A 72,089-nucleotide genomic window follows, 5' to 3' on the forward strand; every position below is an offset into this window, starting at 1 on the left:
TGAACTCTTCCTACTTTTCAAAAGATTGGTAAAGTTATTGAAAAAAGTAATTAACAAAATGTTTTAAATAGTTTTAAGCCAGAAAAATAGTGTAAATTGCCTAATGAATCTGTGACTATGTGTGCATATAGTCCAAAGAAACTGTTCTAGAAAATATTCTGCTCCTATTGAAAAGCACACGTGTAGCACTACATGGGAGACTAAAATTGCAAACATTTACTAAACCTTTTTTATTTTGTAAGCACAGTAAATTTTAGCTACACAATGTAAAAATATGTCAAATTTATCACAGTGGCTTGTGCTGGATAACACATTTAATGATGTTTTATCTTATGGGTTGGTTTTTATTGTATATCCTGTAAGTATAATATTAAAACTTTGAAGAAGAATTTATTCAGTATCTATGTAGTGTATTTCTGTCTTCCCTCTTTCCAGTTTGATCTATTTTAGTTATGAGGGGATCTTTTAAAATGTAATATACTAAGTCACTGAATTTTGCCAAAAAATTGATTTGAGGCACTAAATTTTGCATGAATCTCAATACTGAAAAGCTTGTAATTGCTTTAAAAATACACATGAGGAGAAAAGAGAGCTAGATGACCCCATCGATGATAAGAGCTTACACTCTACAGGAGAGAGAGAGAAAACTCTGCTGACCATAAGAGCTTGCTCTCTACAGGAGAGAGCAAGGACCCTGATGACCATAAGAGCTTATACTCTACAAGAGAGAGAGGACCATGCTTTCCATAACAGCTTACACTTTACAGGAGAGAGATAGAACCATGCTAACCATAAGAGCTTACACGCTATCGGAGAGAGAGAGGACTCTGCTGACCATAAAAGTTTTTACTTTACAGGAGAGACAGAAGACCTTGCTGACCATAAGAGCTTACATTCTACAGAAGCGAGAGGACTCTATTGACCATATAAGAGCTTATACTCTACAGGAGAGAGAGAGAGGACCCTGCTGATCATAAGAGCTTACACTCTACAGGAGAGAAAGAAGACTCTGCTGACCATAACAGCTTACACTCTACAGGAGAGAGAAAGGACCCTGCTGACCATAACAGCTTACACTCTACATGAGAGAGAAAAGACCCTGCTGACCATAACAGCTTACACTCTACAGGAGAGAGAAAGGACCCTACTGACCATAACAGCTTACACTCTACATGTGTGAGAGAAAAAACCCTGCTGACCATAACAGCTTACACTCTACATGAGAGAGAGAGAGAGGACTCTGCTGACCATAACAGCTTACACTCTACAGGAGAGAGAAAGGACCCTGCTGACTATAACAGCTTACACTCTACATGAGAGAGAAAGGACCCTGCTGACCATAACAGCTTACACTCTACAGGAGAGAGAAAGGACCCTGCTGACCATAACAGCTTACACTCTACAGGAGAGAGAAAGGACCCTGCTGACCATAACAGCTTACACTCTACAGGAGAGAGAGAGAGAGGACTCTGCTGACCATAAGAACTTCCACCCCACAGAAGAGAGAAACAAATTCAGTGACTCTGGAGGAGATGGAAAACAAGTTTGCCATGCAAACCGTGCTCCACTGGAAACTAAGGATCTGTGTTGGCCCAGATACTGACCACTGTTGAACAAGGTATAATAACTGTAGGATGTCTCAACTGCAGGGCATTATGGGGAAGCCAGCACAGCAACACATGACCGCCCCCTGATGCTTCAGCAGGGTGGGAAATTGGGCCGGGCAAGTGTTTATTCTTTTGCAAACTAAAAATCAAATCTTCCAGAGTTCAAATTTGTGTGCAAATCCAACTTTCGGGAAACCATTCTCTTTATAATCCATTGCTATCTAAAATAAGTCTGCAATAATGCTTTAGAGAAGTCTTATTGCAGTGAGAGGTGACCTATTTTAAACCAAAGGAGCTTCCGAAGAAGTGGATTAGTAACAAGCGTGTATCCATGTGATGGTGCTGAGTTGGACTAGGAGTCCAAAATAGTGTGAAGGAAAGATACCCAGCTAAAGTTAAAAGAACTGTTCCTGATAACACGTGGTGAGAATAACTGTGGGGTGAAAGCAATGAATGTTTCTGCTGGAGATATTAGAAAATACTGATTTATATACTTTCCGATACTAGCTCCAAGCCCATAAGTTATAGCGTCATTTAGTTTGTTCTGCTCTTGCTTTTGGGGGCAGTGGGATATTTTTTACTCTAGTTATACACTTTATGCTCTGCAAATTTCAATGTAGTTTTATTTAAATAAATTTATATCTTTAATTTTGTACAACTTTACACCCCCTATTGGTGGAATTACCGTAATTTGTGCTAATAATTTTCCCCAAAATTTTAAGCCTACCATTTTCCAGGAATTCATTTATCCGTTTTCAAGTGAGGAGCAGCTGCCAGTTTTCTGGTGCAAATTTTGCCAGATGTCTGTTGCATTTATCTTAGCAGTTTCCTCTCATTACACTTTGATTTTCAAACAGAGCGACATTTTTATGCATTTTTTTCTGTTAACCCCTTAACGGCCGATGACGTGCTATGTGCGTTATGGCTTGTCTCCTTGCTCCCATCGTCGCTCCTGTGACTTGATTGTGGGGTGCCAATGGGTTTTCATAACAACTATGGGTCAGCTGATGACCACCGTGTCTGTCATGACAATCCTCCTGTGAATGCTGGCTGCGAGCCAACATTCAAAGGAAATCATCATGTCTGCTGTACAGAGCGGTGCTGATGCACAAGCGATCAGATGATGGCAACTAAAAATGTAATAACAGATGATCAACACATCTTATATGCCCCAAAATAGTATCAATAAAAAACATCAGCTCTGGGCACAAAAGACAAGCCATCACACATCCCCAGATCGCAATAATTGAAAATGTTACCGTGTTTTTCCAAAAATAAGACCTCCCCCAAAAATAAGCCCTAGCAGGGATTTTCAGCATTTTCGGAGAAAGGCTTAAATATAAGCCCTCCCCCGAAAATAAGCCCTAGTCCCGGATCAATAATGAAGTGTCCGTGCAGCTAAAAAAGATACAGATACTGCAGGACACTTCATTATAGACAGCGGCACCCGGCAATTACACTCACCCGACACTGAGCGGCAGGACCTGCAGTGATCACACACCCACACACATCAGCTCTCTCACACACACACACACACACAATCAGATCTCACACACAAACATCGGATCGCACACACAGTCAGATCGCACACATAATCAGATCGCACACACAAACATCGGCTCACACGCAAACAACAAATCACATACACACACACAAACATCGGATCGCACACACATCGGATCGCATACACACTCACCTCATCCAGTGACACCGATCTCTTCTCGCCGGGAGAATCCTGAGAGGCAGTGCGGTACAGCGCGACGAACAGGACCTGCGGCCGGACACGTGACTTGCTCTCATTCTCTGCTGCCGTAAGTGCTGGATGTGATGTGATGTAATGTGATGTGATGTGTGTGTGTGTCTGCAATCGGCTGTGTGTGTGTGTCTGCGATCGGCTGTGTTTTTCTGCGATCGGCTGTGTGTGTCTGCGTTCGGATGTGTGTATCTATGATCGGCTGTGTGTGCCTGTGATCGGATGTGTGTATCTGTGATCGGCTGTGCGTGCCTGCGATCTGCTGTGTGTATCTGTGATCGGCTGTGTGTGTCTGCGATCGGATGTGTGTATCTGTGATGGCTGTGCGTGCCTGCGATCTGCTGTGTGTGATCTGCTGTGTATATCTGCGATCTGCTGTGTGTGTATCTGTGATCGGCTGTGTGTATCTGTGATCGGCTGTGTGTATCTGTGATCGGCTGTGTGTGCCTGCGATCTGCTGTGTGTGATCTGCTGTGTATATCTGTGATCTGCTGTGTGTGTGTGTCTGTGTGTGATCTGCTGTGTGTGTCTGGGATCTTCTGTGTGTGTCAGCGTGTCAGCTAGCAGCAGGGTAGGACGGCGTGCAGCACCGACCGGAGATCACAGGAGGACCTGGGAACCACACAGACGTCCTGGTCTGGTGAGTATGAGTCTCCTGGGAAGTGGGGGGGTCTTCTTTTTTGGGGGGTAAACTTACCCCCAACCGTGTTTCTCCAAGAATAAGACCTCCTCCAAAAATAAGCCCTAGCGCTTTTTTGGGGGGCAAAAAAAATATAAGACAGTGTCTTATTTTTGGAAAAACACGGTATGACTCTCGGAAAATCATGGCGCATGCAAAATTTTTATTTTTTTAAAAAAAAATCTGAATTTTTTTCACCATTTAAATAAAACAAAAACCATACATGTTTGGTATCTACGTAATCACACTGACCTACAGAATGCTGTAAATAAAATAATAAAAACAATTGTAGAATTTCACTTTTTTTTCTATTTCGCCACACTGGAAGTTTGTTCCTGCTTATCATTACATCATATGATACAAAAAGTAAGCCCTCACACGGCTATATTGACGGAAAAATAAAAAGGTTATGGCTCTTGGAATGAAGGGAGGAAAAAACGAAAACGCAAAAACAAAAATATGCCCGTTCCTTAAGGGGTTATTCTGTCTTTAATCTCTTCCTTGACGACATTGTAGTTCAGTCCATTTTTCTTGGATTCAGAATGGAATCTTCTCTACATTCTGATTATACTCTGATCAATCTTTGATGACTGTTAGATCACACTGTGATTTCCAGATTTCATCCAATCCACTCAAATGAAAGAATCTGCTGGTGTGACCCTAACATCGTGCCATTATTTTCTAGGCATGGAGCAACATAATTCCATATTTGTGCTATCGACTTGCACCGTATATGAACAACGGATGTTGGTAAGCAGTTAATAAAAAAAAAAATAATATGTAGAATATACACATCGTCTAATAAAAAGCCAATATAACACTTAGGTATTTAGAAATCTGGCAGCATTTTATATTAGGAGGTTTTTAAAACGTATTTTAAATGCATCTAATGTGAACCCGGTCTAAGATGCCTCATTAAAGCCACCAGCCTCTTGGTTGAAACAAAGTGCCAAAAACACTTTGAAAAAAAGCCCATGTGAACCAGACCATATTGCCAGTTATAAAAAAAATCCAATTAATTGGGGTAAAATCCTTAAAATCAAGGGAATGTAATGAGCGCCTCTGCCTCTCCTGCCATAAGTTATAGCAATCTATAGCAGAAAACGAATCAGCGAAATGACTGTAGAACGACACGGGAATTTCTAGATTAAAATGCTTCTGTTGTCATAAAAATATGTTTCCCTGCTGTAATGATCTTTCCCAGTGCAAAGGTAAAAGGATCCTTCACTATTATCTGCTGTCTCCCTCCTTCATCTCCCTGTAAAATCTACAGCACGAATGCCATGTTTATTCTACAGTTTGTATAATATTGTCTGCACATAGGAGACATTATTCCTTATTATGTCCCTCAAAGACAGGCTAACACTGTGTTATACTCTTACTCTACCGCTTAGGTTTATTAAAAAAAGAGATGTATGTTCCATTAGGCATGCTACACGGATGTCCTTGATCATAGATCCCATTTCTTCCATTCCCCAGGATCATTATCCTTTAGGCCGGTTAATCACTTTAAGTGCCCAGTCCATCAAATGTATGTGAACATCCTATACGTTATGAAAAATGACAGAAATCATATAATAAATTTTTAGAAACAAGGAAGACAAGTAATCTAACGGATTCTGTACAGACATTATTGTAATGCAAATCTATACATTGTGACTGCAGTGATAGGAGAATTAATATATCTGCTATTGTGCTGTATAATGAATGTGCACGTCAGCTGTACTGTTTGTAAAGTTGGTGATATAAATGAAAATTTTCTCTATTTACCATTATCAGGACACATCCTTAAAGGCATGACATGACACAATGATATAAGGGATTTTACAGAAAGAAGGTGATACCCATCAATATCATGGCTTTGCATTGCTCATTGTGCATCATCTTAAGCTAATTCATGTTTTACTTAAACAATGATCGTATTTACAGCTACAATCGGCTTTCACTGGAATTTTTTGGTAAGACTCACAAAGATGTAGCACCCACGGGGCAAGGGGTTACATGTTTACTCGTCGCCAGGCCTGGTGATGTCGGGTCTGGGGATGTCAAAGGAGGCATCCCTGGCCCCGGAGCGTACAATAAAAGGGATGATGATGATGATGGTGGAGGAGATGATGAAGGGGATAGTTTGTCTTGTAACGCCACCTGCGGTATGTGGCCAGGGGTTAGCCACTGCTGCTGTCGCTGTCCTCTGGGGTGGATGGTTGTAGCAGCTAAGATGGTCCTGCTCCCCACAAGTGGAGCAGGCCCCAGGGAGGATGATGAGGGGAGTAGTGTTCGTTGGTGCCAAAGTGCGGGGCAACGGCGCCGGCAAGGACAGGTGGACATGGTCTCTGTGGTTTCAAGGTTTCTTTACTCACAGTCCCGGTTGCCACTCTCGGAATACTGGTCTCCGCCATGCTGGGCCCTCTAGCTATAGAGAACTCGGGCTGAGCTACCTGCTCCTATGGTGCTCCCAGAAGTGTGAGGTAAAAGAAGATTGGACCGAGGTCCCAACTGTGTCCCTCATCCCAAGCTGTGCCCAGGGTTCACTGCCTAAGTGTGAAGATGCTCCTTCCCTTTTTTCCCAAGTGGTTCCCGCCCCCCAGGTGGTTGTCCTAGTGATCGGGAAATTCCCATGCCTTGTGATGGCCATCCCCTATCTACCCCAGGAAAACCCCCGGTGGGAAAGAACCTAACTGTGTGTGGTTTGTGAATGTGAGAAACACCAGCGATTAACCTCTCCTTACCCGGGATAAGTACTACACCTTAAGTGATATGTAGTACTCTGTAGTGACTGAATCCTCAGGGGCACAAAGACATGAATAAAAATGGCCACCAGTATTATCAGTAAAACTTTATTATGGCTTTACTATTCTTCAAATTCTGGCTTTATGCAACAATTATTTCCCAGTTATGTAAAAAATGTTTAAGAGAACTGAGAATCCTCAGTGGTTGATACCTTTTAATGGCTAACTGAAAAGATAGTAATAAACAGCAGCTTTCCAGACTACTCAGGTCTCTTCATTAGACTTGCCTTTTTCACTTTAGGAGAGTCCTGCATTTTTTTTCACTTTATTGGGAGTCCTGCTGTGCTTATATGTTTCTATTTATATTATATTGAACTAAAAGGGTAAATATCCTAAAAGCTCTGCCCCCACATTGTAATATTTTTGGAGCTGCTAATTTTTTCCAGATAGATAGATAGAATGTCACAAAAAGTTCATATACAGTATATTTGATCGAATAATGTCTAGCATAATATTATTGGCTAACATTATGAAATATATAAAAGACCTGCAAGTCAGAATGAAAACTTTGTAAAAACCAACTACACACATTCATATGAGAATGAACTACAATACTAAGTTATAGACAGAAGTTCCCGAAAAGTTAATCAACTGTCATTTTATACACATTTATCTATGCAATGACAGCTGTGGTTTAGAGTAATTTTGTTTTAAAAAAACTTTGTTTTTTTTAATCTTGTGACCATAATTAATAATATTTATTTATACAGCAACTAAATATTTTACAGCACTTTACAATTTTACATACTGTGACTCAGAGATAGATCAGTTAGAACTGAATATGGCCAAAATGTCTTCCTGCTGTCTATTAGATTGCATGTTAGCTAGTAATTTAAGATGAGCGGTTCCATCGAGGCTCGGTTCGCTGGCAGTAAATGAGTCGAGCCTCCACTGGCTTGAGCTTGACCCAAACCCCAGATCAAGTCACTGATTAGCAGTTTGACTCTCCGCCATAAGCAGATCACTTCCGGGGGAGGGTGGGCGGGTTTTTTCAAACTTTTTTTGTTGCACATTACATCTGAGCATGCAGTGTGCGCCATTCAAACACTGCAAGCGGCTCACACAGGGCTGAGTACCAAGCGTACCTGAGCACAGTGCTGCTCGCATGAGTTTGTTTGCACGTTAAGCATCCAATCCATGAACCCGAACCTTGATTTTTAAATTAGGTGTTTAGTTAAAAAAACGAACCTCAGCTTCTCTCATTTCTACTAATGATTTGCCAGATCCCGAGTCTCAAACTGTTTTTCCTAGACTAATGTGTATGTTGGTAGATAAGTTTTTAAACGTTTCTGTGCACCTTACGTTGACCCCAGTCTGATCACTTACTTAAAAGGGTAATTGGAAACTTTTTTATTGATGGCCTATCGTTAAGATAAGTCATCAATACTTGATTGGTGGAGGTGCTACACCTGACACCCTTGCCGATCAGCTGTTTCTGGTGCCGGTTACTGTGGCCGGATGATATTCAAATCATTGGGGTGCGGATGTGCAGTGCCATTTTGCGGCACTATGCATTTGACCTAGCTGTTCTCTGCAGCTCAGAAACTGAGCACTCCTGGCCTTCAGCAGCATTGGGCACAAGGTTATCAAATCTCAACTGATCCAATATTGATTACTTATTTTAAGGATAGGCCATCAATGGTAATGTCCTGGACATCTCTTTCAGGGGTTGTTGATTTCTATACATATACACTTTGGCACAGAAAAGAGACTACAACCAACCTGCTGATGTGGCCTTTTTGTGGCTGCTATTGCCCATCAGTTCATTACATGTTTGCATTACATGTGCATTCATTGCTATGGGATTCATAAGTTGCTGGCATCTTATGTGGAATGTATTTGTAATACTCATCCACCTTATATACACTCTTTGTGAGTTTTCATTCCACCAATTTGTCTTAATCAATTCTATTATTATGTGTTGATGCCTACGCATCTCGGTTTACTATGTCCATTATATTGCAGAGTTTTTACAGCAAGGAATACATTCCATTATCTGGATTCCACTGAATTTTTTATGAGATCCATAATTTCTCTCTTTTGTGATTTTGTTCAAAATGTGCCAAATTCTGCTCACATGTAATATTCTCTTCAGATAAAAAAAACATGTAAATCTTTATACACAATGTTAATTCCTACTTTCTTCATTCTTCTTCATTCAATAATACATTACATTATAATTACATTATAGCCCTAAAATAAAAAGACACATGACACGGTGATTCAGCTGCCTAATGGAAAATATGTTACTTTTATATTATAAAAAAAGGAAAAAGCAACAGGAAAAAGATCATATAAATCCATAAAAAAGTAGACAGTCTGAAAACAAAAACAAGGACGTCTTAAGAATATATCCAGATTTCACTCTTTTGTCCATGTCCCCTGCTTATTTTATATTCCCAGTAGCACTTTTTTTAGATAAAGCAGTAAGTAATGTACCCCTAAATATAACTGCAGTGGTAAACCAGGTGCAGCACAGTGCAGGCGACTGATCACAAAAGGCAAAAAGGCACTAAAATCTTCTCTAAACAAAATGGTCAGCTGGAGACTGGTTGGAGCTGCTAGCAAGGGATGATCAAAGCTGTCTGTGTGACTACGCCAAAGGTCAGAGGATACTCTTTTGAAGAAGTCAGTTTTGCCCAGTGTACAGTACTGATGTCCATGGCACCTGGTTTCATACAGTTAAGAATTTGTTCACTTGCTTTTATCTTTGAAGCCCTACAGAACACATTGTGAGTTGGCCTTGATCACAGTTTCTTGGACAGCACGGTGTTTCTACACAATGTTCTTTAATTGTAATAAGTAGTCCAAAACATTTATTATTCACCTGTAAAAAAGCATATCTCCATTATCATAAGGATATATCATACCGAACAATCTGGACCACAAAATAAAAACTAGAAATTTGCTCTCTGGTAGTCTCCAGGAAAGAAGATGCAAAGTGGGTCACAGAGATTGATACTTTTCTCACTATGTTAGAAAAAGTTAAAATGATGTCTAAATTAAAAAATTAAGATTTCTTTGTTAAATGAATTTAAGTTAATATAACTTCTTCTAAAAACATTTTTTAATATAATAGACTTGAAGCTTCATTCTTTTTTATGAATCTCAAAAATCAACTGAAACTGGAAGGATTGGTAAGATCTCGAATGCTAAACTGTTTGTAGACTGGTTAGATGAAAATCCTCAAAGGAATATAAAAGAACCACTGCAAAGCACACTAGCACAAATATAGTGACACTTAAAGGTAACCTGTGTGATCAACGACCAGAATGAATTAGAGACAGGCTCCGTGATTACAAGTATTAATGAGGGAACTGCATGGACTAGTCACAGGGGATGGTCCTATAAACTTCATGTCTTTCTGAGTCTGATTGAATAACTGGTTGCTCCCTTTCACACAAAAGGAGAAACCCACCAGTCAAAGAGTCTGGTAAGGAGAAGCCAAAATTATATATTATATATGATCTATATATATATATATATATATATATATATATATAAATATAAATATGTATATATATACATACATACATATCTACACATGTACACATTATATATATATATATATATATATATATATATATATATATATATATACATACACATACAGTACAGACCAAAAGTTTGAACACACCTTCTCATTCAAAGAGTTTTCTTTATTTTCAGGACTCTGAAAATTGTAGATTCACATTGAAGGCATCAAAACTATGAATTAAAACATGTGGAATGATATACTTAAAAAAGTGTGAACCAACTGAAAATATGTCTTATATTCTAGGTTCTTCAAAGTAGCCACCTTTTTCTTCCATTACTACTTTGCACACTCTTGGCATTCTCTTCATGAGCTTCAAGAGTTAGTCACTGGAAATTGTTTTCCAACAGTCTTGAAGGAGTTCCCAGAGATGCTTAGTGCTTGTTGGCCCTTTTGCCTTCACTCTGCGGTCCAGCTCACCCCAAACCATCTCGATTGGGTTCAGGTCTGGTGACTGTAGAGACCAGGTCATCTGGCATAGCACCCGTACACACACACATACACACACATATATTTACACTCACAAAGGGGTGTACAAAAGAACAATAGGGCCCTACAGTAAAAGTTCCAATTTCACCACCACTACCATACACACAAACACACTTACATAAAAATATTTGGCAAGGGTCATGGTTTACAGGAACAGTCCCTGAAGGGTGTACTTTCTACCACTTTTTATAAACAAGGAAAGAGACATGTGTTGCAATCTGTACACAGTAATTGTGTCCCAATCAAAATCCCTTACTGTTCTCACGTAGATTAATACCCCTTTTATGGCTCCCTTTAAAGGGAGCCAATCACCAGGATTCTCGTATATAAGCTAAAGCCAGTGCTACATTGGCACTATCAGGCTGATTCTATACATATCTGTAGTGGTCAGCTAGGATATTTAGGTTTTGAAATCCAAAAAAGTAAAGTTTATAAAATCAGCTGCTTGTTGAGTGACAGCAGCAAAGGAGCAGATAAAATATTCATAGTTATCCCCTCCACCTGTTAGAATTAGCATAAGTATTATACAAATGATTCACTTTGTTGCAGGACCTGTGTGAGGAAAAGTGCTGTGATTTAAGTTTATATTGCAATCATTAAGCTTTCTGTGCCACTCTGTGTGTTTGTAGCCAACAAACATAAGTGCTAGTTTATGAGCAAATATAGACTTCAGTTAAACACAACTTTCAATGATCATTCTTAAAGGAAAATTCAACATGCACCACTTTCAACCAGGTACAGTTGTTGGATAACCCATTCTCTCTGTCTCTCATTTATATTGCCCTTTTCTCACAAAGCTTATGAGTTTCCCTTATTTGCCTTTGATGTTTCCTTTCTTATGCAGAGGTATTATTATTTAATGTTTTTGATGTACTTTAAGTATCAGCTCGAATTGCTTACTGATGCTGTCTTTTACTAGCAGTGGTACACTTATTTGTATCCCTCTGCCAGTTGCATGCCTTTGCAGTTATCCTTATTGAATCCCATTTGCCATGTGACTGTCTAAACACAAGGCATTTGTTTCTTGCACACATCTTTCACATGGAATAATGAAAAATTACATACTTTCCAAATAAAATGTTGCTTTAGCCGCAAATTTTTCATTTTCAGTAATGGGAAAAAAATTGTCATATAATTTCTCCCAATGCTTTGTATGTGGGAGAAACTACTGTTTATGCACACAAAAAGGCTCAGAAGGGAAGGAGCGCTTTTGACTTTTTGAATAGACTGTGGTCATTTTAATATATCCCATGAAGTCAAACAGCAAAAACTCTCATCAAGTGACCCTGCTTGGTATCGACATCCCTCAAGGAACATATCTATGGGTGTGATGAGGATTTTTAAACCACAGGTGCTTCATGGAATTTTAAAACATTGGACCGTGAAAATGAAAAATTATGGTTTTTCCCCAAAAAATGTTGCTTGAGCCCAAATCTTTCATTTTCACAACAGTAACAGAAGAAAATGAAACACCCAATTTGTCTGCAGTTTCTCCTGAGTATGCCGATGACACATATATGGGGCAAAACTACTGTTCAGGCACACAGTAGAGTTACAAAATAAAGGAGTACCATTTGTTTTTTCCCTCTCTCTCTCTCTCTATCTCTCTCTCTCTCTCTTTTTGCTTAAAATATAGTGATTCGAGTCCTGACAAATACTTTGAAATTTATTGCTGAATATATTTACCATTCTTGTCTTTATTCATAAACAATAATCTATTGATGATCTAACATAATGATTATGCTAGGATTTATCTTATTTTCCATGTAATTGTTATATGTTGTATTATGAAAAATTTCAAATAAACAGTTTAAAAAATAAAGAAAGGAGAGCCATTTTTAAAAGCAGACTATGTTTGGATGGTTTCTGGGAACCATGCCATATTTGTAGAGCTCTTGAACTGCCAGAAGAGCATTAACCCCCCACAAATGACCCCATTTTGGAAACTATACCACTCAAGGAATTCATCTAGGGGTGTGGAGACGTTTTTTTTTCTTTTTTTCCTCTCTCTTTTTTCTTTCTCTTTTCTCCACCTCTTCTTCACATACCCTCTCCCCCTCACTTACATTCCTATTCCATCATTTGCTTATTGTTGATTTAATTGAACGCATTGAATTCACTAATTTGCTAAAAATATAACGATTCTATTGCTGAAAAATACCTTGAAATCTATTGCTAAATATCTTTAGGATTCTTGTCTTTATTCACAGACAATCATTTAATGATATCTACATGATAATGTTATAATTTATCTAACTTTCCATGTAATTGTTATATATTGCATTATGAAAATTTTAAAATAAAATGTTTAAAAAAAGGAGTGCTATTTTGAAAGTGTGGGTTCTGGCAACCATGCCGCATTAATAGATCTCTTGTACTGCCAGAAGAGCATTAACCCTCCACAAATGACCACATTTTAGAAACTATACCACTCAAGGAATGTATCTAGGGGTATGGTGTGCATATTGAACTCACAGGTGCTTCCCATAATTTTATAATATCGGGACGTGAAAATAAAATGGTTTTTCATGAAAATATAGTTTTAGCCCCAAATATTTAATAGCAATTTCTTCCAAATGCAGCAAACAAATGTGGTTATAAACTACTATTTGTGCAGGGCTCAGAAGGGAAGAACTGCTATTTTGCTTTATGAGCACAAATTTGGCATTAATATTTGTGGGTGTCACATCCAAAGCCCCTGAGGTGCCAGAAGAAGTGAAATTACCCACAACTGATCGCATTTTGGAAACTACAAGGCCTTCAGGTTGGGGTGTAATTAATATTTTTATCCCATAAGTATATTTCCAATTTCTTTGCCATTGAGATTTGAGAAAATGAAAAATTACATTTGATACAATTAGGGATGAGTGAGCTTGCATGCTACTGCTCAGTAATCTAATGAGCATTGGGGTGTTTGGGTGACTCGAGTACCGAGTTGCATGGAAGTCAATGGGAAACTTAAGCATTCTTAAACAGATGCTTGATTGAGTAACAAATAGTGGCAAGCACGCTCGCTCATCACTAGTTACAATAATAGGTAGATTTAGATCAAAATGTTTCAGTTTTACCATGGCTAATAAAGAAAAAAAGTACCTCAAGTACTGGCATGGTTGTGATTGACCACTACACCATGTGACCTGGCCTAAATAACTGCCTGAATCACGGATGGTGCCGCCATTTTGTTCTGACAAGCGTAAGGGCAGAATGCTGATCAAGTGAGCGACAGTGTTAGGTTACACCTCTATCTGAATACTCATAAAATAGGCTCTGTCTGGCCATTCTGCACTAGTCTCTCTGGGGGAAGTCTTAAAATAGACTCTGTGGGGTACTCTTAAGAAAGGGTCTATGTGGCCACTCTGCACAAGGGTCTGTGGAGTTACACTTAAAAAAGGGTCTGTAGAGGTACTCTTAAAAAAGGGTCTGTGTGGCCACTCTATATCAATTGAAAGCTGCACACCAAATTCAGAGAAATTTGAACAAGCATAACTGCTTTATAATAATTCATAAAGAATGAAAAATACAACTAGCCATATGAAAAATGGAAAAAAAAAATTGTGACATTGCATAACTGCTGAGGATTATTTGAAAAAAAATAGATTTTTAGCTAATGTAATGATCAATTAATTACTGCCCCATAACCAACTTCCCGGTTATCTCTTATTTATGGGGTCCCTAACCAAATGTTACTTCTATATGCAGTTAAAACCTGCTTGTGTGCATGGGTACCTAACCAAATGTTACTTCTATGTGCGGCTGAAACCTGCTGTGCATGGGAAGCAAGGGACCTAGCTATATAGGAAGTTGAATAAACATTGCTAAAGGGCGGGACTGCTGGAACACCATTGTAAATGTGAACAGGGTGCTAGCCAAAAAATACAAAATCTATATGAAGTGAAAGCTGCACACCAAATTCAGAGAAATATGAACAAGCAAAACTGCTTTATGATACATAAAGAATGAAAAATAAAGCTAGCCATATGAAAAATGGAAAAAAAAAAATTTTGTGGCATTGCATAACTGCTGAGGATTATTTGAAAAAAAAGAGATATTTAACTAATGTATTGATCAATTCATTACTGCCCCATAACTAGAGATGAGCCACCCCCCCTAAAGTTCGAGTTCGGTTCGGTGCGTCAAATGGTGGCCCGTTCGACGAGCCGTTCAACGAGCCGTTCGACGAACCTCTCGAACCCCATTGAAAACAATGGGAGGCAATCACAAACACATAAAAACACATTATAAATGTACACATACAGTTAATAAACATTGCCATAACAGTTACCGGTGCCCGCGATGCGTCCTGCACTCTGTCTCCCACCGCTTTTCCATCGGTAATCGCTGCGTCTTCCCGATAACGAGCAGTGATGACAGGACCTATCGTGACATCAAAATAACCATGTGACCAGTCACGTGTGTATTATCTCATTGGCTACAGACTGGTCACATGGCTTGAACGTCATGTCCTGTCCTAGGTTCTGTCACTGCATCTCTCCAGTACGCGGTGATCGTTTGTGTATCGCCGTGTACCGGTGACATGCTCTGGCACATGGACGACTCCCCGTTCCTGCATGGGGCACTCTTTATAGAGTCAGCCCACATGCAGGGACTGGCTGTCACAGCCGGTGAATAGCGGCATCGGGAATCACGTGATCGGAGCACCGTTGCTATGGCAACCCGGCTGTGAGCGGTGAAGTCACCGCTAACAGCTGGCAGCCTGTGGTCACTCTTACTGAGGGATTTCTGCACGGGGCAGCAGCGTCTTTCTCCCATGCAGTGAAGCCTGATGTAGCAGACCTGCATGGGTTGAAAGAGAAGGAAGACAGAAGAGCAGGATCGAGGAGGGATAAGAGGGAGTAATAAACATGGAGTCTCTAATGTGTCTGTGTATTTATTTCTATTAAAGTATTTTTTCTCTGTGTGGTGTCTTTTTTTTTAACCCGATATTGGAGATTCTTAATAGCCGGGTCAAACGTGCCTGACATTAAGAATCTCTGGCTTAATACTAGCTAGTAAAACAAAGCTAGTATTAACTCATAATTACCCAGCGAGCCACCGTCACCAGGGCAGCTGGAAAAGTTGGATACAGCGCCAGATGATGGCGCTTCTATGAGAGTGCCATTTTCTGGGGCGGCTGCGGACTTCAATTCGCAGCAGAGGCGCTAAGAAAGTTCTGGCTAACCTGTGCTGCGGATTCCAATCCCCAGCTGCCTAGTTGTACCCGTCTGGATACAAAAATGGGGCGAAGCCTACGTCGTTTTTTTTTTTTTAATTATTTCATTTTGTACCTGGCTAGCATACAAAAATATGGCGAAGCTCACATCATTGTTTTTTTTTACTGTTTTGGGAAAAAAAATAAAAAATGCTTCCCTTGATTTTCCATTGACAGTGAAGGTAACACCAAGCAGTGGGGGTTATCAGCCAGTAGCTGCTTGGATTTCCCTTATCTAGCAATACAAAAAATGCAGCGGGAGCCCATATAATTTTTTATTATTATTTATTTAAATAACTAAAAAAAAATTGGCTTCCCTGTATTTTGATTGCCTGACATGACAGTGCTGTAAAAATAAATCATTAAAAAAATGACGTAGCGCCCCGCGGTATTTTTGATTCTCAGCGCAGTTAAAGCAGACAGCTATGGGTTGCCACCCCCATCTGCCTGGTGTTACCTTGGCTGGCAATCAAAATACAGGGAAGCCCATTAATTTTTTTTATTTAAAAAAATAGTTTAAAAAAAAAATGACGTGGGGTCCCCCCATTTTTGATAGCCAGCTAGGGTAAAGCAGACGGCTGTAGCCTGAAAACCACAGCTGGCAGCTTTACCGTGGTTGGGGATCCAATGTGGAGGTCACCCCAGGCTCTTTTTTATAATTATTTTATAAATAATAATAATAATTACAAAAAAAAATAGGGTCCCCCCCAAATTTGATCACCAGCCAAGGTAAAGCGGACAGCTGTGGTCTGGTATTCTCAGGGTGGGAAGGTCCATAGTTATTGGCACTTCACAGCCTAAAAATAGCAGGCCGCAGGCGCCCCAGAAGTGGCGCATCCACTAGATGCGCCAATCCTGGCGCTTCACCCCAGCTCATCCCGTGCCCTGGTGTAGTGGCAAACAGGGTAATAAATGGGGTTGATACTAGCTGTAAGGTCCCGTGACATCAAGCCCAGCAGTTGTGATGTCATGGCGTCTATCAGATACCCGACATCACAAACTGTCAGTACTAACAAAAAAAATAGACAAACAAAATGTATTTGAAAAAACACTCCCCAAAACATTCCCTCTTTCACCAATTTATTGTAAGGAAAAAAAATAAGGGGGTCCCACGATGACTGAACCGTCTAGAATATGGGGTGGACACGCTCAGGGAACATATCCCCCTTTTTCTAGGAGTGCAGACCCTCCATGTCAGGAGTGTGGGTGCAATGAATCTGCACCCACTCTCCCCGGGTACACACCAACAGAGTCCATGTCGTAAGTGTTGCTACCAAAGCTGCAATGCCCTGCTCATGAGGTAAGGGCATGCGAAATCAGGAAAACAATTCTACATTTTCAAATATTGGTATTTGCTGATATTATTGCTATTCCACTTACTATATATTGGGGATAGGATCTTGTAGAGGGAATACCCCTTTAAGTCCAGTTATCCAGCTGAATGAATACTAAACAACAGAGCTCGCTATTTAGACATGTTTTCTTGTGGCGCATAACGGACTCTCATGTTTGGTAGTCACTCAGCAGGGGGAACTATAAAATCAAATACCTCCATTTGGAAATATAGTATAGCTCTCCTGATCAACTATGTTCTTTACCTCATGAGCAGGGCATTGCAGTTGCTTACAGATGCGTGGTTACCACCACTCACTGTGTTTGAACACAGGAAGCTGAGCTGACAGCCGCTCTGTGCATGCGGCAGCGTCTATTGTGAAGGAGGGGGCCGCGGGGGATCGACGCTGCACAGGTACCGTGGGACACCGGAGAGCACCAGTGGGGTTATAGGGGGTGACCTGGCAGGGCCTGGGGAGGAGTTTTCTGTCGCATGTGTCATGGCACATGCAACAGAAATCAGAGGAGTAGGGTGAATGCGGCCGGCGCGCTGCTGTGCATGTGGCCATCTTGGATTTCCGGGAGGGGGGGGGTCACTTTGGCAACACCGGGGGACCGGAGGGGACCTGGGAGGAGATTTATCTCCCATCTGACATGTTTGTTCATGCCAGATGGGAGATAAATAATTTTTTACCAGCGCTGTCATTTACTGTAACGTGATCATCGGTATACGGTGTATACCTGTGATCGTGAGCGGGGACCGGAAAAACCGGCCTGAATCATGATCTCCAGGGTCTCAGCTACCCCCTGAAACCCCGGAGATTTTCTGACGCTGGGGGGCGCTATTCACTTATTTCTGCCTGCTGTTTATAAACGGCAGATCAGAATAAGGCTACATTCACACGATTGATCTGTTTTTTTCACGGGTGCATCTGTGTGGCATCCGTTTCCGTTCCGTATACGGTCCATATGTCATCCATTTGTCATCCATGTGCCTTCTGTTTTTTTTGCGTACTGCAAAAAAACTGAAGGAGGTAAAATACATAAATTTACCAGGATCCATAGCTTCAACCTACATGAGGCGGTCACATGTTCACTCCAGTGCCATTTTCTACTACTTTTCACAGCGTAGAGCGCTCTGGTGATTTTCCTGTGCTTGTACAAATCATAACAGTCTTTTCTGTCATTATAATGGCAGAAAGACACATCATGTCCCACTCTACTGCATTTTGTAATTTTGCACCCTTTGGTGCCTTTCATGTGGCACTAAGGGGTACTTAGCCTTGTATTTACCAAAAAAAACAAATAAATTTTTAAAAAAAATGACGTGCAGTTCCCCTTATTTTTGTAGCCAGCTAAGGTAAAGCAGACGGCTGCAGCCTGCAGACCACAGCTGGCAGCTTCACCTTGGCTGGTAATCAAACACTGAGGGCACCCCACACTGTTATTTTAAATTAAATAAATAATTAAAAAAAAAAAAAAACAGGTGGGGACCCCCCAAAATTGGATCACCAGTCAAGGTAAAGCGGACAGCTGGGGTCTGATATTCTCAGACTAGGGAGGTCTATGGTTATTGGACTCTCCCCAGCCTAAAAATAGCAGGCCGCAGCCGCCCCAGAAGTGGCATCCATTAGACGTGCCAATCCTGGTGCTTCGCCCCAGCTCATCCCGTGCCCTAGTGCAGTGGCAAACGAGGTAATATATGGGGTTAATACCAGATGTGTAATGTCACCTGGCATCAAGCCCTGGGGTTCGTGAGGTCAGGTGTCTATCAGATACCCGACATCACCAACCCAGTCAGTAATAAAAAAAATAGACAACAAACACATTTTTATTTGAAAAAACACTTCCCAATACATTCTCTCTTTCACCAATTTATTAGAAAGAAAAACAAATCCAGGTCTGCTGTAATCCAAGGGGTTCCCATGATGATCTATACCATAGTAAATGTCCCAGTCAATGAAGAACAGAATGTTCCCCTTTGGCTAGGAGAGCAATGCAGTGACCTGAGCTAACATCAATAGGTCAGCCCAGGTCACTGCAGGGCATGACAAGTGCTGCTGTCAGGAGCGAGGTACATTACCTGCGGTGATGATCTCCTGCACTGCTGATAGCAGAGCTGTCACTGATTTCAATGACCGCCACCTTCACAGCCAAGTTTCGCGGGAGCCTGTGACATCACCGCTAGTGACAGTCTCGGGTCGACAGCGAGAGGAAATGTGAAGCGGCGGCCATGGAAGACAGTGACAGCACTGAGGTCGGGAGGGCAGGACTTCATCACCGCAGGTAAGCCAAGTGGGGTTATGTCTGCGGAGTGTGAGGTGGGTGGAGCCAAGTGGGGTAATGTGTGCAGAGTGCCAGGTGGGTGGAGCCAAGTGGGGTAATGTGTGCAGAGTGCGACGTGGGTGGAGCCAAGCGGGGCCATGTGTGCGGAGTGCCAGGTGGGTGGAGCTAAGCGGGGTAATGTGTGCGGAGTGCAAAGTGGGTAGAGCCTAGCGGGGCTATGTATGCGAGCGGTGGCGTGCGAAGTGGGTGGAGCCTAGCGGGGTCATGTGTGCGGGCGGCGGAGTGCAAAGTGGGTGGAGCCTAGTGGGGCCATGTATGCGGGCGGCAGAGTGCGAAGTGTGTGGAGCCTAGCGGGGCCATGTGGCGCTGAGGACGTCAGTGCCGGGGACTGCATGGCTGGGGACAGGTGAGTGTGAGAGTGTGTGTGTGTGTGTGTGTACATGCTGAGTGCAGGAGGGGGCGGAGCCCAGCGGGGAAGTGTCGGCTCCCTGCACACGTAACTAGGGTAAATATCGGGTTACCAAGCAAAGCGCTTTGCTTGGATACCCGATATTTATCTTGGTTACCAGCTTACCGCAGGCTGCCAGCGATGGCTCCCTGCACACTGTAGCTGTAAAAAGCCCTGCTTTTGGTGATCGAACCATTCTCGAACCTAACTCGAACTGTCGAGCTTTTAGCAAAAAGCTCGAGTTCGAGTTCGATCTCGAGCACCCCCAAAATCACTCGAACATGAAATTGGCGAACCTCGAACATCGCTTAACTCTACCCATAACCAACTTCACGGTAATCTCTTACAGTCAGGGCCAGAAATATTTGGACAGTGACACAAGTTTTGTTATTTTAGCTGTTTACAAAAACATGTTCAGAAATACAATTATATATATAATATGGGCTGAAAGTGCACACTCCCAGCTGCAATATGAGAGTTTTCACATCCAAATCGGAGAAAGGGTTTAGGAATCATAGCTCTGTAATGCATAGCCTCCTCTTTTTCAAGGGACCAAAAGTAATTGGACAAGAAACTCTAAGGGCTGCAATTAACTCTGAAGGCGTCTCCCTCGTTAACCTGTAATCAATGAAGTTAAAAGGTCTGGGGTTGATTACAGGTGTGTGGTTTTGCATTTGGAAGCTGTTGCTGTGACCAGACAACATGCGGTCTAAGGAACTCTCAATTGAGGTGAAGCAGAACATCCTGAGGCTGAAAAAAAATAAAAAATCCATCAGAGAGATAGCAGACATGCTTGGAGTAGCAAAATCAACAGTCGGGTACATTCTGAGAAAAAAGGAATTGACTGGTGAGCTTGGGAACTCAAAAAGGCCTGGGCGTCCACGGATGACAACAGTGGTGGATGATCGCCGCATACTTTCTTTGGTGAAGAAGAACCCGTTCACAACATCAACTGAAGTCCAGAACACTCTCAGTGAAGTAGGTGTATCTGTCTCTAAGTCAACAGTAAAGAGAAGACTCCATGAAAGTAAATACAAAGGGTTCACATCTAGATGCAAACCATTCATCAATTCCAAAAATAGACAGGCCAGAGTTAAATTTGCTGAAAAACACCTCATGAAGCCAGCTCAGTTCTGGAAAAGTATTCTATGGACAGATGAGACAAAGATCAACCTGTACCAGAATGATGGGAAGAAAAAAGTTTGGAGAAGAAAGGGAACGGCACATGATCCAAGGCACACCACATCCTCTGTAAAACATGGTGGAGGCAACGTGATGGCATGGGCATGCATGGCTTTCAATGGCACTGGGTCACTTGTGTTTATTGATGACATAACAGCAGACAAGAGTAGCCGGATGAATTCTGAAGTGTACCGGGATATACTTTCAGCCCAGATTCAGCCAAATGCCGCAAAGTTGATCGGACGGCGCTTCATAGTACAGATGGACAATGATCCCAAGCATACAGCCAAAGCTACCCAGGAGTTCATGAGTGCAAAAAAGTGGAACATTCTGCAATGGCCAAGTCAATCACCAGATCTTAACCCAATTGAGCATGCATTTCACTTGCTCAAATCCAGACTTAAGACGGAAAGACCCACAAACAAGCAAGACCTGAAGGCTGCGGCTGTAAAGGCCTGGCAAAACATTAAGAAGGAGGAAACCCAGCGTTTGGTGATGTCCATGGGTTCCAGACTTGAGGCAGTGATTGCCTCCAAAGGATTCGCAACAAAATATTGAAAATAAAAATATTTTGTTTGGGTTTGGTTTATTTGTCCAATTACTTTTGACCTCCTAAAATGTGGAGTGTTTGTAAAGAAATGTGTACAATTCCTACAATTTCTATCAGATATTTTTGTTCAAACCTTCAAATTAAACGTTACAATCTGCACTTGAATTCTGTTGTAGAGGTTTCATTTCAAATCCAATGTGGTGGCATGCAGAGCCCAACTCGCGAAAATTGTGTCACTGTCCAAATATTTCTGGACCTAACTGTATTTATGGGGTCCCTAACCAAATGTTACCTCTATATGCGGTTAAAACCTGCTCGTGTGCATGGGTACCTAACCAAATGTTACCTCTATGTGCGGCTGAAACCTGCTGTTTCCATTTTTCATATGGCTAGTTGTATTTTTCATTCTTTATGTATCATAAAGCAGTTATGCTTGTTCATATTTCTCTGAATTTGGTGTGCAGCTTTCACTTCATATAGATTGTTTATTTTTTGGCTAGCACCCTGTTCACATTTACAATGGTGTTCCAGCAGTCATTTTGATTGTGTGGCCACTCAGCACCAGTCTCTGTACCCACTTGAAAAACGGTCTGTGTGGATACTCTGCACCAGACTCTGTGGGAGTACTCTTAAAAAAGATTCCCACAGGTGTAAGCATATGAGATACGGTGCCAACTGATAAATAATGTGCAATATTCACCACTACATATGGATCCTGGTGTATTGGTGCACGTGGTGATGGTGGTGGGACTGCTGCAGGGAGAGGATGTGGTTGATCTGTGCCTGCTACGTGCCCAGATGAATCACCTTCCTCTGGTGCATGCAAACAACAGGATGTTCTACATAATTTAATAGGTCCAAGTACCCTTGCAGGAATTGTGAGGCCTTAACAAGTAGAGGTGGTTTTAGATTGGATGGCTGAGAGTGTCTCTATTTGATTTGCCTTGTCTTCCACCCGGTCCCCTGCTAAAAGTGCAGATTTTGCACTTGCGGACCATGGGCATAAGTCTTAGGCGGGCTTTGCACACTACGACATCGCAGGTGCGATGTCGGTGGGGTCAAATCGAAAGTGACGCACATCCGGTGTCACTTGCGATGTCGTAGTGTGTAAATCCTAGATGATACGATGAACGAGCGCAAAATCGTCGTCATCGTATCATCGCTGCAGCCTCCGACATTTCCATAATGCCGGGGGAGCGACAGGTACGATGTAGTTCCTCGTTCCTGCGGCCGCACACATCGCTGTGTGTGAAGCCGCAGGAGCGAGGAACTTCACCTTACCTGCCTCCCGGCTGCAATGAGAAGGACGGAGGTGGGCGGGATGTTTACATCCTGCTCATCTCCGCCCCTCCAATTCAATTGGCCGCCTGCCGTGTGACGTCACTGTGACGCCACACGACCCGCCCCCTAAGGAAGGAGGCGGGTCGCCGGCCAGAGGGACGTCGCACGGCAGGTATGTGCATGTAAAGCTGCTGTAGCGATAATAATCGCTACGGCAGCTTTCACTATATATCAAACGTGCGACGGGGGCGGGACTATCGCTGCAGCATCGGTAACACATTGTTACCGATGTTGCAACGTGCAAAGCCCGCCTTACACCTCACCCACTTGCAAATCAAGCAGTCTGTCCCAGGTCATGCAGCAATCCCTTCTGCATTTTGATGACTCTACTGGCCAGAGTTCCATGGCCCATACACCTGGCCCTGCCCCAGAAGTGGCAGTGATTGAATGTACTGATGCCCAACCATTTGTTCAATTTGAGGATGAGGACATGGAAGGACTAATGCACATGTAAAGAGGACCACGGCAGCATATCTCTGATGATGCTGACAACACACAGGTGCCAACTGCTGCACCTTTCTGCAGTGTGTAGACCAAGAAAGGCAGGGTAGAGGATTGGGTGGAAGATGATGCAGGGGGTGATAAGGTTCTATACCCCACATAGAGTCAAGACCATCCAAGTTATGTGCCCAGTTCACAGTAAGAGGTTTCAGTCATGTTGCCCCAGCTGCACACCAAAAAAAAGAGGAAATGGAATGTAAAAGCACAGTGGCAGGTCCATAGGCAGTACATCAGCTGCTACTGCCAAACAAGAAGGGCATGGTAGAGTAGTAGGTGGAAGACGAGACAGGGAATGATGAGGTTCTACACCCCACATGGATGCAAAACCATCCAAGTGACATACCCGATTCAGAGGAAGAAGTTGTGGTCATGCTGCCCCAGCTGCACATCAAAAGAGGGAGTAGAGTGCAAAAGCACAGTGGCCAGCCTGTAGCCAGTAAATTGGCTACTACAGCCCACTATGCTGACGTACTGAGCACACCAAAGGCAGCTCAAAGAAGTTCACTGGCATGGCATTTCTTCAAGTGATGTGCTGAGGACAAGACACAAGTGGTCTGCGCGCAGTGCTGTCAGAGATTGAAGTGAGGCATAAATGTTCTTAACCTGAGCACCATCTGCATGACAGAATATCTAAATACAAAGCACGAGCTACAACACAGTACACACCTGAAAAAAATAGGAAAGATATGAGGCTCCTCCTAGTACCTCTTTTGCTGCAATGTCGGCTTCTTCCATCCACTTCCGAGCAACAAGACCATGTAGCTCTCCACGAAGAGAGGATGTGAGAAGCAACACCACTAGCTGTGTCACCAAGAATCTCTACACCATCCCCTGGAAGTGTTCAACTATCCATGCCCCAAACACTGGAGAAAAAGAGGAATTACTCCCCTACCCATCCAAGATCTGGCCTGAATGGCAGCATTTCTAAATTTCTGGTCCTTGAAGAGCTGTCATTATGGCTGCTATAGACACACACTTTTAAAAAATATACTTATGCCGGTGACTGTCCCATAGTACATGGCTCTCAGCTATGATGACTTTTCCAGGTGGTCCATACCTGCTTGACACAAACAAGTTGCAAAAATAAATCAAATGTGCACTGCGCAACACCATTAGTGGCAAGGTCCACATAACCACCAATATGTGGACCAGTAAGCACGGCCAAGGACTGTATATCTCTCTAACTGCCTACTGGGTAAATGTAGTGGTGACTTGGCCTGAGGCGGAAAGTGTTTTCTCATGTCCTATCACCACCGAAGAATGCTGAATGTTTCTCTCTGTGTTGTCTCCTCTTCCTACTCCACTTTCTCCTCATCCAGTTAGTGGAACACCTGTACAACCAACTTCAGCACAGACAGGATGCTGTTCTGAAATTCAAATGTTTCGGGGGAAAATCCCACACAGTGCAGATGCTGTGGACAGGGATCGAACAACAGACCAATGAGTGGTTGATGCCGCTAAATTTCAAGATTAAAGGGTGCTTTACACGTAGCGACATCGCTAGCGATTGCTAGCGATGTCGCATGCGATAGCACCCGCCCCCTTCGGTAGCACGATATGTGGTGATCGCTGCCGTAGCGAACATTATCGCTACAGCAGCGTCACACGCACATACCTTGTCAGCGAAGTCGCTGTGACGGCCGAACAATCCCTCATTCAACGGGGAGGTGCGTTCGGCGTCATAGCGACATCACTGCAGTGTCACTAAGCGACCGGCCAATAGAAGCGGAGGGGCGGAGATGAGAGGGATGTAACAACCCGCCCACCTCCTTCCTTCCGCATTGCCGGTGGACGGAGGTAAGGAGGTGTTCGTCGCTCCTGCGGTGTCACACACAGCTATGTGTGATGCAGCAGGAACGACGAACAACATCGTACCTGCAGCAGCGATATTAAGGAAATGAACGACGTGTCAACGAGCAACGATTTTTCACGGTTTTTTGCTCTTTGATCGTCGCTCATTTGTGTTACATGCTGCGATGTCGGTAACGGCGCCAGATGTGTGTCACTACCGACATGACCCCGACGATATATCGTTACCGATATCGCAGCGTGTAAAGCTCCCTTAACCGGTTGTGTGCAATAATGGCAGAAATCTCATAGCACCTAGGGGTCTAGCCGGTGTGACACACATACCTTGACTGGCACTTGTGCTGAATTTGGTGGTACAGAGGTTCCTGAAAAATTACCCATAGATGTCAAAGCTGCTTCAGGAAGTGTGGGCCTTCTGTACGCGCTTTCAGTGCTAGTGCTGCTCCCGTTTGTGCTACAGCATAACATCTGCCTTCCCTCTTACTGACTCATATGCAATGTACCCACAAGGTGGAAATGAACCTTGTACATGCTGGAGAGACTGTACAAGCAGCAGCAGGCAATAGGGGCATTTCAGCTGCAGCACGCACAGATGAGTCGCTCCGTGGAAAAACACCACTTCGGGATGTGTGTGCTATGTGCTGGTTCGAGTACTCCACGAACAAGGCCACCGCTGACCCCATCATCAGACTTACTATCCCTCTTCTATGACGCCTTGAAAAAATGCTTCAGGTAATGATGGATAAGGTGGTGACACAGGAGGAAGAAGAGGAGGAACAAGGATCATTCACACGATTATTCACACATGGCTCGGAGGGTGAGTTCCTGTAACAACAGCAGTCAACTAGGCAACTGCCCAGCCAGAGGAGGAGATGGAGGATGTTCACAGCAGGGTGGCAACCAAAGCAGCTCACGACATCACTGGAGCATGGCTGGGGGGATATAAAGGACACAGACAATATACTTCCACTGAGGACAGCTTGTCATTGCCTTTGGGCAGCCTCACACACAAGCAAATATATTCTGCAATGCCAGTTGAATGACTGCTGAGTTGCCTGGATTGTTACCAGTGATGATTACTGGGTGTCCACCCTGCTGCATACACACTGCAAGGACAACATGTCATTTTAACTTCCATCACTGGAGCATGATCAGAAAAGGAAGGAATACAAATGCACGCTGGTAGACGCACTACTAACGGCATTCCTGCCTGACAGCGGGGGTTCAGTGGAAGTACAAAGCAAAGGAGGAGAAGGTTGCCAACGCAGCTAGGGCATCAGCACTATCTCAGCAGGGAAGGTTAGCCTTCCCAAAATGTGGAAAAACTTCCACAGCACGCCACAACATCTAGCACCACGATCTGATCTGGTCCTTATTAGTTGGAGGCAACTTTACAACAACATTGTGGAAGAGTATGTTTCCATGTGTCCACATACTGAGTGGTGAGTTTGTAGGAGGTAGTTGAGCCCTGCAATGTAAAGTATATGGTTATGTCGAAGGGGGTTGGACCCGATGGCCCTTGAGGTCCCTTCCAACTCTATCATTCTATGATTCTATGATCCTATGTACAGTACAATGTTTTATGCCTATTGCTGAATGTGTATGACGATGTTATACTGCTAACTGGGTGCAGATGGCAGATACATTAGCAGTAGAATGAGACTGTTACCAGAGGCACCACCTAGTGGTTGGGCTGAAATAGCGGCAGGAAGGAAGAGATAAAATTAAAGGGGTAGTGACAGATGTGGGAAAGAGGTTGGAAGGGAGGTCTCGAGAGGAACCAGTGTAGCTTTTGGTTCAAGGTTGAGAAGACATGGTCTCAGTGACAGGGACAGTCAAGGAGCCCTGAGGTATCCTCAAGAGGTCTGGTGCCTACAGCTCACCCTGGTGGCCTTAGAGAGTCATCCAGCTAGAGAGCCACCATGGTCCAGAATCGCACAAAGATAAATGGAGTAAGGGGAAAGGAGACATAGACCCCAGAGCTTGAGCCCAAGATCCAAGATAGTGAAACGGGACAGGTAAAGAGGTAGTACCCCACATGGTGAGGAAAGAAGGAAAGGAAGGCTATGTCTGTCATAATGTGTGAAAAATAAAGTGAACTTTCTAGTTGGCTAAGTGAGCTCTGGTGTCGCGTGTGTTTCTGACTACCTATAATGAGGTCTGCCAGCAGGGTGACGGAAACCAGCCTGAAGAAACCAGTAAGTGTTGTACATTCCCCACCTGAATTTCCATGAACACCCAGAATCTCCTTAATGAAGTGCCTTCCAACAAGTGGTGCAGCGAACAGGGTCTTTCCTCGCATAACCTGATAATGAAGCCTGTGGAGAAGATGCCTTAGAGTAAAAGACTAATGGCAGTGAAAATAAAAATCATGGCTTGTGACAGGAAACAAGCCCCACCCATTGTTGTTGGTACAGATGAAAAAGAGCACAAAGCTAAACCCTATGTGCTCGAAATCTGGGGGGATTAAGAAACGCCCAATGTTCAGTGGTGCTCACCTCCGGTGAGTGTACCGAAGAGAGAAAGCTCACTCTTTCCAGGAAGCTGATTGTGAAGGGAGACAGCTCTGAATAAATGGCCAGAGGAGCCGAAAAGTCCCCACCCTGGAGGGAGCTTCCTGGAAGATGGAGCTACCCACAACAATTTAAAGTGCCACAATTTCAGAGGACAGTGGAGAGTGAGATGAGAGAGAGACAGTGGGTTATTTTTAGCCAGAGATGGCCGCTGGTACAGGTTGCATACCTTAGCGACCGCCGTAGCTAGTCTTATTGGGTCATCCAGATAACAGCTGAGGTAAAAGAGGGTTGGCCAGGAGGTCTGAAAATGTGGAAGTCAGTTCCCGATGAGCCAAATCTGTGGCACCAGCTGGCGGCTGCTAAAGGCCTTCATTTACTAGTCCTGGTCACGGTCATGGTGACCCCCAAAGTTTGTGCGCATCTGAGGACTTCTTTGTTCATCTACCCTCCCCCAGTTGTGCACGTTGAACTAGATGTATGAAACTGTTTGGCGTTGCATGGGGGCTGCAGGAAAGCAAATCGGGCCCCTGATGTTGGCCTGGAGCGGCCAAAGTTGAATTTATATTTGTTTACCCTTCCCCTAGTATTTTTGCTTAAGCTGCGCCCCTCCCCTCTGCTGGAAAGTGGAGCCCTGAGCAATGAAAGGACTGCCTGGCTTGCTATGCCCTTGCTAAAAAGTACACAGCCCTTGCCTTTATTCCATGGACTGTGCCCCTACCTGGAGCTTCTGGGTCATGTTGTACAATGGCGGACTGGTATTCGTAAAGAGGGGAGGAGGAGGAAGGAAATGGTGGACCCTGGAGAGTGGATCTTGGACTATCATGCACCCTATGTCGGGCACATGGACGATGCTGCTGATAGCAGAGAGAGACTGTAGCGTGCTTGCAACTGTTGGTTTTAAGGTTGCACCCTTGTAAGGTACCCGAATTAGTGAAATAAACCTCTGGCCTCTGGCGGTAACTTATGTGAACTTTAAGGAAAATCTTAACAGTTTTAGTAAGTGTTTAAAATGTTTTTTTATATATATATATATATATATATATATATAGGGTGTGTATTAAAATGTATAGTCGGGGACGACCATATTTAAGCGGGGAGGTGTGTAGGAGAGGTAAAGCCCTGCAATGTAAAGTATATGGTTATGTACAGTGCAATGTGTTATGCCTATTGCTAAATATGTATGTGGATATGTTATGCTGCTAGCTGGGTGCAGGTTCCAAATAGAGTAGAGTGGGACTGGTAGCAGAGGTGCCACCCCATAGTTGGGCTGAGATAGCGGCAGGAAGGAAGAGATAGAGTTAAAGGGGTTGTGACAGATGTGGGAAAGAGGTTGGTTAGGAGATCTCGAAAGGCGCCTGTCTAGATTAGGGTTTAAGTGTGAGAAGACTTGGCCTTGGTGGTAGGGCTAGTCATGGAGCCCCGAGGTATCTTTGAGCGGAGTGGAGCCTATGGCTTACCCCTCAGTCTTAAAGAGTTGTCTGGCTAGAGAGCTGCTGGGGCCCAGAATCATACGAAGGTGAATGGAGTCAGGTGGAAGGAGACACAGACGCCCGAATTTGAGAATGAGATACAAGATAGCAGAGAGGGACAGATCGAGAAGTAGTAACCAACAAGGAGAGGAATGAAGGAAGTTAAGGACATGTCTGTCATAACGGTGTGAAAAATAAAGTGAAATTTGTGGTTAGCTAAGTGACCTCTGGTGTCCCGTGTGTTTGTGACTGCCTACAATGAGTACCGCTAGCTGGTTGATGGACACCAGTCTGAAGAAACCATTAGGTGTCTTGCACACCCCACCTATTTGCTCCAGGAGCACCCAGAGTCTCTTTAGCAAAGGAGTGTAGTAACCAAGCGGCCTGGATCCAGCCACTTCTTTCAGGCCTGCCCCATTTAACTTCTGAAACTCAATATTAGATACATGGCCTGAGCTTGCCCTTTACACCTTGGAGATGTTTGCCTGCCATATGTACTGTCGAAGCATGTGTTTAGCACGGCAGGGGGTGTGATCACAGACAGGTGCACCCTCCTGTCCAAAGCCAAGTTGGGCAAGCTCATATTGATTAAAATCAACCAGCCGTGGATCCCACAGGAGTTGTCAATACCTTTGACTGACTAGAGAAGTATAGCAACTGCACCCAGCCATTGGCATACTCGATCACATTTTTTTCATCCTATTTGCCATTCCCAACATTTGGGGCCTTCCTGAATTTAAAACAAAAAAAAACAAACAAAAAGAAAACAATGTTGGCTACCTCCTTCTCCACCTTTTCCACATACAACGTCACACCTACCTCCACCTCCAACTTCACGTGCACCTCCACCTCCTGGTTAAAGACTTCTTTATTTATTTTTGTTCTATGATATTTTAGAAGCATTCTATGTTCTGTGTGCTTTGTGGGGAACTTTGAAAACAGGCTATGTGGTGGCTGTGAAAATGTTGATTCTTAGGACTCATTTCCACTTGCGATCTTCATGTTCGAGTGCGATCCGATAAAAAATTGGATTGCATTCGCACCAGTGTTAATTTATGGGGCAGCGTCCTCTTGCTTATTGTTCTATGACGTGAATCGTGATCTCGGTGAAATCGCAGCATGCTGCGTTTTGCAGCGAGACTCAGCTCACGCACCCCCATGCAACCTTATGGCAGCATGTGAAACATCGCACTACACTCGCATGTAGTGCGGTGCACGCAGAGACAGACAGCAGATGAGATGGAGAGAAAGTGCTCCCTACATCTTGGCTGACACCCACAGCAGAGGGTCATCAGCATATCGCCTCCGATGCTCTCGCATCGGAAGCAGTACAGAAGTGAACAAGAGTCCTTAGAGCAGAGGTCTCAACCACGCGGCCCGCAGGCCTTGGTGGCTGCTTGTTGCGGCCCGCAGACCCCCTGACGATTTCGGCACTATGCCGGGAGTCAGCACCGGCAGGACTTTACTACAATTGAATCATTTGAGGTGCCGCTCAGAGGAGCTGTCTGCACTATATCAATGGCTGCTGCCCGCCAATCAGATGCAAGGAAGTGACATCGCTGTATGACGTCACCTCCTTGCATTTGATTGGTCGGCGGTAGCCATTGGTATAACACAGACAGCTCCTCTGCACGGCACCGCAAATGATTCAACTGTAGTAAAGTCCTGCCGGTATCTGACCTGGACATACAGCTGCGATCATCACAGGCCGCAACAAGCAGGTACGTGCTCACGATCTGGACCCAGTGCGTCCTGGACATGGCAGGTCCTGACCTGCGGGGCTGCAAGTCTCGTCCTTTGGAGACTGCAGCTGCTCGTGCCCGCAATCAGGGTTCGGGGTGCTGCGTTCTCCTTGCTGTGTTCTCCCTAGGGAGGGCATGCGACGCAGCATAAACTCACATGCAGTTTTCACTGCTGGCCGCACAAGCACAGTGAGCATGGGATTTTTAAAAATCCCATCCACTCTGCTTGTACTGCACCGCAGCACTTTGGACGCAGCAGAAACATACTGCATTCAAAACGCTGCAAACACTGATCGGGAGTACTCAGGGAATGGAGAAAAGGTGAGGAGAATTTTTTTTTGTGTATTACTAAAGGATGGGCACAATACCACAAGGATGAGCACAGTACTACAGGACACAATACTGCAGGACACAATACTAAAAGGATGAGCACAATACTACTGGGCATAATGCTACAAGGATGGGCAAAATACTACAAGGATGGGTACAATACTACTGGCCACAAGGATGGGTACAATACTACAAGAATGAGGACAATACTACTGGGCACAATTTTACAAGGATGGGCACAATGCTACTGGGAACAATACTACAAGGAAGGACACAATACTACTGGGCACAATACTAAAAGGATGGGCAAAATACTGCAGGACACAATACTACAAGGATGGGCACAATACTACTGGGCAAAATACTACAAGGATGGGCACAATACTACTGGGCACAATACTACAAGGATGGGCACAATACTACTGGGCAAAATACCACAAGGATGGGCACAATACTACTGGACACAATACTACAAGGATGGGAACAATACTACTGGGCACAACTACAAGGATGGGTACAATACTACTGGGCACATTACCACAATGATGGGCACATACTACTGGGCCCAATGCTACAAGGATGAGCACAATACTTTTGCGCACAATATTACAAGGATGAGCACAATACTACTGGGCACAATATTACAAGGATGGGCACAATACTACAAGGATGGGCACAGTACCACAAGGATGAGCCCAATACTACTGAGCACAATACTACTGGGCACAATACTACAGGGCACAATACCACAAGGATGGGCACAATGACACAAGGATGGGCACAATACTGCAAGGATGGTCACAATACCACAAGGATGGGCACAATACTACTGGACACAATACTACAAGGATGGGCACAATACTACTGGGCACAATATTACAAGGATGGGCACAATACTACAAGGATGTGCACATTACTACTGAGCACAATATTACAAGGATGGACACAATACCACAAGGATGAGCACAATACTACTGGTCACAATACTACAGGGCACAAGGATGGGCACAATACTACAGGGCACAATTATTATTATTATTATTTATTATTATAGCGCCATCAATTCCATAGCGCTTTACATGTGAAAGGGGAGTACATAATAGGGACAAGTACAATAATCATAAACAATACAAGACACAGACAGGTACAGGAGGAGAGAGGTCCCTGCCCGCGAGGGCTCACAGTCTGCAAGGGATAGACTGTGATGGAGGATAGGTGCAATACCACAATGATGGGCACAATACTACAAGAATGGGTACAGTACTACAAGGATGGGCACACTACTAAAAGGATGGGCACAATATTACTGGGCACAATACCACAAGGATGGGGGACATTACTACAGGGCACACAGATGGAGACATTACTAGAATATGTTGGCTAAGATTACTATATGATGCTGCTAATTTTAAAACAATATTACAAGAAGGTGATAGAATTCAGAATAAAGCATGCATTTTTTTTGTGCCATTAAAAATGCTTTTTTCATATATAGACTTACCTAACAAAAAACAAAAAAGTGCAGGTTTGTTCTAATAAACAAGCAAAAAATGTTCAAAAAAGTGATCCAAAGATGTATAGAAAAAAACCATGGATTCATTAAAAATGTCACTTTGTCCTGCAAAGAATGCGGCCCCTCTCAATTTTTTTCTATATGCGGCCCATACACCCAGTTGAGTTTGAGACCCCTGCAAGAGGCCTCCAACACACATCCGTGAAATACGTGCATGTTTGGTCCGTTTCCGTGTATACCGGAGACACGGGCAAACGTGCACCAATGTTATTTATTGTTTGCGTGCTACGTTTGTGTCTCTGTTTTGCACAGAAGCATGTCCGTTTTCATCACGGAACACGCACACACAGACCCAATGAAAGTCAATGGGTCTGTGCACACGCCTAAGTGACACGGACGCATCTCTGTTTGTTCCCTCTACGTTTTGTGCTTTTTTCATGTGATGTCGTTTTGTTTTTTTTCTGTGTCGTGCTCTCCCTCAGTCCGTCGGTCGGTCAGTCTCTCTCTATGTCTGTCGGTCGGTCTCTCTGTCTTATCTGTCCCTCTCGCTGTCTGTCAGTTCCCCCCCCTTTCTCATACTTACCGTTCGCTGATCTCCGGCGTGGCGCTGCACTGCTGTTATAAAAGCTCCGGCAGCTTTTACTATTTTGAAAAAGCCGGCCGCTCATTAAACAATCTCGTATTCCCTGCTTTCCCCGCCCACCGTCAAATATGATTGCTTGCAGTGAGACACGCCCACACGCTGAGTGACAGCAGTCTAACTGCAACCAATCACAGCCGCCAGTGGGCGTGTCACTATGGAGCAGAGAAATAAATAAATAATTTAAAAAACCGGCATGCGGTCCCCCCCAATTTTAATACCAGCCAGATAAAGCCATACGGCTGCAGGCTGGTATTCTCAGGATGGGGAGCCCCACGTTATGGGGAGCCCCCCAGCCTAACAATATCAGCCAGCAGCCACCCAGAATTGCCGCATCCATTTGCTGCGACAGTTCTGGGACTGTACCCAGCTCTTCCCGATTTGCCCTGGTGCGTTGGCAATCGGGGTAATAAGGAGTTAATGGCAGCCCATAGCTGCCACTAAATCCTAGATTAATCATGTTAGGCGTCTCTCTGAGATACTTTCCATGAGTAATCTGTAAATTACAGTAAATAAATACACACACCTGAAAAAATCCTTTATTTGCAATAAAAACCACTAACAAATACCCTCATTCACCACTTTATTCAGTCCAAAAAAGCCCTCCATGTCCGGCGTAATCCACGGAGTTCCAGCGTCGCTTTCAGCTCTGCTACATGGAGGTGACAGGAGCTGCAGAAGACACCGCCGCTCCAGACAGCTCCATGCAGCAACTGAAGACAGCCGCGCGATCAGCGATGATGTCACTGAGGTTACTCGCGGCCACCGCTGGATCATACAACTGTGACAGCAAGTCGCCCGAGTGACAGCGATGAAGTCACAGGTGAGTTGCTGTCACAGTTGTATGATCCAGCGGTGGCCGCGAGTTACCTGACTGACGTTATCGCTGATCGCACGACTCTCTTCAGTTGCTGCATGGAGCTGTCAGGAGTGGCGGTGTCTTCTGCAGCTCCTGTCACCTCCATGTAGCAGAGCTGGAAGCGATGCTGGAACTATGTGGATTACGCCGGACATGGAGGGCTTTTTCGGGCTGAATAAAGTGGTGAATGAGGGTATTTGTTAGTGGTTTTTATTGCAAACAAAGGATTTTTTCAGGTGTGTGTGTTTATTTACTGTAACTTACAGATTAATCATGGAAGGTATCTCGGGGAGATGCCTGACATGATTAATCTAGGATTTAGTGGCAGCCATGGGCTGCCATTAACTCCTTATTACCCCGATTGTCAACGCACCAGGGCAAATCGGGAAGAGCCGGGTACAGTCCCAGAACTATCGCATCTAATGTATGCGGCAATTCTGGGCGGCTGATGACTGATATTGTTAGGCTGAGGGGCTCCCCATAATGTGGAGCTCTTCATCCTGAGAATACCAGCCTTCAGCCGTATGGCTTTATCTGGCTGGTATTAAAATTGGGGGGGAACGCACGCCGTTTTTTTAATTAATTTATTTATTTATTTTTATACTCCATAGTGACACGCCCACCGGCGGCTGTGATTGGTTGCAGTTAGACAGCTGTCACTTAGCGTGTGGGCGTGTCAGACTGCAATCAATCATATTTGCCGGTGGGCGGTGAAAGCAGGGAATATGAGATTGTTTAATGAGCGCCCAGCTTTTTCAAAATAATAAAAGCCGCCAGAGCAGTGTGAACGCCGTGCAGCGCCACACTGATGATCGGGGATCGGTGAGTATGAGAGAGGGCTGCTCACTTCTGTCACTCGTGGAATTAGCGGTCACCGTTGAATCCTTCACGGGTGACCGCTAATCATTACGCGGCACACAGACAGAGCCGCTGCATGACAATGAATTCAGGTGAAGTTCACCCTAGTTCATTCTCATCGCGCAACTCTGTCTGCTGTCAGCCGACATGTAGTAACGACATTTCTCACGGAAAACACAAACACATGTCAGTTAAGTTTCACACACACACACGGACATTTCACACGCACATACAGCTAGCATACGGGATACACACGCAGGCCACACATACCATAAAAACGGACCTAAAAAACGGAAAACTGACCCGAAAAATGACCCGTATTACACGCACATGGTTTTCAAGGACGTGTGTTTCAGGCCTTAGAGGAACTCTGAAAACATGCTCTGTAGCGGCAGTCTTTAAATTTGAGCTTTGTGGGGAAACTCTGAAAACAAGTTCTGTGGTGCCAGTCTCAAAATTTTGGCTCTGTGGAAGAACTTAATACAGGCTCTGTAGGGGCACTCTTAAAAGTTTTATTTTATTAATTCACTTAATATTTAACCATGATTACTATCGTGACAGAACCCCTTTGAGTCATGTCCCTATCCACGTTTGTTTGCAGGGCAATTCTCCTGCTCTTACCCCTTTTTGCTTCCTTTTGCAGCCCCCTAGCCCTTACTATAAACATGTTACAGCCATTTAACAACACGAAAGTTCAGGTCCCCAGTGACTTCTATGGTGTTTGTGACCTGTGTCAAAATTTATTCAAGTTCAGGTACCAAACAGAAGTTTTAACTACAGTTCGGCCAAAGCTAGCAATCCTGAATATCCTCAGAACCCATCATCCTAATCCAGGACCTAACAATTGACAAATCATCGTAATATAAGATTGGTGTGGCACACTGCTCTGGCAGCAGCCCAATCTAAGGCTAGGTCCACACTGCGCTGTGACACTGTTGCCTGAATATGCTCTGTAATCACGCGCCCATCAGTGTTCACTGATAAGATGGGTCTGTAAGCATTTGTCCACCAAAAACACCCACTATAAAGAGATGTATATTGCAGGGTAATCATCTCTTTGCAGCCGCCTCCTGTATAGGAAAGTGCTATCTGCTCCACATTCCTATACAGTTGCATAAGTGCCTGCTGGTCAGATGGAGATAACACATTAAGGCTAGAGTCACCCTTGTGTGGCGCCCTGGACAAGTCAGGGGCCACAGGTAATAACACACACACACACCCCCAGCAGTTCACAGCAGACATCCCCAGTGAGACCTGATTTCTTCCCTCGGGTTCAGACAGACACACCAGATGGGCATGCCCACCGAGGAGTCTAGCTGGCCTGAGGCAAAAACCAGCTCAGACAAGTCCAGGCAGAGGAAGAGAGAGAAGGTCTGCAGAGAGGCAGATGCAGACTGGGGCCTAGGTTGGAGCCTAGGTCCCTTGTGTTGCCAGTGATGCAGACGGTAGTGCCCGTCTGCAGGAGCCGGGAAGACAGTCTTGGTGGAACCGAAGGTAGCCTGGACAGGGTAGTGGCCCGTCCGGTACCGAACCGGGGAGCCAGCTGGAAACCGGAGCACAGGAGGAGCGTACACGAAGGTGAAGGAAAGGACTTACACTACCAACCTGGGGTCAGGGGAAAACCACCGCAGCCATCTGTGGGACCCGTCCATCCAGTCGTTTGTTTTACCGGAGACTTTGTATTCATCATTGGCTGAGTGAGTACCACCGTGCCGTGCGGCACCGCGCTGCCCCCGCGACACTGCACCTCACCAGGCCCCGTAACCCGCCTGCCATCCCTCCCTCACCGGGCCCCGGGACAACCAACCCCCCCTACCCACGCAGGGGAGAAACAACATCCAAGCTGCTCCCTGTCATCGCTCCCGGGATCCCCGTGCAGAGCAGCGGTGGTGTCACAACCTCACCACAATCGTGGGTGGCGTCACGGACAATATCCCTAAACCAAACCACCCCCTTTCACTCACGGGCGAGGAGCGCCGCTCGAGTCCCTGGGATCCGGCCCACCACTCGAGCCACCGACCGAGCAGCAGCAGCAGCCGGACCCGAGCAGTGGGTGAGCGCAGCGTCAGCTCCCCGCCCGCGACACTTGCATATGACACACACGAGTGCAATGCGAGAAAGCCTCGCATTGCACTAAGCCCCATTTAAGATAATGCTGCAGCTCAGATCTCAGAGCTGTTCCTCAGCCTTAAATGGACTTAGGAAAAAATTGCAGCATGCTGCGATTGTCTGCAAGAGCCGTGTCACTCACACCCATACAAGTTTATGGGTGCGAGAAAAATATCGGACTGCACTCGGACGTTATCCAAGTGTAGTGCGATATAAGCACAGGCTGATAATTTAGGAGACAGGAAGATTAATCCCTCCCTCTCCTCCGGAGTGGTGATCCAATCTCAGGAATTGATCACAGTCGCATGACACTCGGCTCACACTCGCAGCAGAGCCTGAGCCATGGGTCATTGACATATCGCATCCGATGCTCTCGAATCAGAAGCTATACGCAAGTGTGACTCTACCCTAAGCCAGCATCTGGTTAATGATCTGCCATGGTATCATTACAGTATACAATTGGAAAAGTTTACAGTCATATACCATAGGCTATCTGCACGGACACAGTGTGCACATAGCCTACATGATGCATGGGCTATATACAGCAACCTCATACATTGCTTGGTGGCAACTTAATGGGAGATCAAGTGTACGGGGTAATTGTGTTCCGTCTGTACATTGCTTATGTCTGGCTGAGTAGGGGCTTGTTTTTTGTGGTATATGATAAAGTTTTTATCAGTGCCATTTGGTGTTCATAACATTATTTCCTTGCTTTATAATCCAATTATGGAAAAACAAAATGAACAAATAAAGAGCAATTCAGGAATTATTTTCAATTTTTTTTTTTAATGTCATTTTACACTCTTCATCATGTGGTCAGCGTGATAAGATGACGTGAAAATTTCAGTCAGTACAATTACAATGACACCACAATTATAAAGTAGAATTTGCACACTAAAACACTGATTTACAAAAAAATTTAAAAAAATTAAAGCATCGCCATATTCAGAGAGCTTTCTGCAGGATGAGCTTAAGCTTTTCTTTTGTACCATTTTGGGCTACAAAATATTTCATGATAGCTTATTTTTTTGATTTTTGGGTGGCAAAGTGAACAAAAAACAGAAATTCATAAATAGTTTTTATTTTATTTTTCTGTTTTTTTATGTTTTGCTACTGTTGCACACTAAAATTTATTTTTTACAAACAATAATTTCTTTTTTTCCATCATCATACTCTAATATACATTATATATATATATATATATATATATATATATATATATATATATAAGGGCTTATTTTTGGCTGGACAAGATAATGCTTTTATTGATACCAGTTTTTTATACTTGTGATTTTTTTATCATTTTTTATTCTATTTTGTATGACGAAAATATACTTTTTTATGTGTTTTTTATTTCTTTTTTATGGTGTTCATCAAATGAGTTAAATAATAAGGTAGTTTTATAGATTGGTCTGTTCTGGATCTGGCAATACCAAATATGTCTATTTTTTTATTTTATTTTTGCTTTTACAGAAAAACACAGCATTTTTACTTTCAAAACAGTTTTCCATTTTTTTTCTCATTGTCCTTTTTCTTTTATCACATTTTTGCCAACTTTATTTCATTTTTTTTTATCTTGTCCCAGTATGGGACATCAACTTTCCCAGCTCTGATCGCTAGTCTAAAGCTGGGTTCACACATAGCGACAGCGACAACGACGTCGCTGTTACGTCACCATTTTCTGTGATGCAACAGTGACCTTGTAAGTCGCTGTTATGATCGCTGCTTAGCTGTCAAACACAGCAGACGCAGCAGCGACCATAACGACATGCGTCGCTGTGGAAGCGATCTTGCGCTTGGTAACTAAGGTAAATATCCGGTAACCAACCAAAGTGCTTCTCTGGTTACCTGATATTTACCTTGGTTACAAGTGCACACCGCTTAGCGCTGGCTCCCTGCACTCATAGCCACTGTACACATCAGGTTAATAAGCAAACCTTTGCTTATTTCCCGATGTGTACTCTGGCTGTGTGCAAGGAGCAGGGAGCCGGCAGCACAGGCAGCATGAGAGTGGCGGACGCTGTAACTAAAGTAAATATTGGGTAACCAAGGAAAGGGCTTCCTTTGGTTACCCGATGTTTACCTTGGTTACAGCTTACCACAGGCTGCCAGAAGCTGGCTCCCTGCATCCTGCTTGCTTCAGTTCGTCGCTCTCTCGCTGTCACACACAGCGATGTGTGCTTCACAGTGGGAGAGCAACGAGCAAAAAATGAAGCAGGACATTCAGCAACGAGCGGCGACCTCACAGCAGGGGCCGGGTTGTTGCTGGATGTCACACACAGCAACAGCAATGGGACGTCGCTGCTAGGTCACAGAAAATGGTGACGTAACAGCAACGTCGTTGTCGCTGTGTGAACCCAGCTTAATACTCTGCAATACTAATGAGTCAGCCAATCACACACAGACAGGAGGCATGTCAGGTCTTGCTCAAGGTCATCGGACCTGTGTGACCACTGGCACGACACTATCACAATCACATTGTGCAATAGGAGAAAAGAGGGAACTCCCTCCCACTAGTAAGCAGATTGATGCCACTGTCACTAATCACAACCATATGAGAGGGGCTAAACACCCGCAATCAGTGCTAGCGCCCTAAAAAAAGATTCTAAAATAAGAATATAGCATCTAATATACCCTCATGAAGGCTCTTAAAGGTGAATTCTCAAGTTTTAAAGATATCCTCTATCTATGGAATCTACACTAATCTTTAGTCCTGGGGCTCTAAAGACCTTTGTGAGGTGGTTAATCATGTGCACAGCTCCTCCAATAAATTTTAATGGTACTACCAGAGATAAGCAAGAGTTGCACCCGGATAGTCTGCCACACTCCTACAAAGCCTTGTGAGAGGGGTTAAACGCCCACAATCAGCGCTACCACTGTAAAAAATAAATAGATAAATAACAAAATAAGAATATATTATCTAATTATCCCTTATGGGGTATCTTAAAGGGGAATTCTCAAGTTTAAAAGATATCCTCTATCTATGGAATCCCACCAATTTTTAGTCCTGGGGCTCTAAAGACCTTTGTGAGATGGTTAATCATGTGCACTGCTCATCCAATCAATTTTAATAGGGCTACTAGAGATAAACAAGAGTTGGACCTGGATGGACTTCCACACTCCTACAAGAATGAATGGAGCAGCTCTTCAGAGCCAGGGTCCCTGACATTGGTGGGGGTCCCTGCTGTCAGACACCCAGCATTCAAGACATTATCTACTATCCTATGGATATGGAAAACTTTCAAAGTTGAACATATACCTTTAACAGTCAAACAAATATCAATCTTACAATGAATAATAGCCTTCTTGGATTAAAGCAGCCTTTAAACAGAGATATTACTTCTTCTCTGAATCTCTGTTTGATATCGGTGGTAGTCTGGAAGACTTCCATTTTTTTAACCGCGCATTCACTATATTTGTGCTTAGGCAGTAATCATGTCACAAAAGTGCAAAATCAGCATTAGCTATAATCTGTTCATTCTTGGTGTAAGGCTCTGTCAACTAAATGTTTTTGATCCCTTTTAGAGAATGAACCAGACTTACAATTATGCTAACTACGAAAGAGCCAAAGACTCGAACTCAATAGAAGACACAATGACGAGGAGAGAGGAAAAGGTTTTTTAGTGTGGTTAAGCAATACTTCATGTTAAACCTCTCAATGAGAAGCGTATTTGAATAAATAGTCCGTGGAGGAAGTGCAGTACAAAAGACTTCTTATTTAAAGAACGAACAGACAGAAGGAGGCAGGCCAACACTATCCCTGTGTGTGAATTACATTTCTTGTGGCATATTGTAAATAGCCATAGTTGTCTTACTACAATTACCCAACTCCAGGGGGCTTTAGAGACTCATGTTAGATCAAGGTGTACAAAATTTACATTTAGGAATTAAGTTATCAATTAAAAATGCAAAGAAAGTTTAAAGACTTATGAAAGAAAAAAATGTTTTTGCAATAATTAACATGAAAAGGGTATTTTTACTCATTCTCAACCTGTCCACAGTTGTGAAAATATGGTCAAAACAGGATAATTTAATATGTTTGTTCTTTAAATAGAATTCTTTTATATTTTTAAAGTAGACTTAAAAGATAAAAATGTATTGCATTATTTTATAATTTATTTTGAAAATGAGACATATTGGATATTAGTCTAAAACTATTGTAAGACACAATTGAATTATCCAATCCTTCAATAAATATGCAAGAAAGTTTTGTGTCCATATTTATATTCCAATGTTTCTGGGAACTTTATTTTACCAATTAATAGATTATGTTCTAAAGCAATATTAAGAAACAAAATTATAAATATTATCACATATTTTTAGACTGAAATATGTAAAAGATAATATCTCACATCACATCTAAATGCCCCCTGCAAACCACACAAGTGAAATAAACTTTACCTTAATATAATCACCTTCGCTCAATGCTTTTCATTGAAGTGTCTGCCTTAATTAATGATACAACTAATCTTGTTAATTAAATAAACAGGTTCTATTAATAGGACAATTGTTGAGAAAAAGTACCCGACTAAAAATGATTAATTGGCCAAAAACATAATCCTTGCTTAGGGCTGGGTAACATTTGTTAGCACTGAATAAAAGTCTTCAATTTACAATTTGACAAATCGTCTGATGAAACACTTACGGCAATCAGGTGAAGTAGGCCATTAATGCTACTAAAAAGATGTGTGGCACTGCCTCATCCTGAGGCAATTAAGATTGTGAAGTAAATGTGTTAACATCTCTGAGGATTTTACCATAATGAAATAGGTGATTGTTCTCCTGACTTATAACCTTAAAGTTAACCCTATGAATTACTAGATCAGTCAAAACATATCCTTCTTAGACAGGAGATTGTTACATTTATATTGTCAGACTATCACTCTGCATTTCATGTGTATTTTAGTACCAAAGAAACAAAAAAAGATGTACAAAAGGTATAAAATATATTAATTTTATTGTAATGTTATATTAGTATATGACATCATGTAAGAACAGTACACTTAAAGTTGAATTTTTTTGTAATGTTTTTCAAAGTCTACGTTCCAATATGTAGCAGTAAACCATAAGCAATAAGCTGGTAGAAATTCAAAATAACTGACAGAATATTTGAAAATAAATTATTAAAGAAAAATAAATCAGATAAGCCTAAATAGAAATAGATTGTAACAGAAATAAATACATATTTTTTTATTGGCTAACTAATAATACATTACAGTATACCAAATAAAAGCGCCAACAAGATACATCTAAGACCAACAGCTAAGTCTAAACCCTGCCCTATGCTAAACAAAAAAATATTTGAGACATAAATAATACTTCCTATTTACAGTATGATAGCATAGCATAGATAGATAGATAGATCAATAGATAGATTGACAAAACATCAGCTGGACTAATAAATAAGTCCACTCTTTGCACTTTTTTCACACTGCTGCCTTCTATATATTACTCTATGCATAGAACAACTGAATATTCTTTGGGAGACTTTGCAACAACTATTTAGATGTTTTGTGCTACTCCACCTTTTTTCTTTTTTTTTCTTTGTTAGATTGAAGATAATGAAGCAACACAAGAAAAACAGATAAAATAATGAAGCACCACAAGAAAAATGATTGATAGAATAATGAAGCAGCACAAGAAAATCAGATAGATAGATAGATAGATAGATAGATAGATAAATAGATGGATAGATAGATAGATAGATAGATATAGCTATAGATATAGATAGATAAATAGATAGATAGATAGATTGAATAATGAAGCAGCACAAGAAAAAAACTGAAAAACAATGCTAAAGCCTTCTGGACATATACCCTCTTTGTTCACTAGATATATTGAGGAGGAGCTCAAATAAATTTTAAAAAAAAGTGTGGACTGTATTAGCCTGTGTGGTGATGTTTCAGTCTCTTCACATGACTTTTCTGAAGCTCAGGCATGAGTTAGGTCCTGTGAAGGGAACGAAATGTCACGACATGGGCTAATAAAGTCTACACTTTTTTGCAGTTTGTTTGAGTGCTGCTTCCTTATATTCTAATATGGAGAAATAATTAGATAGAAGATTCTGTTATGAAACCGAAACGTTGCAACAAGGGCTAATAAAAAATCTTGTATTTTATTCACTTTATTAGGAATGCTGCTTATTTTGTTAATTGGACTAAAAGCATAACTGTCCATCTTTGTAACCTTGTAAAAGTATTTTTGGCGCTGCCTAACTATATTATTTCTGGATGAATTGAATATTGAAGCAACAGAAGTAATAAGATTGGGGGGTTCAAATATAAAAACATCTTTAATTGATAAAAAAGCAGTAGTGTGATGCAAAATAATTTGGGATGTTATTGTGTCATGTGGAAATTTTCCAGTTCAAAATACTAAACCTTTTTGCATATAAATAGACAGACAGATAGGTAGATGATAGATAGATAGATATATAGATAGATACTTAGATAGATAATTGCTACATTATAGGTAATAGATATATATAATACGTAGATAGATACATAGATGATTAAGAGATAGATAATAGATCGATGATAGATAATTGATAAATGATAGATATATAATACATAGATAGATATGTAGATAATGGAGGGATTGATAATAGATAAATGATAGATAATAATTGATAGAATAAAAGATAGATACTGTACATAGATAATAGAAGGATAGATAGATAATAGACAGATAGATACATAGATAGATAGAATCATTAATTTTACACCTGATAAAAATCTGATATTTTTTTAAAAAATTGTTGCATCCGTGTAAACTCATGTATATGGTATGGTATGTTTTGTTGTATCATTGCTATAATATGCTGGCTTTGCAATAATACCTTGTTTCTATCATATTTATAAATGTGTCCCCCTAGAAGCCCTTTCCAGCTGAGTCACAGCCATTTATGTTCTTTAGATCGTAAACAGCACTTGACTGGAATAAATCTTTCATGTAATGTGTTGTCTTTACTGGATACAATACATTAAATTTCTGTGTGAGGCCAAAATGTATTTATGAAGTAAGTTTTGCTAAATATAATAATATGACATTTGATATTGGAAGATAAAGGAATAAATTATTTCTTACGTGCATTCATTTTTCTTCATGTACTTGTAAAATGTGTGTTTGGATTATGGATCATGAAATGTGCTGGTTAAAATACACATAAGTGATTACAGGAGGTTTTGTTCCGCAACAAGATTCTCATCATACCGTTTTACAGTGTTCTGCTCACTTAGTTGCTTTTTTATTTAGTGTGTCCATTTAGCGAAGGCCTCCACTGCCGGCTCAATTTAAGGCTCCTGCTTGTGCTTGTTGGTTGTAGATTGTCTACATCAAAAAGAGAAAATATCAGTGGTGCATTTTCCCCCACTGTGCTCTCTACAATTGATATAGTTAGGTCTCTACTGAGCTCAGCCCCTTCTCAATCAACCATAGGAAAAAAAAGATTAATAAGTCTGACAGAAGATTGGCAAGGATTTAGTCTAACTGTTGTTCCTTTCAATTGGGCCTACTGCCCATCATTTTGGTCTAAATAAAACCTCAATTTATAGATGTTTCATGGAGTTTCTGCCATAATTCTTTGAAATTTAAGACTACCTGGGAGGCTGTAAAAGTCACAAATCATCAACAAAATAAAACAATTTATTTTGTATTTTCATAGCTAAACCTTACAATGATATATATGTTTTGATCGTTTCTTCCTGGAGACACTAGTTCAATTTTGGAGCTACGATCAATAAAGCGAGATGCACTAATAAAGTCATTCCTCATAATGAACTGAGACCACCCCAGAAGCCCGGAGATACCAAATCTAAAATTCTTTTGCTAAGGTAAGCACAGTCGATAGTGATCATAAACTCCAGTCTTTCAATTTATGGAGCAATGTCATATTTGACAAAAATAATTATTTGTGGTTCTTAATCCCAAAGCATAAAAGTATTTGCAAACTTCAACAGAAATCTTTTCTATCTTTTCTCACTGGAATGAATTTTGAGTGCCCTAGAGCTCCATAAAAAGTAATTATATACTCATTGATTAAGGAATGAACATTTACTTCAAGTATGTTGAATTCGAATAGTTACCTAAAATTATATTCAATCAATCCTGCATAATATTATGTTTGCATGGATTTCAAAATTATGCTTTGATGGAGACACCATGTTGTAAAAAATAATAAAACTCCTGCCAGACAAGCTAATAAACTATATGTATAGGTATCAAAGACCAGGGTTTTGAAATAGATGAAAATTTGATTTCTATTATATTATAAGTGTAGAAAACCCATTAGGTGTACAAATAAAGGCTACTTAATAATGTTTTCTTTTGTTTTCTTAAAAAACCCTACTATGAAGAGTAACATTTATTTTTCAAAGGTAGCTTTTTATGGAGAATATATATGTAAGTTATGTCAGTCTGTGAAAAAGTTTTTCATTCAAGAACTGATTCAATCACCAGCCAAGGCTCTGGTTTTATTTTGTGTCATTATCTTTTTGGTTAAAGCTACAATAGCGCTGTCTAATGGTGAAATCTTGGTGCCAAAGTTGTCTGTGATCAATCGAGTTTTCTAAAAATTAAATTCTAATCAATGACAGGCCCACAATGATGTGTGAATATGACCACTATGCTTCTTTCCTCAATCATACGAACACCACCTTACTCATGACATAGACTATAATTAAGTTAAAATAGTTGATTGATCACTGGTCATTTTGAGAATTTACTCTCCTAAAAAGCTGTTATTGAGTTAGAACTTACTACTTCTTTACCAGAGCCAATAGTTACCATTCAAATTGTGTCTTTTCATCCGCTTCTGTTCATTAATGTGTTTACATAAATACACTCCAGTTTAATACAAAAATAAACCAAACTTACGATATAAGTTACTATAAAATTGTAATTTAACCATTATTAGAGATGAGTGAACCCAAGATTTGGTGTTCAGTGTTCGTACCAAACACATGCTTTACAAAAAAATACAGTTTGGGTTTGGAGTTTGGGTCCTTTACGTATGCTGACCACTCGTGCGAGCATCGCGGTGCTCCAGGACACAATGCAGTTTTAAACGGCTCACACTGGGGTAAAAACAGCATGATCAGATTTAGTGTGCACCAAAAAAATTGAAAAGCCCCTCCCACCCTCGCCCAAAAGTGTTCTGTTTATTGCTGACTGCATATGGGCGGAGACCCGAACTACCCAACTAGTCACTTCCATTAGGGTTCAGGTCAAGTCAGCGTCCCAATCCAAACTTTATCTAAAGGCTGAACCTGCCAAACCGAACTTGCACAGGTCCGCTCTCTCTAATCATTATGCTATTTTACTTAATATATAATATATTACGATATGTATATACATGGATATATATGTATACTCCATATTTATAGGACTATAAGATGCACCTTTTAGCAAGAAAACTTCTTGCTAAAAAAAGTGTGTCTTATAGTCCAGAAGCAGCTTCCTGTGATTGAGGAGAGTCCAGACACAGTGATCTTCCCAATCATTTAGAGAACTGATCACTCACCTCCTGCCCCTCACTGATCTACATAATCAGTACAGGGCACGAGAATAAGCTACTGGAACCTGTACAAAGGCACACCCTGGGCAGATGAAAAACCTTGCACCTGACCAGCTGCAGGACCTTTCCAGGTATGTGATCGGTATGCAATGTTTTGTGAGTGTGTATATAAGTATATATAAATATGCATGTTTAGCAAAGTTGTTTGTTTAACAGAGTTTATGAAAATGTAATTCTGTAGCAGAGCTTTGTGTTTATATTCAAAAATAGCATATGTAGTAGAGCTGAGTGTGTCTGTACTCTCCATACAGCACTGGTGTGAAAAAATGTATGCTGCAGAACGTACATTAATGAACATGCAGTAAAGCCATATGTGAATAAAACACATGGTGCACAAAATCGCTACTATAGATTTATTAACCTCAAGTTTACACCATCAGGAAAGTTTAAATTACTAATAAATAGGAAAAATGTTTTTCACATTTTCTGCTGTCTAAACGCCGTGTGCATCCAATAGTAATGTGCGTCTGGTTTCAGAGAAGGACAATAAAGCTGCTAGAATGGCCCAGTCAACCACCTAATCTGAAACCAATAGAAAATTTATGGAAGGAACTAAAGCTCAGATTTCATGGAAAGAGTCCTCAGAATCTTCAGGATTTGAAGAGTGTGTATGTGTGTGTAAGAATGGTATAAAATCACACCTGAGCAATGCATGTTACTAGTTTCTCCATACAGGAGGCGTCTTGAAACTGCCATCATCAACAAAGGCTTTTGTACAATGTATTAAATCACTAAATGTATGTACATCTATTGCTATGTTATGCTATGTTTGATAACCAGCCAAGGTAAAGCAGACAACTGTGGACTGCAACCTTCAGCTGTCTGCTTTACTTTGGCTCATTTTAAAAAATAGAGGGGACCCCACGCTGTTTTTTAAATTATTTAAATAATTAAAAAAAATGGCTTGGCATCCCCTTTGCTAACCAGCCAAGGTAAAGCAGACAGCTGAGGGGTATTATCAGGCTTGGAAGTCCCATGGTTATTTGGCACTTCCCAGCATAAAAATAGCAGCCCACAGCCACCTCAGAAGTGGTGCATCCATTAGAGGCGCCAATTCTGGTGCTTTGCCTGGCTCTTCTTGATAGCACTGGTGTAGTGACAATCAGGGTAATACTTTTTCGGTTCATGTCAGCTGTGAATCAACAGCTGGCACCAGCATCTGCCTCAGGGGTTAGTAGTGGATAGGTGTCTATAAGACACCCCCATTAAAAATCCAGCAACTGTACAGTTAAAAAACACAGATTAAAAAAATAGTTTTTTTAAAGACTTCCCCACACTCCTTCATTCACCAATTTATTAATTGAAAAGAAATCCTCAAAGTTCTGATGTACTCCTATGGTGTAATGTCTCATGAGCTTTGTTTCAAGAATGTTCTGAGAAAGAGGCTCCATAGGTCACTCACGGTCATCACCAGACCCGGAATTTCTCAAGAGCATGAGAATTTCTGTACCTGCCGATGACAGCTAGTGACCTATGGAGCCTCATTCTGAGAATGTTGTTAAAACGAAGCTCTATAGGAATCGTTAGGTGTCATGAGACATTACCCCATTTGATTACGTCGGAATATTTTTTATAGTATAAAATGGTGCTATTTGGCCAACCCGCATCTTTGATACTGTGATAGTCCTTTGAATGATTGTGCTAGAACCAATGGCTAATTAAGATTAGCCCACGCCGTGGGCAATTTAGAAGGTTCTTGTATACATCTGTAGATGGAAAATAACAGAGCAATTTTTTTCCTTTATGTGCAGCGCTATACATAACGGCACTATACATAATAGAGCTGGGATGAGCAATACATTTTCCCAAGGGACCACATGAGAGACTGTGACTATTGTGGAAGCCGAAACAATAGCCTTATATTAATTCTGCTCAATATTAATATTAACATATCAATTATAACTATTATTTAATATTAATATTGATTGAATAACTTTCTATTGGATATAATTAAGTATGCTGACACCCCCTATATGGAGTATCATCCCACACATGCCCCTATATACAGTATCAGCCCCCTTGCTACCCTTGTGTACAATATGAGACCCTATACAGCCTCCATATACAGAATGAGCCCCCACATAGCTTACTATATACAGCATGATCCCTCACATTACTCCCTAAAGACATGGTGGCACAAAATGCATTATTAGAGTTGTGCACAACATATTTTGCTCTGTACTAAACCATCTTCAGTGACCACAAAAAAATTAAAGGGGTTCTTACATGAAGATATCACCAGAACCACCATCAGTACATTAATACATCACCAGAAGCATGTTTTGAGTATTTGAGGAAAATTTGGAAAGATTCTGATGAATAAAAAAATGTAAACATACACTAAATTACACTGTGTCTTTAGAGCAGAAACTCACCAAATCTTCCTCATAATCTCAAAGCTTTAAGCTTTGAGGATTTTAAAATTCTAATATAGCCATGAAACATGTGACCACCGTCAGTACGTGAAAGCAGTATCTGATCCCTTATGAGTACATGAACACAGCACCACAGTCAGTAGATACAGCAACAAGCTTAGTACAGCAATGAATTGTAATGTGAAGTGAGCCTCATATATAATTGTATTGCATGAACCTTCAACTCCCAGTATGTCCTTAACAATGGTAAGGTGATAATGGGAGTTGCTGTTACCAGCCATCATAAGGCTGCACACCAAACAGAAACCATACAGGTAGCACTGATGAGACACAAGCAGAATCTCAAACAAACACTTATATGCAGGTATCTGACATCATCTCTGGTAGGAGTCGTTCTTATTTTTTTTGTATCCATGTAGTACAGATTCCATGATGACATTTCGTCTCCTCAGACTGCTCTCATCTCCATCTTTAGCAGAACTTTCCGACATGGTGCCCTTAAAAATAACAGTATCATCATACTACCCTAAAAATAAAAATATCTCCCATACTGTGACCTTGCATAAATAATTGCTCTGCTTACTTCACAAAATATCTCCCCCACACACATTGCTCGTCAGCAAAGTATCTCCTCACACTGCCACTCTGGAAAATGTCGCGCCCCCCACTGCCCTTCTTCAAAATGTCCCCTTATGCTACCCATCTGCAAAATGTCCACTCACACTGCCCCTCTTCAAAATGTCCTCTCAGACTACCCCTGTCCTCAATACCTCTCACACACTTCCCATCTGTATAAAAGCGCCCTCCTTCCCACTCCCCTATACTGTGCCCCAGTCACATTTTTTACCAATTATGTGCCCCCACTGCAACATCAATGACCTCTCCCCATACATCCAAATAGACAGCACATTAACTTTCTGGCTCCTTCATGAAGCACTTACTTCACCACCATCTCCATGTCCTCTGTGTCACCAGTGCCAGCAGCAGTGTGATGAGGTTAGTAGCAGGCTGATGTTATCACGCTGCTGCACATCTTGGCTTACAGGACCTTCTCTGCTCTGACCCCTCCAAGTGTTTAACTGCTTCCTCATCTCTTGAAAGACACAAATACATTTGAATCTTGAAAGATGGGAGTTGGTAAACAGCAACAGCTCAGCGGGCCATGTGTTCTGCAGATTATAATGAGGGCATTCTGGCCATGGCCTTGGGCAGTAGCCCAGATTTCCCTCATTATAGCCCACCTCTGACTAGATCATGTGATTTGATAGGCCCTTCCCCACAATGATTTAAAGCTTTCTAGCCATGCCTAAAGTCATGAACTTTCTCTTTGAGTCTTCAGCAGTGTGTGAAATGGTGCCAGGCATTTTTTCATTTAGTAAGATCCACATGATTAAAATTGCAGGTGTTCGAATTTGTATAGACCAGCAAAATTCAGGAATTTGACTCAAAGTTGATGGTCTTTTGATTAACATGCTTAACTCCATTGATCTTGTAACGATGCAAGAAGTGACTTTTGACAGCCTAGAATAACATTGATTACATTGGTCATGCAAGTTAAATGTTTATGTCACTCAAATGCACGCTTGGTGTATCACTGTACAGTGTCAAGTCTGTGAAATACATTGCAAAATTCTAAAATAATTGAAATTTAAAATGCTGATTTACAGGAGAAGTTTCATGCTATGAACTGTGTAAAGTTAGACAGCATAAAAATTTGCACATTTGAAACTGATTTTCTTTTTATATCTGGTGGAGACCTCATGTAATGAGAGCTTTTATCTTTTTTAGTTTATAGCTTGTTGCCAAGGAGATCGACCACCTGAGCCTGATGAGTTGAGCAGTAGGTACTTTTACAGCTTAGAAGTTAACACATGTCCCATAAGCTGATAAATTCCTTAGCTCCTGAATTGTTAATAGTCTTACAAAATCACTTTCCCCCAGCCTTCACAATTAGCATTTTATACTCGGATATGCCCTTTTTCAAATGTACTGCTACCTCTATTGGCAAAATTTGTGATAACAATGCAGATATCAGAACAAGCACTGAGAAACCACTCTTGTGTCACAGTAACATAAGCTCATTAGCAGGACAAAGCTAGTGAGCCAGAACTGTCACTCAAGGAAAAGTGCACTCCCTTCAGCAGCCAGAAAAGGAAAGAGACTGTGAGCTATGTGCTGCTCAAGACACAAATTAAGAGCAACATTTTAATAGTGATGAAAAGGTTAAGGAAGTGTCAAGATAAAATAGAAAAAAACATTACTTATTTGCAGACTCAGACAGGCCCACTGGGAAATTGGGGAATCTTCTGGTGGGCCCGAGCTACAGGGCCAACACTGACAAAAGAAAGAGGGTTCCTTTCCTTCCTACACTAGCACAGTTATTCACTGCTGAGCTAATCAGCATCCATAGGTGGTCAATGTGGCCAAAACTGAACTGATCATATTTCCTCCATCTCACCTACACTCTCCACCTGATCTATCTATTACAATAAATAACACCAGGCTCTCGCCAGTACCCAAAGTTCGCTGCCTCGGAGTGACCTTTGACTCTGCCTTGTCCTTCATACCACACATCCAATCCCTCACCACCTCCTGCCGTCTTCAACTCAAAAATATTTCCAGAATCCGTCCTTTCCTCAACTCGCAATCTACAAAAATGCTAGTGCATGCCCTCATAATCTCCCACCTCGATTACTGTAACATCCTCCTCTGTGGTCTCCCTGCTAACACGCTCGCCCCTCTCCAGTCCATACTTAATTCTGCTGCCTGTCTGATCCACCTCTCTCCCCAATACCACCCCGCTTCTCCTCTCTGCAAGTCCCTCCACTGGCTCCCAATCTTCCTCCGCATCCAATTCAAACTACTAACACTGACCTACAAAGCTGTGCATAGTCTGTCTCCTCCATATATCTCTGAACTAATCTCCCTCTACACTCCAACACGTCCCCTCCGGTCCTCCCAAGATCTCCTTCTCTCCTCCTCTCTCATTCGCTCCTCACGAAACCGACTCCAAGACTTCTCCCGAGCATCCCCAGTCTTCTGGAACTCGCTGCCTCAATACGTCAGACTATCCGCTACCCTTGCAAGCTTCAAACGGAACCTGAAAACCCATCTGTTCAGAAATGCCTATAATCTACAATGACCTCACTGCTTCATTATTGTGCGGGCCGCCGCCCGACCACCGTGCGGAGCCGCCGCCCGACCACTGTACTAGTTCCCTCTGTACTAGTCTGTCTACTGTAACTTGTGTATGTATTCTGTATGTAACCCCTTCTCATGTACAGCACCATGGAATTAATGGTGCTCTATAAATAAATAATAATAATAATAGGTGTACACACCCTCCTTCTCCTGCGGTACTGGAAATAGGTGTTGGATTAGCAGAGCAATGAAAAGCTGTGCTAGATGACACTTCTGAAGAGTTCCATTCTAACCAGCTTCATTGTTTCTGTCCTCACCCTCCTGGCGTGTTGAGACTGCCAGTGCTGAACACTCTCACACTCTGCCACTCTGCCACTCTGCACACTGCACACACTCACTCCTCTTTGACACCTCTGAGTGGGAACTTTATGAGGCTGTGATGCGATTGGGGCTGGATAGGGATGAGCAGATCCGGACTGCAAAAGTCCGGATCAATGCAGTTTCAAAGGTGCCCGGGTGCTGGGCCCAGGATTTTGGCTGTTTGATCCGGATTTGGCACTCAAAAAATAAAAGAAAAATTAAGAAAATAAAAATGAAATGAGCGCCTGTCTGCATCCAGTCATCACTCATCGCAGCTCATTCATTCTCTGTCTGCAATCACAGCAGGCAGTCATGATCTATGGCTGCTCGCTGTGGCTGAGATGTAGCAAAGCTGGAATCACTGTGGGAACTCGTGTGGATTGCGTCGGATCTGCAGGGGTGTTTTGGAGGGTTAATAAAGTGGAGAAAGAGAGTGTTTGTTTTTTTTTATTTTATTCCAAATAAAGGATTTTTTCGGTGTCTGTGTTTGTTTACTTTCACATACAGATTAATGATAGGTGTTTCATAGATGCCTGCCATAACTAATCTAGGGCATAGTAGCAGCTGTGGGCTGTTATTAACCCCTTATTACCCCAATTGCCACCAAACTAGGGCAACGGAAAGAGGTGGGTAAAGTGCCAGGCTTGTCACATCTAACGGATGCGACAATCCTAGGTGGCTGCAGGTTGCTATTTTTAGGCTCGGGGCGGCCTATAACCATGGCTCTCCCCAGTCTGATAATACCACCCCCCAGCTTTCGAGCTTTATCTTGACTGGATATCAAACTTCGGGGGGACCGCATGCTGGTCTTTTAATTATTTATTTAAATAATTAAAAAAAAGGCAAATGCGGTTCCCCTTATTTTGATACACAGCCAAGATAAGCGCAGGACTGCAGGCTGCAGCCTGTGTCTATGGGCATTATCTGTGCTGGGTATCATAATATAGGGGGATAATATGCCAATTTATTTACTTATTTATTTATTTTTACTGTATGGATAGAGTCACACTGACGTATGACTCTTACGAGTGCAGTGAGAAAATCTCGCATTGCACTCGGCCCCATGTAAAACAATGCTGTAACTCACATTTGTGAGTTTTTCCTCAGCCCTAATTGGACTGAGGAAAAACTCACAGCATGCTGTGATTGTCTGCGAGTTTCCTATCACTCGCACCCATACAAGTCTATGTGTCCGAGAGAAACATCAGACTGCACTCGGATGACATTCAAGTGCAGTGTGATATACGCACAGGCTGCAAATGGAGGAGATGGGGGGTTTAATCCCTCCCTGTGATCCGCAGCTGTGCTCCGATGGCAGGATTGGGTCACAGCCACATGACATTCAGCTCACACTCACAGCAGAGCCTGAGCTGAGGGTCATTAGCATATATGCTCTCACATCGGATGCCATATATATACGTGATATAGATGAGCATAGCGCCTGTGAATGGAAGCAGTCAGGCGTGGCTGACTGCAACCAATTACAGGCACCGGTGGGCGGGTAGAGAACTACATATTCACTGAAAATTAATTAGCTGCTTTAGAAGTGAATGCATGACCTCGAAGCAGCTTGCCGCCATGACAGATCTTTGGTATGCACACTCCTATCTCCCTATACCTTCTACCAACATTTTTAATCTCCAGTTTCTGATTCCCATAGACTTATATGGGTACCGGATTCCAGATCATAACCGGATTTAAAAAAAAGATAACATGAGTCCGATCATCTCTAATGCTGGGTGATTGCAGCAGCTGCCTGGGCCTCCTCTCCTCCTTCTTCTCCTGCTAATGTTATTGTCGCGGGCGGGGAGGAGGGTGTCAGCACACTACGCTCACCCCTTCTGCTCGGGTCCGGCGGCTGCTGCTCAGTGGTGGCTCGAGCCGTGGGCCGGATCCCGGGGGTTTCTCGAGCGGCACTCCTCGCCCGTGAGTGAAAGGGGGTTGTTGGGTGGGGGAATTGTTTATTGTCCGTGACGCCACCCACGGTTGTGGTGATTTCACCACCGCTGCTCAATATGGGGATCCCGGGGATGGTGATGCAGAGCAGCCAGGTGTTGTGTTGCCCCTCCGTGGGTAGGGGTTGGTGATCCCGGGGCCCGGTGAGGGTTTGGGAGGTGCAGGGCCTGGTGGGCGCAGGGACGCGGGGGCAGCGCTGTGCCTTGCGGCACTGTGGTACTCACTCAGCCTGAGACGTTGACACAGTTTTACGGTAAACCATACGGCTGGAAAGACGGTTCCCACGGACGGCTGCACTTGCTCTCCCAGTAGGTGACGATGATGTCCCTTTTCCTTGCACCTTTGTTTCTGTGTTGGTAGCGATGGGTTCCCACCAGTAACCCGCTCCCCGGCTTCAAGCTGGACCGGAGGAGCTCTACTCTTTGCCCGCAGGCGCTGGCCCTGAGAAACTGGTGCCTTGGCGGTGGCGGTGTCTCTCCTATTCTGGTTGGGCTGTTGCCTTCAATCGGGACTTGGCTGTTGGGGGATCTACGTCCCCTTCACTGACGGATTTGGCAAATTATGGCGACTCCTAGCCTTGCCGGGGTCCGAGAGGCCCCTGCCCTGGTGCTGACTGTCCTTCGGAACACTGCTCCAGACCGCCGGGCCACTACCCGTCCGCGGTCCTTCCAGGAACTTCCAAACGGTCCCCCTCCAGACAGTCACCGCCGTTGCTGACCTTGCTGACCTGTCCTGCACACAGCTGGACTACTTCAGGCTTTCTCTCTGTCACCACTCTTGCTTTCCTCCTTTACCACTTCCACTTCTACTTCCACTTTCACTTCTTTAGCTCATCTTAGCTGTTTACTCCTTCACTCCCTTAACTGTTCTTTACTCGAGCCCTGCCTGGGCTAATCTGCCTGGTTTCTCCCGCCTCCAGAGCTGTGTCCTCCTCGGTGGGCGGAGCCAACCGCCTGGCCCACCCCCTGGTGTGAATCATCAGCCTCTGGAGGAAGGCAACAAGGATTTTTGGTTAGCTTTGGTGTTCCTAACTGGGATGTAGGGTGTGGTGGTGTGTGACCTGTGTCCCCTGGCTTGCCCAGGGCGACACATTATCATGACAAGACTCCTTACTGAGGCTCAGAAGACTGGTAGGAGAAGCTGTTTTTCTTTTAAATACTATTTTATGTGAAACTACTTACTGTAATAGAAAAGAGGATCTATATGCATCAATTTTGGGAGACTTGGAACTTGGCTATGTATGTCATAAGTGGGGTAGGGAGGACTAGGTTATATATGCTATATGTGTAGGGAGGGGGGACTAAGCTAAATAGGCTGTATGTGGGGGAGGGGAACTTTTCTAAATGGGTGAAAAGCTTCATGGAAGTCAGCATGGCCAGGAAATTGCTTACCTGTCACATGCTGTAATTTCTGTTTGTCACATGACATTATGTCACTTGATACTGATTAATTTATTTGGAGCACTTAAGAAAGTAAAAAGGAGATGTCAATTAGTAGATAAACCCTATTAAGAACACATTTGTAGCCAATGCCATTTCAGTGGCTACTGAATTCCCATATAGGATATAAACTAATTAGCCATAAGATTAAACCCACTGACTTTATTAATATTGTGCAGTTTACCTTTATCTCACAAAAACAGCTCTGAACTGTCAGAACACGATTACACAAGTCTTCTAAAGGTGCAATTTGATATCTGGCACCAATACATTATCAGTAGATTGATTACGTTTTACAAATTGTTAGGTAGGGACTCCGTAGATCAGACAATTTGGTGATCACAGCAAGACCTTAAACTCTTTCTCATCTTACTCAAACCATTTTGTGACACATATTACAGTGAACATGGCACATTATCCTGCTGAAAAAGGTTATATCCATTAGGGAATTTAACACTATGAAAGTTGATAGTATATATCATAGTAATATCTTTGTGAATCTCAAAACCCAAGATTTCCCAGCAGAATATGTTCTTGAGTATCATACTGTCTCAGCCACCTTTCTTCTCTAGTGCATCCTAGTGCCACCTCTTGTCCAGAAAAGCAAGCCAGATTCCTGGCTTTTTACTAGATATATAAATGGTGATTCATCAGCTCATGCCATTTCTTACATTGATCCAGCGTCCATTTTTGATGCTCAAATTCCCATTATAAGTGCTTTTCAAGGTGGCCTGAGAGTCAACATCAGCATTCTTTCCATTTGCTGCAAGTTTTGATTTTATGCACCTGGTGTACTTTTTTTCTATGGCCAGCTATTGTGTTTTTCAGCAATTTATGAAGCAATCTAGATGAGCTAGCGTTCACTTCCCTCTTGTATGAGCGGCGCTTGGGTGCCTATGACTCCATTTTAGTTTGCCTATATGCTTTCCCCACAAGACCTGCTGAAACAGAACTTCTGTGACCCAGTTACCTAGCCATTAAAATTTTTGTCCTTTTCACAGTGGTTATGAATCCTTAAGCTTTCAAATATTTTTTTTGTCCGGAAAATCAGTTTCACTGTAGTACAGAGCCACATGAGACTTTTCATTCGAGAACACAACTACCTTGCAGAGGGGAAAGACAGAGATATTCTCCCATAGAAGCAATGCTTTTAAGGGATAACAATTATAAGACATGTGATGGAACGTGCCACATTTTTTATACTCTGCCTAAGGCCTGCGACACACATCCGTGCCGCCGGTACGTGTTTGCCATTTTTTGCACGTACCGGCGGCACGGAGACACGTTCAGCAATGCTACCCTATTGTAGCAGGCACACACACGTAAAACCACACGGAACATGTGTCCGTATTTGCGTTTGTACGTGTGTGCGTTTTTCTAAACGCTGACATGTCAGTTTTTTCTCCGGCAGCACGGGTGTCACACGGCCCGCACTCGTACCACACGGGTGTAGTGTGGATGCGGTCCCGTGTGACACGCGCCGGAGAAAACACACGTGTCAGTGGAAAAAAAAGAAAAAACATTTACTCACCTTCTCCAGCCCTCCTGTCTCTGCTGCTGCTGCCACTTGCTGCCGACCACCGCTCATTATTCTCATTTAAACCCTTAATGACCGCGGGCCGTAAAATTACGTCCTAGCGGTCATAACGTTACTGCCCGCGGTCTCCTGGCAGCAGCATGCTGCTATCAGTGCACATCTCAGCTGATTTTCACAGCTGAGATGTGTGCCTGCTAGGCACGAGCAGAATTGTTATCTGCTCGTGCCGTTGAACCCCTGTAATGGCGCTGTCAATATGTGACAGCGCCATTATAAACGCGATCGCGGTAAAGTTTTACTTACAGCCCGATACCGGAAGTCACGTGACATGATCACATGACTTCCGATGGTTGTCATGGTAGCACAGGGTCATGTGATGACTCCTGTGCTAGACATGAACTACTTTCACTTTCGCTTTCCACGGAGGCCAGGGAAGCAGAAAGTGCACGTATCTGCTGCTTACAGCTGTGTAGCTGTGATCAGCAGATAGTGCAGAGCGATCGGATTGCTGATTGCAATAGCCCCCTAGGAGGACTAGTAAAATAAAAAGAAAAAGTAAAAAAAAAAGTTTTAAAAAATTAAAAAAAAACAAAAAAACCTAAGAGTTCAAATCACCCCCCCTTTCGCCCCATTGAAAATTAAAGGGTTAAAAAAATAAAAAATATACACACATTTGGTATCGCCGTATTCAGAAACGCCCGATCTATCAAAATATAAAATCAATTAATCTGATCAGTAAACGGCGTAGCGGCAAAAAAAATCCAAACACCAAAATGACGGTTTTTTGTCGCCACAACGTTTGCGCAAAATGCAATAACAGGCGATCAAAACGTAGCATCTGTGCAAAAATGGTACCGTTAAAAACGTCAGCTCGAGTCACAAAAAATAAGCCATCACTGAGCCATAGATCCCGAAAAATGAGAACGCTACGGGTCACGGAAAATGGCGTAAAACGTGCACCACTTTTTTCAGACAAACTTCAGAATTTTTTTTAACCCCTTATATAAAAGTAAAACTATACATGTTTGGTGTCTACGAACTCGCACTGACCTGAGGCATCACACCCACACATCAGTTTTACCATACAGTGAACACAGTTAATAAAATACCTCAAAAACAATAGTGTTATTGCACTTTTTTTGCAATTTTTCTGCATTTGGAATTTTTTTGCCATTTTCCAGTACACTATATGGTAAAACCTATGGTTTCATTGAAAAGTACAGCTCGTTCCGCAAAAAATGAGCCCTCACATGACCATATTGACTGAAAAATAAAAAAGTTACGTCTCTTAGAAAAAGAATGGCGAAAAAAAAAACGGAAAGCGAAAAATCGGCCGGTCGTGAAGGGGTTAATATTCACTTCACTGCCTGGCAGCAGCGGGGAGATGGCAGGGCTGGAGACCAAAGATCAGCACCACGGATAGCAGCGCGGACAGCAGGAAGGACCACGTGAGTATGTAAATTACCGGTTCTACGTGTGCTATCGCGGATAGCACACGTAGAACACACGTGGCCCGCACGTACCAGAGACAAGTACTTACCTGCACGCAACACGCAGGGGAAATACGTGTCTCTCGGCACGTGCGTGATTTTCACGTGAGTGTGGCAGAGGCCTTAAGCTTACAGCAGTTCAGTTAGCTCCCATGCATCCCTATGCATGTCTAATTATGGCTCAAAAAAACATAAAGCCAAAATATGGAAAAGTGTATGAGGTAGGAGACAAACTACAGTGGGCTTCATGTACGAAAGCTCAGACAGATAAGACCCGGAGATGTTTCCAAAAGCAGCCATCTTCAAATCAGCTTGGAGATGACATCTTTCTGATGGCTATGCCAAACATTTTCAGGTTTTGTCAGCATTACTTTTCATTTATGAAATCAGTATTTATGGATACTGCAAACTATTCTTTAGCAATTGACCCGCTAGTAAAGATTAATTCTAGGCAAGCGCTCTGTTATTTCTTCTCTACTTTTAACCATTCCAACATTAATTAAATCTTGTTTGCTACAATGAAGGTTTAATATTTACTACATACACATTTTGACCAATTTTGCATATGTATAATGAGGACTTATTTTTGCATTCATATTATGATCACAAGTCTTCATAAGTGCTTTTTAGACATGGAGTTTCGGGAGAGGGTACTGCTCGAGAGGTGTAGAAAACAACTGTTACACCTATGCATGCCTTTAATATGTTTATCTGTCCTGCAGCCAGAAAATGTGATATGTCAGACATTAGTATTGAGTTGTGCTAAATTTACCTGTATGCTTTTGATGAATTTGGCACTTTTTTCTGCCATCTTCATTGATTTTAAAGTGCATGCATCCTATAATTTTATTGATCTATCCAATCCAATGAGCTCAGTAAAGTGCTACTAACCCTGTTGTATGGTAATATTCTATAAGCTTTACTGCCTATGTAGGGCTTACTGATACCTTTTGACTTTGGAGAGGTCGGTGAACTTGACTTGATTCTATAAGAGGAATATAATGCACAGCATTTTGGGAGGGAAAAATATTAATGTAGTTTTCAAGTAATAACCAAAAAAGGGAATAAAAAAGAGTAGATTATGTAAAGCAAGGACTTAAGCTGGCCATAAACATTAGATGTGTACATAATTCAACTGACAGTTATCTCTCTGGACTCCCTCCCACTTAGGAATGCTCCGCTCCTTAGCCGACTTTAGACACATAAGCTGACCATACACTTTAGATAGCTGTCAGACAAGCCAACATTCGACTGACGGCTGTCTCTCCCAATTTCTCCATATATAGAAATGCTCATTGTTTTTAGCTGACCTTAGATCAGAAAATATAAAGGAAGGATATAAGCTGGTCATGGACAATAGACAGACTCTGAAATGTTTCAGCTATCTCTCCGAACTCCCCCATACACAGCCACGCTCAGCTTCTTAGTAGACCTTGGAATAGAAAATATAAAGGAAGGACCTAAGCTGATCAAACAGATTAGATAACTGTCTGCTAAACAATTCTTTGGCCAACAGTTAATTCTCATGACTGCTCCATCCACAAGCATGTTTCATTCCCCAACTATCCTTGGATGGTCAGTTGATTGCACTAAAATGGGATGGTTCAACCATTTATCTGATGTGTATTGGGACCTTTATGCTTCTTGCCAGATCCACTACTTTGAGACTAATCTAAGTGAAAGTACATCATGGCTTAACTGTGACGACTTTGTATATATATTTAGTCAATAAAGTAACTAGCCACATATATACAATACTGATGATATAATGTTGACCAATATTTCTAAGCAAATATATATGTGCATGTGTTACCAAAATGATCTGATGTAAGTAACTGAAGTTTGATACATCAGTCTGAAACTTTAGTAGACACACTGCAGGAGGTCTTTCTTATATTTATTGCCTTGGTAACCTATTGTGTAACACATTTGGTTCAGTTGTCACTGAAGGCCTTGTCGGTCATTAAAGTTGTTCTATTGTAGAACTTCAAGTCGGCAAAATTGTGCTCTGCGTGACTTCATCACAATGTAGTTATATCTGAAAGACATATATATAAATTCATACATGTGCAAAAACGCACATGTTGACATATACTTATATTACACACATACTGTACATTTATATATATATATATATATATATATATGAATGGGTATATATATATATATATATATATATACAGTATGTAGGCTACAGAGTTGGAGAAGATTTATAATGTATTGCCCAAGATTATACTCTGTGCCAACCTCTCGCACAAAAGAATGGGCTACAAAAATGTATATTAATTATTAATGTAAAGGAAAAATTACGGTACATTTGATTATGTTACTTAAATACTTTTCATGAAATGCTGACACATTAAGTCACTTATCTCCTTATGAAGACAATGTAATCTTAATCGGGCTTTACACGCTACGACATCGCTCAAGTGATCTCGTTGGGGTCACGGATTTTGTGACGCACATCCTGTCGCTTTAGCGATGTCGTTGCGTGTGACATCTATGAGCGATTTTGCATCGTCGCAAAAACGTGCAAAATCGCTCATCGGTGACATGGGGGTCCATTCTCAAATATCGTTACTGCAGCAGTAACGAAGTTGTTCCTCATTTTTGCGGCAGCACACATCGCTCCGTGTGACACCGCAGGAACGAGGAACCTCACCTTACCTGTGTCCCGGCCACAATGCGTAAGGAAGGAGGTGGGTGGGATGTTACGTCCCGCTCATCTCCGCCCCTCCGCTTCTATTGGGCAGCGGTTCGGTGACGCTGCTGTGACGTCGCTGTGACGCTGAACGAACCGCCCCCTTAGAAAGGAGGCGGTTCGCCAGTCACAGCGACCTCGCAGGGAAGGTAAGTCCGTGTGACGGGTCTGGGCGATGTTGTGCGACACGGGCAGAGACTTGCCCGTGACACACAACCGATGGTGGCGGGTACATACGCTGGCGATATCGGTACCGATATCGCAGTGTGTAAAACGGCCTTTAGTATAAGCAGTTAAATGCCATGAAACATGTTTTCCCTTTTTTATGTGTTCTTTCCAAATAAGTTACTACAAGTAAACATTTGACTCTATTTTTCTTTTCACCGCATCAAGTCCAATCACAATTGATTAACATTGTTTTAACATTTTAAAAAATGTTTTGTCAGATTTATCCTTAAATATAATAAAACACAAAAATGTAGTTGATTTTATAATGTTGGTTCTTCACGACACTTTATAACCAGAGTGTTTTAGTCCTTAAATTAGTAGACACTACTTAGGTATTTTGTAACTACGCATGTTGAATTAATAGCCCTAAATGTTTTAAAGTTTGATCTGTCAAAAGTTTTTTTGTAGCCTGTTTTATGGCTGTTTTAATACCTGTTAATATTATTAGGGTTACTATGTACAAAATGTAAGAATCAAATGGTTGAAGGTTTGTGTTGGTTAGGGAAAAATTTTTTTCTTCTTTTGCATTTTTTTATGTATATTCCTATACTTTTAATAAGTCATAAAGACCTCTGGGAACATTCTTCCCTCTTCATATTTATTTATTTATTTATTATTTTTATATTATTTCAGTTTTTAATAGTAACTGTGGCATCCACAGAAGCCCCAGAGTGGAAAACAGTCCCCTGTGGTGACATTAGTCACCGACGCAGCTAATCTGAGTCTTCTGAGACCCAGCAAATATGAGGTGCCTGAGGGGGTGAGAGATATCAGGTAATGGCCACATCTGTTTATTATGCAGGGCTCTTTGAGGGCTATGTAGACTTCAAGAGATAAGACAGAACAGTCATAACCTGCTTCTGTTACATTCTTATGACCAGCTAACCTGCTCCTGCTAGATTTCAGGAGCTTGAAACCCATGTTATATATATATTAACACTGGTGAATGTGTAAAACAACATGAGGTCTACATGTATGGTGCACTATCGCACTTTTCTAACTGGAGAAAGTAGGGATCAACCTTTTAACACCATGCTATTTGCATGCCTAACAAAATTATTGACTTCTTGATCTTACAGACATCATTGGTGTGTGTATATATATATATTTTTTTTCAATGAAGCTAAAATTAAATTAAACAGAAATACACTCTATACATTGTTAATGTGGTAAATTACTATTCCAGCTGCAATCACCTTGCTTTTAATGCAATATCTACATAAGTCTATAGAGGCCCATTTCCAACAAGCACCACTTCAGTGTTCTAATGGTACATTGTGTTTGCTAACTGCGTTAGAAGGCTAATGGATGTTTAGAAATCCCTTGAAAACCCTTGTGCAAGTATGTTAGCACAGCTGAAAACAGTTTTGCTGATTAGAGAAACTATAAAACTGAACTTTCTTTGAGCTTGTTGAGAATCTGGAGCATTACATTTATTGGTTCCATTAAACTCTCAAAATGACCAGAAAAAGAGAACTTTCATGTGAAACTCGACAGTCTATTCTTGTTCTTAGAAATTAAGGGTATTCCATGCAAGAAATTGCCAAGAAACTGAAGATTTCCTACAATAGTGTGTACTACTCCGTTCAGAGGAGAGCACACACAGGCTCTAACCAGAGTAGAAAGAGAAGTGGGAGGCCGTGCTGCACAACTGAGCAACAAGACAAGTACATTAGAGTCTCTAGTTTGATAAATCGACGCCTCACAGGTCCTCAACTGGCAGCTTCATTAAATAGTACCCGCAAAACACCAGTGTCAACGTCTACAGTGAAGAGGCGCCTCCGGGATGCTGGCCTTCAGGGCAGAGTGGCAAAGAAAAAGCCATATCTGAGACTGGCTAATAAAAGGAAAAGATTAATATGGGAAAAAGAACACAGACAGTGGACAGAGGAAGATTGGAAAAAAGTGTTATGGACAGACGAATTGAAGTTTGAGGTGTTTGGATCACACAGAACAACATTTGTGAGATGCAAAACAACTGAAAAAGATGGAAGAGTGCCTGACGCCATCTGTCAAGCATAGTGGAGCTAATGTGATGGTCTGGGGTTGCTTTTGTGCTGGTAAAGTGGGAGATTTGTACAAGGTAAAAGGGATTTTGAATAAGGAAGGCTATCACTCCATTTTGCAATGCAATGCCATACCCTGTGGACAGCGCTTGATTGGAGCCAATTTCATCCTACAACAAGACAATGACCCAAAGCATACCTCCAAATTATGCATGCACTATTTAGGGAAGAAGCAGGCAGCTGGTATTCTATCTGTAGTGGAGTGGCCAGCCCAGTCACCAGATCTCAACCCTATTGAGCTGTTGTCGGAGCAGCTTGACCGTATGGTACGCAAAAAGTGGCCCATCAAGCCAATCCAACTTGTGTGAGGGGCTTCTGGAAGCATGGGGTGAAATATCTCCAGATTACCTCAGCAAATTAACAGCTAGAATGCCAAAGGTCTGCAAAGCTGGAATTGCTGCAAAGGGAGAATTCTGTGACGAAAGCAAAGTTTGAAGGAGAAAATTATTATTTCTAACCTAGTCAGTGTTTGGACTATATTTTATATTCATTATGCAACTTATTTGATTAATAAAAGTATGATTTTTCATGGAAAAGACAAAATTGTCTGGGTGACCCCAAACGTTTGAACGGTAGTGTATATATACTGGATGCCCAAAGATTGTTGAGTTAATGCTGCACAGTCAACTATTCATTTCAACAACAAGCGACTGTTAAAAAACCATATTAAACATGGGAGCCTATGAATGAAATAGATAATTAAACATGGGAGCCTATGAGTGATATGTATATATATATATACATATTTGTATATATATATATATATATATAGATATAGATATAGATATATAGATATATATCTCACTCATAGGCTCCCTTGTTTAATATATATCTATATCACTCACAGGCTCCGATGTTTTTTTTATATATATATATATATATCATGTTTAATATGTTTTCCTATCAGACACTTCTTATTGAAATGAATAGTTGACTGTGCATTAACCCGACTTTCTTTAGGCATGCACGATTGGAACTGTGTCTATGGGGTACCTTGCACACTATGACATCGCAAGCCGATGCTGCGATGCTGAGGGCGATAGTCCCCGCCCCCGTCGCAGCTGCGATATCATTGTGATAGCTGCCGTAGCAAATATTATCGCTACGGCTGCTTCACATGGACTCACCTGTCGTGCGACATCGCTCTGGCCGGCGAACCACCTCCTTATTAAGGGGGCAGGTCGTGCGGCGTCACTGCAACGTCACACGGCAGGCGGCCAATTAGAGCGGAGGGGCGGAGATGAGCGGGATGTAAACATCCCGCCCACCTCCGTCCTTCCGCATAGCTGACGGGAGCCGCGGTGACACAGGTAGGAGATTTTCCTCGCTCCTGTGGCTTCACACACAGCGATGTGTGCTGCCGCTGGAGCGAGGAACAACATCGGACCGTCGCGTCAGCGTAATTATGGAATTCGCCGACGCTACACCGATGATACGATTCTGACGCTTTTGCGCTTGTTAATCGTATCATCTAGGATTTAGACACTACAATGTCGAGAGCGACGCAGGAAGTGCATCACTTTCGACATGACCCCACCGACATCGCACCTGCGATGTCGTAGTGTGCAAAGTACCCCTATCTGAAGAATATTTCAGCAATCTAACAATCAAATAAAATTATTTTTTTCTGAATTAAGTTTTCATAATCCGAAATCCTTGGTTCGTGATGTCTTTATTTTTCTACAACTGTAGGGTAAGTATAACCAACTCACTGGACTCATTGGCATCAGCAATTTTCCACAGCAAGGCACCAAGCCAAGCATTTTCAAAGTAGAATTCAGATACAAAGTTTATCATATTATATGACGCATCCATGTGAACATAAAATATTACTCTCTGATGTGTTTTCAATGTGGTTTGTGTCCTTATTTTTTGATTATTTTTCTACACACCACTAGTCTTAGAATAGGGTTGTAGTATAAGGTACAGTAGTATGAGTTATATACACACTGATCTTAATTGTATTTTTGAAAGACAAAGTCCTAGCCACCATTATTCTGAATTCTGTGTATTTTGGGACAAGTTCCACACTCAGTAATAGAAGTTGAACAGGACACTGTGATTATATTACATGGTGAAGCGCCACAACCTGGAAGTCTCTGACAGGAAGTAAAAACATTCAATATTATGGTTAAATGCAATGACTGGGTCAAGGAGCGCTATTTATCAGATATTTTAGCTTTTGTTAGGACTTTATGTGTTTTATATAGTATGTAATTTATTCTCTTTTCTGGTGCCCAAAACAAGCATCTTCTGGTTTACTATATTTTTATAAAACTCAAGGTATTTTTTAGTAAATACAAATATTTAGCAATTTCACCACTTAACCTGCAGGTCACAAACCCCCATGAGCTTGCACTTGGTATGTTGTTCTATGTGTTAGAAACATTTACATTGAACCTCAATGTAATGTTTTCCTGCTGCTATTGACCCTGCTGTCCATTTCCTCGAATAGCAGGAACCAGACCACAAAAACATATATAGAATTACCCACTTAGAAGAGACAGGGTTTAGAGTAGGCCAAAGGAAGTTCTTTGAACATTGTACATGGAGAGACTGACAGTCAAAGCTCCTTTTTAGGTAAAAAACAAATATGCAGTTTTATATCATTTGGATCGTATTTAATTAAAGGGGTTGTCCAAAAAAATTAAAACCCTATACACGAGCAGCAATATGTATCAAATAATACTAATACATGTTCACCCGTCTTGACCTTGACAGCTCCAGTGCCCTGTACTTGATTTCATTGGCTGCAGACACCTTGTTGGGCATCCGGGCTGTAACTTTTGTAGCCAATCTAAACAGAAGCTTGGTACTGCTGGAGATGTTGGGAACTAGGAGAGTATGTTTTAGTTTATTTTATATGTATTCCTACCCGTGTGCAGAATTTTCATCATTGTGAACAAGCTCTTTAGGAGACTTAGGCGTACTTTGCACGTTGCGACATCGCTAGCGATGCCGAGCGCGATAGCACCCACCCCCGACGCACATGCGATATCTTGTGATAGCTGCCATAGCGAACATTATCGGTACGGCAGCTTCACACGCACTTACCTGCCCTGTGACGTCGCTCTAGCCGGCGACCCACCTCTTTCCTAAGGGGGGGTCGTGCGGCGTCACAGCGACGTCACACGGCAGGCAGCCAATAGAAGCGGAGGGGCAGAGATGAGCGAGACGTAAACATCCCGCCCACCTCCTTTCTTCCGCATAGCCAGTGGAGGCAGATAAGGAGATGTTCCTCACTCCTGCGGCTTCACACACAGCGATGTGTGCTGCCGCAGGAACGAGGAACAACATCGTATCTCCTATTGGTGAAACATTATAAAAATGACCGACGCTACACAGATCACCGATTTTCGATGCATTTGCTATCGTTAATCGGGGCATCTAGGCCTTACATGTTGCGACATCGCTACCGGCACTGGATGTGCGTTTCGATTTGACCCCGACGATATCACAGTAGCGATGTTGCAGCGTGCAAAGTACCCCTTAGGCAGTCAGTACATGAATTCAAAACTTGTTGGTTATGTTATGTCCTTTATTAATGTTTTAAAGCATCTGTGCTTCATTGTTTAGTACAGTAAATGTATTAACATATATTTTAGAGTAGGATTCCATTTAAAGATGAGTCTTGCTAAAAATCCTTTAGACTATTCTGCAGACATATTTTCCTTAAAGTGAATGAATATATGAGTCATGAATGTCTCTGAATCTTTAGGCTGGAGTTTTAGGCTTGCCATGCACATATTTTAGTTGGTGGCCATGCACATATATATGATTGTTGATGGCCAAGCATATATGATAGCTGATAGCCGAGCACATATGATAGCTGATGGCTATGCACATATTTTAACTGGTGGCCATGCATATAAAATAGCTGATAGCCTGGCACATATGATAGCTGATGGCAAAGCGCATATGATAGCTGATAGCTGAGCACATATGATAGCTGATAGCTGAGCATATATGATACCTGATGGCCGAGCATATATATGGGTGAGCACATATGATAGCTAATAGCTAAGCAGTAAGCACATATGATAGTTAGTGGCCGAGCAGATATGATAGCTGATGGCCAAGGACATATCATAGCTGGAGGCCGAGCACATATGATAGCTGGTGGCCAATCACATACGATGGTTGACGGCCAGCATATATGATAGCTGATCGCCAAGCATTTATGATAGCTGATGGCTGAGCACATATGATAGCTGGTGACCGAGCACATATGATAACTGGTAGCCAATCACCTACGATAGCTGATGGTTATCCATATATGATAGCTGATGGCCGAGTACATATGATAGCTGATGGCCAAGCACATATGATAGCTGAAGGCTGAATATATATGATAGCTGGTGGCCGAGCTCATATTATAGCTGGTGGCCAATCACATAAGATAGCTGATGGCCAAGCACATATGATAGCTGGTGGCCAAGCACATATATTGGCTGAGCACATATGATAGCTAATAGCCAAGCACATACGATAGCTAGTGGTCGAGCACATATGATAGTTGATGGCCGAGTACATATGATATCTGATGCTCAAGGACATATCATAGCTGGAGGCTGCGCACATATGATAGCTGATGGCTGAGCACATATGATAGCTGGTGGCTGAGCACATATGATAGCTGGTGGCTGAGTGCATATGATAGCTGGTGGCTGAGCACATATGATAGCTAATGTCCAAGCACATATGATAGCTGGTGGCTGAGCACACATGATATCTTGTGGCCGAGCACATATGATAGCTGATGGCCAATCACATATGAAAGGTGGTGACCGAGCACATATGATAGCTGGTGGCCAATCACATACGATAGCTGATGGCCGAGCACATATGATAGCTGACAGCCAAGCACATATGATAGCTGACAGCCAAGCACATATGATAGCTGGTGGCCAATCACATACGATAGCTGAAGGGCGAGCACATATGATAGCTGATAGCCAAACACATATGATAGCTCATGGCCAAGCACAAATGATAGCTGATAGCCAAGCACATACGATAGCTGATGTAGAGACGCTTGTCTGTACAGAGTAATTGAAGCAGAGCTGAGCTGACATGGCTCTCCCTGTTACTCGCTCTGTAGAGATACTTGTCTGTACAGAGTGATGAAGCAAAGCTGACATTGCTCTCTCTGCTTCTCGCTCTGTATAGACGCTTGTCTGTACAGGGTGGTGAAGCAGAGCTGACATTGCTCTACCTGTGGACTATGTTGGACTAAGGAGTTTTTTATAATAAAGATGGAGTCTCTAAATATTTGTTTTGTTTTATTTCTAATTAAAAAAAAATTATATATGTTGTGAGGTTTTTTTAATGTTTACTAGAAATTCATGGTGGCCATGTCTAATTTGGCGTGAGACAATGAATTTCAGACTACCAGCTGAGAATACAAAGCTGGAATTAACCACTTTATTACCTAGCATGCCACCACCATCAGAGCTGCTGGATGAGCCAGGTAAAGCGCCTGGAAATGGCGCTATGAAACAATGCACCATTTTCAGGGGTGGCTGTGGGCTGCGGTTTTTAGTGGGGGGGGGCCCAGAATGCTTGGGCCTTACCACGCTGAGAATCCCAGCCTCTAGCTGCCTGGCTTTACCTGGCTTTATGTGACTGGTGATCAAAATACAATGGGAGCTCACGCATTTTTTTTTTTTTTAATTTTTTTTTAAGTAATTAAAAAAATTAATGGGCTTCCTGTATTTTCATTGCTAGCCAAGGTAAAGCTAGGCAGATGGGGGTGGCAGCCAATAGCCATCTACTTTATCTGCGCTGAGAATAAAAAATACCGCAGAGCGCTATGTCATTTTTTTTCTATTAATTATTTTTACTACTATATGTGTGATGGACCCACAAGCCAATCACAGACGCTGTCATACAGAATTGGTGTCTGTGATTGGCTGTTGGAGTAACCTGGAATCTGCCCCTACATTCTAGATAGTAGAATGTATGGACTGGTTTCAGGTTACTGCAGCATCCAATCACAGATGCCCACTCTGTGACAGCGTCTGTGATTGTCTGTTATTTTAACAATATAATAAAATAACAACACAGAGAAAAAAATTTTTATTAGAAATAAAAGAGAAGACATTTAGGACTCCATCTTTATTACTCAAAAAAACCCTGTCTGATGTAGTCTAAAGGCGGGCGAGCATCTTCAGCTCTGCTACATCTGACTTACAGGACCATCTATAACATTATAGCCATGTGACCAGTCTGGTGTGAATGTTAATACTTTGTGGGTCACAGAGCCTTCCGTGACGTCATAGCCATGTGACCAGTCTGTAACCCAATGTCTGTACAACATTCACACCAGACTAGTCACATGGCTATGACGTCATGGAAGCTCCTGTATCCCGAGGGCACACAATGATTGGACATGGAAGCAGAAGCGGCCGGGAGACAGAGTCTGCAGGAAGCGTCATTGGAGCGGTAAGTGTAATGACAATGTTTAATATTTACTATATTCTTTATTTTATTTTATTTCCCTCCCTCCCCATCACATAACTGTAAAGTCCAAATTCAGTGTTCGGATGCAAGTTTGCATTATCTCAGTACCCGAAATCGATAATTACAAAATGTTTGGGTGAGGCTCCAGAATGCAAACATCGGGGTTTCGCCCAGCACTACATATGATTGCTGGTAGCCAAGCACATATGATAGCTGATAGCTGAGTACATATGATAGCCAAGCACTCTTTAAGCTGTTAGCTATCTCTCCCAACTATCCCTTAAACATGAATACTTGACTCAGCAGAGTTTCATGTATTTTCATAGGGTAGAGAAAGCCTCTGTCAAACGTCTCTGGCAGTGGTTTATCTCCTGAATAAAAAAAAAGGGTCAGGCTCATAATTCAAATGACTTAACTCTTATATGTGATGTTGGGGGAAACCTGGGAGATCCCTATATAAATTATGCTTTAGGCTCATTACAGTGGGGAAAAAAAGTATTTAGTCAGCCAACCATTGTGCAAGTTATCCCACTTAAAAAGATGAGAGAGGCATGTAATTGACATCACAAGTAGACCACAAGTAACAAAATGAGAAAACAAATCCGGAAAATCACCTTGTCTGATTTGGCAAAAATTTTTTTGCAAATTATGGTGGCAAATAAGTATTTGGTCAATAACAACAGTTCATCTCAATACATTGTTATATATCCTTTGTTGGCAATGACAGGTCAAACGTTTTCTGTAAGTCTTCATAAGGTTGGCACACAACAGATCTCCTCTAGAGAAGTGATGTTTTGGGCCTATCGCTGGGATACATGGACATTCAACTCCCTCCAAAGGTTTTCTATGGGGTTTAGATCTGGAGATTGGCTAGGCCACTCCAGGACCTTCATACGCTTCTTACGAAGCCACTCCTTCATTGCACTGGCACTGTGCTTGGGATCATTATCATGCTGAAAGACCCAGCCACATTTCATCTTCCATGCCCTTGCTGATGGAAGGAGATTTGCACTCAAAATCTCACTATACATGGCCCCATTCATTCTTTCATGTACAATGATCAGTCATCCTGGTCCCTTTGCAGAGAAACAGCCCCAAAGCATGATGTTGCCAACCCCATGCTTCACAGTAGGGATGGTGTTCTTTGGACGCAACTCAGCATTCTGTCTCCTCCAAACATGATGAGTTGTGTTTCTATCAAACAGTTCTACTTT

Source organism: Anomaloglossus baeobatrachus, chromosome 3 (genome assembly GCF_048569485.1).
Source record: "Anomaloglossus baeobatrachus isolate aAnoBae1 chromosome 3, aAnoBae1.hap1, whole genome shotgun sequence".
In the NCBI taxonomy this organism is placed as follows: Eukaryota; Metazoa; Chordata; class Amphibia; order Anura; family Aromobatidae; genus Anomaloglossus; species Anomaloglossus baeobatrachus.